This window comes from Hemitrygon akajei, chromosome 9 (assembly GCF_048418815.1).
Source record: "Hemitrygon akajei chromosome 9, sHemAka1.3, whole genome shotgun sequence".
Lineage (NCBI taxonomy): Eukaryota > Metazoa > Chordata > Chondrichthyes > Myliobatiformes > Dasyatidae > Hemitrygon > Hemitrygon akajei.
In genome coordinates, this window is record NC_133132.1 from 43,964,716 (window position 1) to 44,036,804 (window position 72,089).

Here is a 72,089-nt window from a genome sequence, read left to right on the forward strand (position 1 = left end):
CTTTGGGTTCATCAGATGCGTAGAGATGGTGAGCCGGCGACATGGGCAACAGCTTGCTCTCCGTATCGTACTGCCCTGGCTTGCCTACTAGCTTGCGTATGACATAGACGGCTAGGACGCAATATCCATGGTCGCCCACGATCAACAGAGGGCCTCAATTGACCTTTTAACGCAAATGGTCTAAAAGCTTCTGGAGACAGAGATCCCAGGTCCCCACGGTTAATGCTGTGAAGTTCGTTGACTCTTTGAGTACAAATGCCTTCCAACTATTAACAGATCAGCTACTTGATATGCTATGCTAGTGGTCGCCAACCCGTCGATCGCGATCGACCGGTCGATCTTTGAGACTTTCCCAGCAGATCCCGAAATAAAAATGAAAAATAAATACACAAATACTGTTGTAATGTGAGCATTACAAAAATAAGTAATACTAATTAGGATAGCGGTGATATAGCAATACTCCCGCTACGGAAAGCTGTTTGTAAAGAGAGGTTGTTTCCGGGGTTGCGGGGTTTTACTTCCGTTCCTTCTGCCCGGTGCGCATGTGTGTATAGCCCCTCCACCATGCACCACGGCTCAGTGAAAACCTCTGTATGTTAAATATTGATTTTGCCGTCCCAGATAAAGTTGTTCCTTTGGGCATAAAGTTGTCGAGCGGTCCTTTTTCAAAGTAGAAGTAACTACAAATACATTATGCCTGATAAACCTTTTGATGCAAAAGCAAATTTTACCCCTAGAGCGCATATGTGAGTCGTTTCTAACCCACACTTAGTTGCTTTCCCTGGTTATTGTGTTTCTCTTTTTCCGCTGCCCAGCGTCGTGCGCCACATGTGTGCTGAGGTCATGTGACTGTTGTATTTTTTTCAGCGTAGCTTGTGCTGCATCAAAGTGACCAATTAGATTAGGTAACAGTACAGACTGTCGCAAACATCAATATACGGCACTCGCTGGTGATATCCGGCAAGGTAGCCAGCTAGCATGGCGGAGGCTCCACGAAAGAAGGCGAAAACATACAAATTCCATCCAGAACAGGAAAAGGAATTTCTATTTCCCTTGGTGAAAGACAAGTGTGTGTGTATGTTGTGCCACCAAACACAAGCACTGACTAAAAGAGGGAACCTGGAGCGGCACCACAACACCAACCTTACAGACACCTGCCCCCTCCCCTCCCACCCCGAAGAGCACAACTGTGCCAGGAAAATTGAGGAGCTGAAATCAGGACTGAAGACCCAGCAATCGTTTTTCACAAAACATGCCGCTCAAAATAAGGCGGCTATTTAAGCATCATTTCGTGTAAGTCACCTTTTGGCTAAACACAAGAAGCCTTTTACAGATGGCGATTTATTCAAGGAAGCAATGTCCATTACCGCAGAGACTGTTTTTGATGACTTTAAAAACAAAAACGACATCAAAACCTCAATATGTAATATACCGCTTGGCCCTGCAACAGCGACAAGGAGGGTAGAGTCACTGCCAGAAGAAGTGTTAAAGGACTTGTCACTCTGTGAATATTTTTCACTGCAGTTCGATGAATCCCTGGATATAATGCAAACAGCTCAGCTTGCTGTATTTGTCAGAATGGCTTTCCAGGATTTTACAACAAAGGACTTCCTCACTCTTTTGCACTTAAAGGAGAGAATGAGAGGATATTTACAATGAGTTTAAAAAATACGTCTGTGAACATGACATCCCCATTCATAAAACTGGTGGCAATTACTGCATTTATTTCAAACCCATTTCTGCCGATTGATATAGAACAGTTAGCAGCCAAATTCCAGCAAGTATTTGGTGTGCCAAGTGATATTGAAATGGAAATAATTCATTTGCAAAATGACATCAAGCTTAAAGCAAGATCAAGGGATGGTGACTTCTGGGGACTTGTCAGCAGGGAGAAGTTTCCTCATCTCACCACACGTGCGCTAAAAGTCAGTGCCTACTTCAGGACAATGAGCATTTTCACAGATGAAAATTATTAACTCTAAGTACAGGAGCTGTCTTACTGACAGACACCTCACAGACTGTCTCAGACTGGCTGTCTGTAGTTATGAGCCAAATTTCAGGGAACTAGCAGAAAGTATTCAGCCCCAGTCATCACACTGAGTGCCACAGTCAATTTTTATTCATTTATTTTTCGTGTTGAAATAAAATTAAATAATGAAACTTAGAATTAAAGGTATGAAGTATTGTAAAATTCTTAAAGAAAGACAGCTATGGCCTGTTTGATATGCTAGTTACAGTGTTTTCTTGGTTGAGTTAATTTGAAAGTTTGACAAAAACATCTTATGTAATTCAAGTACAATTAGCCCAAATAAAAGGCCTCAAGTTGGAAGCGCAATCTTTACTGTTATTTCTCTAAACGATTTAGTAGGTCAATCTTGCCTCTCACTAAGGCCGAGGTAGGGGATCTTGGGCTTAAAAAGGTTGGTGACCACTATGCTATGTGATAGTATCAATCTGCGTCCTTGAACTAAACAACTTAGCTGGCAACGTCTAGTTTGAAACAAGCCAAATTAAAGATCCCATTGTCTCTTGAGCAAGAAGCCCAGCAAGTCTACTCTGTAGACAGTGCTTATTTGCAGAGTTGACCTTTTAACTACAAACTGATTACTGCTTGCCATTTACACTAAGAACTGAAGACTGATTCCCTTTTATGAGAAGCGGAAGTGTCATCTGCTGTGATTTGAAGGCTGAGATTGGGAAAATTTTTAATTTTTTTTAAAAAGGCCCTTTGTCTTGGGCAGTGAATAATTATCACACTGTGGCGACCCACTTTCTGCGCAGGCGAACTGGCTCACAAATAGCCAGCGCGCGGGGGGAGACTTTGGTAATGCACCTCTGACGTCATTTCCGCCCGGAGAGGGCGGGCACTAGGGATTAAATGCCAGCACCACGAAGTTTGAATAAACTAGTCTCGAAACGACTTACCGACTGCGTGTCGTCTCTAGCTCTGTATGTAGCACATCGCTACATTGGTGACCTCAACGGTCCAAACGGGATTTGGACCAAAGACTCTTCATCTGTTCATGCAGTTTCACTAAAACTGCTGACTTACTGGACCACGCGTGTGGTTTAGCCAAGCAGAAGCCCAGTTCCAGATTCGGCAGATATCCTCTGATTCCACGCGTTACTACCACGTGGTGAGCGCCCTTGACCAGGAGACGGCCGCCCCGGTTGCAGATTTCATACAGTCGCCCCCGGAAGAAGGCAAATATGAAGCATTCAAAGCGCTGCTCATTGGGACCTTTGGCCTCTCACGGCGTGAGCAGGGTGCCCGCTTGCTTCACCTGGACGGTTTGGGAGACAGACTGCCGTCAGCATTGATGAACGAGATGCTGGCCCTGGCTGACGGACACAAGCCCTGCCTCATGTTTGAGCAAGTTTTCCTGGAGCAACTGCCCGAGGACATACATCAACTGCTGGCCGACGCAGATTTCAGCGACCCCCGGAAGGTGGCGGCCCGGGCAGACGTGCTGTGGAAAGCCAAGAGGGAGAGCGTGGCATCCGTCGGTCAGATTACCAGGCCACGCGCCCAACAGCAGACCAGACCAGGCCCAGCAGGGGGGCGCACACAACACAGAGGCAGGAGTGAGGAGGCCAGTGAACAGTGGTGTTTCTACCACCAGCGGTGGGGCACAAAAGCCCGCTGTTGTCGCCCACCCTTCAAGTGCAAGGGCCAGGGCCAGCTGCCACTAATGACTATGGCTGCTGGCCACCAGACAGCCTCTTGTACGTCTGGGACAAACAGTCGGGACGCCGCTTCTTGGTCGACACCGGAGCGGAGATCAGCGTCTTGCCCCCGATGGGGTACGACACCCGCAACAAAAAGCCAGGACCCACCCTGAGGGCCGCAAATAGCAGCACGATACGGACCTATGGCACCCGCACAATGCAGCTGCAGTTCGGTGCCAGCCGGTTCACGTGGGACTTCACACTGGCCGCCGTGGCCCAACCACTCCTGGGGGCGGACTTCTTGCGAGCTCACAGCCTGCTGGTCGACTTGCAAGGGAAAAGACTGGTACATGCCGAGACTTTCCAGACGTTCTCCCTGGGTGAAGCCAAGTTGCCAGCCCCACACCTGGACTCCATCACGCTGTCGGACAACGAATTCACCAGAATCCTGGCGGACTTTCCATTGATTCTGGCACTGCAGTTCACAGCAGCCATGCCCAGACACGGGGTACAGCACCACATCCTGACCAAAGGACCACCCCTCCACGCCTGTGCACGAAGGCTCCCCCCGGAAAAGCTCCACCTGGCGAAGGAGGAGTTCAAGAGGATGGAGGAATTGGGGATCGTACGGAGGTCTGACAGCCCATGGGCCTCCCCCCTGCACATGGTGCCCAAAGCAGCCGGGGGTTGGAGACCATGCGGTGACTACCGCAGACTGAATGAGGCTACCACTCCAGACCGCTACCCCGTGCTGCACATACAGGACTTTGCAGCAAACCTGCACGGGGTAAGAATCTTTTCCAAAGTAGACCTCGTCCGGGGATACCATCAAATCTCGGTGCATCCTGAAGACATCCCCAAAACAGCACTCATCATCCCGTCCGGCCTGTTCAAGTTCCTCCGAATGCTGTTCGGCCTGAAGAATGCCGCACAGACGTTCCAGCGGCTAATGGATGCGGTGGGACGCGACCTGGACTTTGCGTTCATCTATTTGGACGACATCCTTATAGCCAGCAGTAGTCATCAGGAGCATCTGTCCCACCTCCGCCAGCTCTACTCCCACCTGAGTGATTTCAGCCTCACGATCAACCCGGCCAAATGCCAGTTCGGTCTCGATACCATTGACTTCCTGGGCCACAGGATTACCAAAGACGGGGCAACACCTCTGCCCGCCAAGGTAGACGCGATCCACCACTTTGCCCGGCCCAACACGGTCAAAGACCTGCAGGAGTTCGTTGGTATGGTGAACTTCTACCACCGTTTCCTCCCCTCAGCAGCCCGTATCATGCGCCCTTTGTACACCCTGATGTCGGGTAAAGACAAGGACATTACTTGGGACGAGGAGGCCGCGGCCGCTTTCAAGCCAAGGAAGCCTTGGCAGATGCCGCGATGCTGGTGCACCCCAGAACGGACGTTCCGACCGCCCTCATGGTGGACACATCCGACACAGTAGTCGGTGGGGTGCTGGAGCAACTCATCGAGGGGCACTGGCAACCCCTGGCATTCTTCAGCAAGCACCTACAACCACCCAAACTCAAGTACAGTGTTTTCGACTGGGAGCTGTTGGCACTGTATCTGGCAATCCGGCATTTCAGGTTCTTCTTAGAAGGCAGGCCGTTCACCGCGTTCACAGACCACAAACCATTGACCTTCGCGTTCACGAAGGTGTCCGATCCCTGGTCGGCTCGCCAGCAGCGATATCTGTCCTACATCTCCGAGTACACAACAGACATCCAGCATGTCTCGGGTAAGGACAACGTCGTGGTGGACGCACTCTCCAGACCAGCTGTCCAGGCCCTGTCCCTGGGGGTGGACTATGCAGCACTGGTGGAGGCACAGCAGGCAGACAATGGGATGTCCAGCTACAGGACCGCAGTCTCGGGTTTGCAGCTGCAGGACTTTCTCGTAGGTCCAGGTGATAGGACCCTCCTGTGCGACGTGGCTACCGGCCAACCTCGCCCCATCGTCCCGGCAGCCTGGAGGCAGCGAGTTTTCACCTCCATACACGGTCCATACATCTATCAGGACAACCGTCCGGCTGGTCTCCAGCAAGTTCGCGTGGCACGGACTTCGCAAGCAGGTCAGTGAATGGGCCAGAATGTGTGCACAGTGCCAAACAGCCAAGGTGCAGCGGCACACTAAAGCCCCGCCACAGCAGTTCGAACCCACCCACCGGAGGCTCGACCACATTCATGTGGATATCGTGGGCCCCCTACCAGTGTCCTGAGGAGCGCGGTACCTCCTAACTATGGTAGACTGGTTCACGAGGTGGCCAGAGGTGGTCCTGCTCACCGACACATCTGCCGATTCCTGCGCCCGAGCACTGATTGCAACCTGGGTAGCACGCTTTAGGGTACCGGCCCACATTACCTCCGACAGAGGCGCCCAGTTCACCTCCAGCCTGTGGTCGGCTGTGGCCAGCCTGTTGGGAACGCAAATGCACCACACAACTGCCTACCACCCACAGTCGAACGGACTAGTGGAACGCTTCCACCGTCACTTGAAGTCGGCTCTCATGGCCTGCCTGAGAGAACCTAACTGGGTGGACGAGCTTCCCTGGGTCCTGCTTGGAATTCGCACTGTGCCCAAAGACGATCTGCACACCTCGTCGGCCGAGTTGGTGTACGGCGCGCCCCTGGCCGTCCCAGGAGAGTTCATACCAGCCCCAAGGGGGCAAGAGGAAGAACCCGCAACAGTCCTGGACAGACTACGCGAAAGGCTCGGCAACCTGGCCCCCGCGCCGATTTCACAGCATGGGCAGAACCTGACCCATGTACCCAAAGACCTGCAGAACTGTAAGTTTGTGTTTGTACAAAGGGGCGGACACCAGGCACCGCTACAGCGGCCGTACGAGGGGCCGTTCAAGGTGATCAACAACAACGGGTCCACATACGTTCTGGACATTGGGGGGAGAGAGGAGGTTTTCACGGTGGACCGACTCAAACCAGCCCATATGGACTTGGCGCAGCCGGTCGAGGTTCAGGCACCGCGGCGCAGAGGCAGACCTCCCAAACAGAGGCTGATCCAGACTGTGGACATTGGGGGGTGTATCGCCGGTTCTGGGGAGGGGGGTTATGTGGCGACCCACTTTCTGCGCAGGCGAACCGGCTCACAAATAGCCAGTGCGCGGGGGGAGACTTTGGTAATGCACCTCTGACGTCATTTCTGCCCGGAGAGGGCGGGCGCTAGGGATTAAACGCCAGCGCCGCGAAGTTTGAATAAACTAGTCTCGAAACGACTTACCGACTGCGTGTCGTCTCTAGCTCTGTATGTAGCGCATCGCTACAACACCATGAGGGTAAACGTTCTCCAGGCACACAGATTATTAATATTTCCTTAGCCACCCCACACCTGTCTCCCCACCCCCATCTTACATTTTTAATAAAATCACATCTTATTACTCCTGACGTTTTCCATATCAGCCATTTAAACTGTGCAGAGATATTTGCTCCCTTGCCAAATTAATGAGTGTGTGAGGTGGGGTGGTGGGGGGAGTGGTGTAGAGAGAAATGGTTCAGTATTGTAGATATCCTCTGACTGGGTTAGAGTTATGTCTTTACTTCTAGTCTTTGTTCTTTGTTGAAGAACGGTAAACATTTAATCATGACAATGAAAAATTGAATGGATAACCTACGTCATTTTAAACCGGGGAGCTGATTGGTGTTTGCACACGCTGGCATCTAAATGTGTCAAAAATGCACTAAATAGAGTTAATCCTGCAGGTTGACTTTGACCTCTAACTTTTGCAAGGACAATGTGGCATTGTTTCCATTCACTTACAGGTGTGTATGAGCAACCAGCATTTCACACACCTGTAACAGAGGACAGCATTGAGCTGCTCACTTGAACCACTACAACTGCTGTCGTGGAGATTACGACGCACCTGTACCCTAGCAGAAAGAATCTAAACCAGGGGTCTCCGTGTTCTGGATTACAAAATGATGAAAGAATGTAGTATGCTTCTAAATAATGATGGTACGTCCAAATAATTTGCTTTTGTTTAGATTATCAGGCTTATGAATTTATGACAAAATTATTAAAATACAAAGGGAGTGCTCAGTACAGCCCACTTGCCTTTGGTTAATTTTCAGCTAGGTTTGATCAAAGACACAAATCTAAATGAGGCCCTGTTTGTTCAAGCTGAGATAATAACCCATTCTCTTCATTCCAGCGTTAATTGGAGATAAAGTCAGCCTAACATAGAAATAACTTGCGGTAAATTTCACTCATAGAGTGGAAGATGGTTGTGATAAAGCAATGCTTCTTCCCAGCATTTTATTTTAAAGAATTGAACTATTGATGCTTCTGCAATCAGATTAACTGCCCTCATTTAAATGCTAAATCTCAATCCTTAAACAGCAGCTTCTCACTAAATGGGTGGGATGGCTTTCTGTCATTAAAATAAGCAGAAAGTCTTCCCAAATAGAAAATTAGATATTTAAATCGTTTTGATCAGCAGGGAACATTTGTTTCACTTTGCATCTGCTTCTCAATGTGCAAGTAAGCTGTATGGTAAAAATATAATTTCAAATTTATATTAACTCGGCCTTTACTGGTAATTTTATAATGTATATTTATAATCGAGGCAGTAGCTCCTGGGCCCCGAGAGCGAGGATTGACCCTCTCTTTAGCTGAATTAAGTGCCAGGTCAGATTGAAAAGGTCGAGATGTTTGTAACGGAAGAAAGCAAAGAGCCAGTGTTCAGCTCACTGCTAGCGAAGCTTGCACGTCTCTGCACTGAACCGAGGCTGTGGCCCGCAACCAATGGGCTCCTGGATCGGTTGTGATTGGCTTTGTCGTCTGGACTCGCTTTTGTGAAATTCAGTTCTAAATGTTACTTGCTTACTTCCATTGTTTGCATGATCTGCTTTTTTTCTGCACATTAGGTATTTGATGGACTTTTTTTTAATGGGTTCTACTGGGTTTCTTTGTTTTGTATCTGCCTGTACGGCGACGAGTCTCAAGGTTCTATATAGTATACATACCGTGATAATAAGTGAACTTTGAACTTTGAACATGAAGTGCTTGAGACGTGTCACGTGATTGTGTCTGTACCACTGGAACCCGAAGATGTTCAACGTAAAACATCTTAATTTAAAATCAGAATCAGGTTTATTATCACCGCCATGTGTCGTGAAATTTGTTAACTTAGCAGCAGCAGCTCAATGCAATACTTAATTAGAAGAAGAAAAAAAATAATAACAATTAATTAGGTAAATCAATTACAGTATACATATATTGAATAGATTAAAAATTGTGCATATAAACAAAATAATATATATTTAAAAAAATTAAAATATATATAAAAATATAAAGGGTCTCAGCCCGAAACGTCAACAGAGCTTCTCCCTATAGATGCTGCCTGGCCTGCTGTGTTCCACCAGCATTTTGTGTCTGTTGCATCGGGAGTTGGTGTTGCTTTATCATGGTGGAGATGCTGCTGCTGTTGGTCTCCGGTGCGTTTCTGTTAGTGCTTCTGTCTTCCAGCTGATCCTGAAAACCTTCCGTAAGATCCTTTGGTGATATTGCTCCAGAGCTTTCAGGTGTCTATTATAGGTGGTCCGTGATTCAGTTCCATACAGTAACGTACTGCTCTATAAAACAAAGGTTTCATTTGGACCCGTAGGTTGAGATTTTCGAAGACTCTGTTCCTCACTCTCGCTCTACGGTCTCTGGGGCAGTTTCTGCTTTTGAGGACAGAAGGTAGGGAAGTGCAATTTTGTTGGCTTTTATGGAGGGCCGGATAAATAGCTGTTTGGGTGGTGGCTGATATCAGGCCCATGTCTTTTAATATTCAAAACTGGATCTAGGGCTCCATATGCCTTGGCATTCAGGATACATTGGTGGTCTGCTGCGATGGTGTAGTCATCTGCAAACTGAAACCCATGACAGTGGTGGTGCTGACCTTGTTCTTGGCCTTGAACTGGATGACGTCGAAAAGCCTGTACACGATCGGGGTTCCCTGAGGCAGGTCCAGGCCAATGACGTGAAGGTTGGCAAATAGGGTGGGCATAATGATGCAGACCTGCTTGACTCCGGTCTTGACAGCGAAGGGTTCTGATTCAGCACCGCTGTTCCTGGGAGCTGTGGCTGACATGTCATCGTGCTGTAGCCTCAGTACTCACTGGTACTTGTCAGGGCAGCCATGTCTTGGTAGTACACGCCAGAGAGCTTGGCGGTCTACCGTCTTTGCCAAATCTATGAAAACCAAGTACAAGGGTTTCCCCCTTTGTCAACTTTAACATTTTTAGTGTAGACAGTTCACTTTGCAGAATTACCTATCTACAACAGGAGCACATCCCAATGGCAGACCCCCTTTAAAAATTCAAATATTAGTGGCTGACCAAAGGGGTCCTGAGCACTAAGCACCCAAAATATACTATTTCATTATGGTGTTGAGGGGTGGCTTACTAGATGGGCAAACATAGAATATTATCTCATAAAACACACAGAATTAATGGCAGGAAGATTTCTTTAATGATATATCAATGCAGGAGATGAACCCTGAATTCCTTCCCTAATCTAATCATGGGGGTTTTAATGAGGGCTAAATAAGATAACCATTTATTTATGGTCTTCCCCACTAGGTTCTGGCCCAGCTCGATCTACAAGCGACACCACCACAGTGGGCCAAGTCTCAGATAATGATGAGTCATAGTACACTAACCTTTCCCTCAATGCCAGGAAGAGAGCTGTCGTTGACTTCCAGAAGTGGTGGAGGGGTGGGAGTGGGGCAATGCACTTGCCCCTGTTCACATCAGGGGTGCCAGGGTCGAGAGGGTTGAGAGCCTCAGGATTGTAGCAGTGAACGTGCCCTGGTCCAAGCACAGCCAAGAAAGCTCGCCAACGCCTCTATTTCTTCAGAAGGCTAAGAGAGTTTGGCCTGTCCTCTTTGACTCTCATTGAATTTTATCAATGCACTATTGAGATCATTCGATCTGGATGGAGCATGGCTTGTATTGCTACTACTCTGCCCAAGACTGCGAGGAATTGCAGTATTGCAGACCCAACCCAGAACGTCACAGAATCCAGCTTCCCCTCCCCAGACTTTGTCCATATTTCTTGTTGCCTTGGTAGAGCAGTTAGAACACTCAAAGATCCCACCCGCCCCAGGAGTTCGTGTTTCTCCCCTCTCCAATCAGGAAGATGATTGTAAAAGTATGAAAGCAGGTACGATCTGGCTCCAAGGAAACTTCTATCCTGCTGATTTGGGAATCTTGAACAGTAACTTTGTGCAATAAGATTGATTCCTCACCTCACAATCTACCATATTATGACCTTGCACTCTATTTGACTCTCTGTACTGCACTTTCTCTGTAACTGTAATACTTCATTCTGCACCCTGCTATTGCTCTTCCCTTGGATCATTGTTGTTATGTGCCGTGTCGTATGATGTAGGCGATCATGGTTGTACTTGGTTGTAGTTGGCAAAGTTTTCTGCAGAAGTGGTTTGCCATTGCCTTCTTCTGGGTGGTGTCTTTACAAGACGTTTATCAATACTCTTCAGAGATTGTCTACCTGGTGTAAGTGGTCAGATAACCAGGACTTGTGGTACACTGATATGCACCGGCTGCTCATATGACCATCCACCTCCTGCTTCCATGGCTGCATGTGACCATGATCGGGGTGGGGAGGGGTTAAGCAGGTGCTACACCCCGCCCAAGGGCGACCTGCAGGCTACCGGAGGGAAGGAGCACCTTCCACCGCCTTTGGTAGGGACGTATCTCCACCCTTGCACTGTTTTGATGTAATGTGGTGATGAAATGATCTGTACGGATGGTTTGCAAAGCAAAGATTTTCACTATACCTCTGTACGTGTTGCAATAATAAATCAATTCGCCGGTTTAATGATTCATCCTTAATGTCCCAGCCTTGAGTCCCATAGGTCCCAGCTCACCCCAGCCTGCCGACTAACAGCCCTTTGCAGGCAAACTCTCCACACTGAGCATGGGCACTTTGCTGTTGGATCTGCACCATCTCTTATCACAACACTGAGGGCAGCAATGTGCGTTAGATTAGGATTAGAGTTACATACTTTGAATTGAATTGAATTGACTTTATTACTTACATCCTTCACATACAAGAGGAGTAAAAATCTTTACGTTACGTCTCCATCTAAATGTGCGATTTATAGTAATTTATAATGAATAGTTTGTACAACAGGACAGTCAATATAATATAGAAATATAGTTCTGTTAGCATGAATTAACTGTTCTAATGGCCTGGTGATAGAAGCTGTCCCAGAGCCTGTCAGTCCGGGCTTTTACACTACTGTGCCATTTTCAGATGGTAGCAGCTGTACAGTTTGTGGTTGGGGTGACTCTGGTCCCCAGTGATCCTTAGGGCCCTTTTTACACACCTGTCTTTGTAAATGTCCTGAATAGTGGGAAATTCACATCTACAGATACGCTGGGCTGTCCGCACCACTCTCTGCAGAGTCCTGCGATTGAGGGAAGTACATTTCCCATACCAGGCAGTGATACAGCCAGTCAGGATGCTCTCAATTGTGCCCCTGTAGACTTACACCTGTGTTTTGGAAGCCCTTTGTGTTTCAGAAATGGTTTGTAATTTGGAAATCTTTTATAAGATAGAAATTCACTGCGAATTTTAACTGTATTATAGGAATGTTGTTTTAAATGTGTATCACTGAAAAGAAATGAACTGCATTTAAACTAATTTGTTAGCTGAAAGTATATTCTCCTTGGTAGAGGGGGAGAAATAGTGGGAATTGGCAGCTGAACTCACGGAGGATAAACAGGGAAGTTAGCTACTCTTTACGTTTGGGTAGATACCGTATAGCCTCCTTTTAGTGAGGGTAGCTGTAGCCATCTGTATCACATAGGGCTGAGCATCTTCGTTTGAGCTTCAACTTCGCAATCAACACATCCAATACCATCCCCATGGGAGTGAGAGTTTATAATCAGGAAAGGTTTCAGATCAAGGGGTCACTTATTAGAGATGATGATCAAGAGTAATTTATTTCCGGAGAGTATTGTGAGGCTGAACTAGATGGGCTCGGGCAAAAGGATTATGGACGTCAGCATCAGTCGTTATTATTTGTTAATTTATATGTGGTAATATTCCACGTGTGTGTTATACGTATCGTGTTATGTATCTTGGTCCAGAGGAACGTTGTTTCCTTTGGTGGTATACATGTACTGCAGGTGGATCAATGGCAATAAACTTAAAAGATGAAAGAGAGACCCAAGAAACTATCAGTTGCCAGCTCTTGCCCCACCCTTATCCCTCACTCCCTGAGGCACTGACTTCTCTTCTATATCTTTGATGAAAACTCGTGATGGAAATGATGGAGAGTTCACCACTCTCTATCGCCCATGTGTTCCCTTGCATTGAACATTAATATTAAACTGAAATACATCGAAACACAAATAACTTCCTCCCAACCAAGACAGGAATTCCAGGAAGCACCCTCTAAATGAATGGAAGCTTTGAGATGACGTTAAGTCTGCTGATGTAAGATTAGATGGCAGATTCTCCAAGTAGTTATTTCTTAGCATTTTGAAGTGACTTAATAACTATTTTTATTTTAATATTCTTTAACATGAATCACATGATTTTTGAATTATTTTCAAAATCGTTGATTTGTTATCAAGTACAGATGTTGGCTAGTAATATGTTTTACTATATGATAAGGACTTTTTTTCCTTTTTACTTTCTTTACCAAACAGCTTTTCTTGGTAGTGGGCTTAGATTTTTGGTATAATAAAATTATTACTTTTCAATATTATGATTCAATTTAATTTACTTGAATATGGGGTAATGAGACTGCAAGTGTGATTCAAAAATATGGTAATTGATATATGATATATATACTCCTGCACTCTGTATTCTCTTTTGTAAGAAATCATTTAAAAAAATTGAAAAAGAAAGAACATGAATCACCCACTATCAGCTTCCTGATGGAATTTAATTGGGCAGGCCATATAAGCAGGTTTACTTATATAAGCGACGCTATTACAGCTCGGGGCGTCTGAGTTCGAAGTTCAATTCCAGGGTCATCTGTTAGGAGTCTGTATGTCCTCTACCTTGAATGCATGGGTTTCCTCCGGGTGCTCCAGTTTCCTCCCACAGTCCAAAGACGTACCGGTTTCTAGGTTAATTGGTGGTTGTAAGTTGTCCTGTGATTAGGCTGGGGTTCAGTTGGGGGTTGCTGGACGATGAGTCTCAAAGGGCCAGAAGGGCCTATTCCATGCTATATCTCTAAATTAATAAAGAAACAGTCAGACTCAGTGTAATCAGTAGTAAGTGACTTACCTCTTGAATCCCTTAAAGCTTTAAGGCCATCTACAAGGTACAAATCACTAATGTGACAGTGAGCTCTTCACTTGTCGACTGAAAACAGCAGCAAACCACTCTGAAGAAGTTGGACGACATGACCTAGGCCGAAGCAGTTCATTTGATGAGCAAACTACAACCCCTTCATTCCCAGTACACCGTGGCATCTATGTGTTACAGGGCAACATCTTCTTATGACAACGTCTTGCAAGTGCGCAAGCTCCCCCACCAGCTGGGAAGTACCAAACCGTGGCCAAGTGGCTAAGGCGTTCATCTAGTGATCTGAAGGTTGCTAGTTCGAGCCTTGGCTGAGGCTGCGTGGTGTGTCCTTGAGCAAGGCACTTAACCACACATCACTCTGCAACGACACCGGTGCCAAGCTGTATGGGTCCTAATGCCCTTCCCTTGGGCAACATCGGTGGCGTGGAGAGGGGAGACTTGCAGCATGGGTAACTGCCAGACTTCCATACAACCCTGCCCAGGCTTGCACCCTGGAAACTTTCCAAGGCGCAGATCCATGGTCAATCGAGATTAACAGAGGCCTGGGGAAGATGCTGTTGTGATTTTGAAGGCAGAAAAGCTTGTGGATAAGGGGAAAATGGATGCACAAATGAGGATCTAATATGGGAAAGGTGCCATCCTCCCTGATCTCCAAACCAATAGCAGCCAGTGAATGTGAAGTGGTTGATCCCCTGATTAACACTCATGCTGGAGGAACTCAGCAGATCCGGCAGTATCTATGGAAGAGAATAAACAGTCGGCATTTCATGTCAGGACTGAAAAAGCAGGTGGAATAAGCCAGAACACGCAGGTGGGAGGGAGGGAAGGAGTACAAGCTAACAAGTGATAGGTGAAGCCAGGTGAGGGGACAGGTGTGGGGATGGGGGTTGAGAGGTGGAATAGATAAAGGGTTGAAGAAAAAGGAATCGGACAAGAGAGGACAGTGGACCATGGGGGGGACATGGCAATTCCACTGGGACATTTGGCTAGAGGTCCAGCAGGTTCCAGTGCTCAGGTCTTCAGTACATCAACCAAGCTTGAAGCAAGCACAGAAGATGAGCGAGCATTCAGCATCTTCTACCAACGTCTCTCTCTCTCTCTCTCTTCCTCGCTCTCTCCCTCTCTCTCTTTCTCACTCTCCCTCCCTCTCTCTCTCCCTTTCTCTCCCTTTCTCTCTCCCTCTCTCTCTCCCTTTCTCTCTCCCTCTCTCTCTCTAACTCTCTCACTCCCTCTCTCTCCCTCTCTCTCACTCTCTCTCTCCCTCTCTCTCCCTCTCTCACTCTCACTTTCTCCCTCTCTCCCTCTCTCTCCCCCTCTCCCTCTCTCTCCCCTCTCCCTCTCTTTCCCCCTCTCTCTCTACCCTCTCTCCTTCTCTCTCCCCCTCTCCCTCTTTCTCTCCCTCCCTCTCTCTCTCTCCGTCGGTGCTGTCAGAGAATAATACTGAAGTTCTGAGTCTCCGGTGTACGGATTGGACTGTAATTCAATTAGATTCTTTTGATGTTACATTTTTGTATACTGTATTTTTGCTCGCTCCTTGTTGTGGTTTGCATGATTTGTTTTTCTCGTGGGTGAGTGGGTGAGGGTTGATGTCTTTCTTTGAACAGCTTCTGCGGTGTTTCTCTGTTTCATGGCTGTATGAAAGAAGACAAATCTCAGGATTGTATATTGCATACATACTTTGATAATAAATGTACTTTCAACCTTGAACATCCCCCGGTTCCATAACTTTGCTGAATTATCACTGTCAGATGTTCCCTGACATCATCCGCAGTCTTTAGCTTGGGACTTCTAAAATTACTCAAGCAGAAATGGGGCATAGTGACACAACAGTCTACAGTACCAGCAACCCAGGTTCAATTCCCACGGCTGCCTGTAAGGAATTTGCACATTCTCCCCGTGACTGCGCAGGTTTCCTCCAGCAGCTCCAGATTCCTCCCAAAGTCCAAATTATTGTAAATTGTTCTGTGATTAGGCTAGGGTTAAATCGGGGGCTACTGGGCCTGTCCCATGCTGTATCGCAATAAGTAAATAAATAAACAAATTAAATGCCACGGCATCTCAAAAAGCACGCAAGATCTTGTATGAGCTGTGTGTACAAAGCTCATTCATGAATGGTTCTGCTCAAACTGATCCCCCTCACCTTTCACCAAGAATATAAGAAAGAGAACCCAAAGTCCTTTCACTAGTCATTAAGATCACAGCTTAGGACCAATTTCTTGCACTAACCCCATATCTTTTGATTTTCCTAATACCCAAAAACCCCACTGGCACTTTTAACTACTTTATAAGCAAACGAATTCTTAACCCAAAGCAAGTGCAGTTATCAATTTACTAAGTACTAATGAACCAAAGACTCATTTAACCTATAAAAGAACGAGTTTTTGCGTAGTGCAAATTAGACCCGTCTTTTCCTGACCCACCCCTCCCCCGTCTCCGTTAGTCCTCACTTTAATTTCTGAAACTGGGCTGGTCAAGATTTGCATCAGGTTACCAAGGTAACGGCTCAAATGTTGCTGAAGAGGAATAAAAATATCTTTAGTTACATTGCTGAATTATTAATAATAAGGCTTGGATCTGGTCACATGGGTAATTCCATGCACAAGACTGACACAAATAAGATACAGGGCCGTCATTCATGACCTGGAGGTGGTTTGAAATATAACTGTAGTAAAGCCATCTGAGAATTAAAATTGAACAGCTAAACTTCTCCCGAGAAAAACCTTGCCTCACTGTGAAGATCCATAATCAGGGAATACGTGGAGCATCGGCTTTCAAAGGTGTTGATTTGTCTGTCACCGTGAGCTGTTATTTCATCTCCAGTTGCCATGGTTATTCAATTCCAACAAAAGATGACATCAAAGTTGGTCTTGGAAGTCAGCGGAATCAAATGCCAAGCTTATTTTGTGAAATTATGACAGTGAGTTGAACTGGGCCAGAACTCAATTATCATGCGTCACTTGACAATCGATCCCTCAATCAGGCTTTTACAGCAAGCTATTTTCAATCTCGGTTTTAATATATAAATTTCGCCCTGAGCTGTACGTAAGCTTTCAGTCAAATTTCTTCTTCCCTCTCAGTGCTTTATTCTGTTGCTTAAATCGGGTCTGCTTTAAAATGCATCAGAAATGCCGAGTTTGTCTCCCCAGTTTATGTGTGCCTTGTTTTCAGCTGACAGCTTATACCTTTTATCGAGGACATCACAGAGATCTTTGGGAAAGGAGGACATCACCCTTCAGAAGATAATGAGCATTGGGGCTGACAGGAGTTTACCAGCCTGCCTGAAGCTTTCTTTAGATGATCTGTATAGACTACGCCAAACTCTGAGAGCATGCCACCCAGCACATGAAAAAAAACTTATCTGCTGTCATAGAGACAGGCAGGCTGGAACAGTATAGGAAAGGTATCTCGACAATGCATATTAAAACTCAATTATACCAGCCATTCAGGATTAATTGAAACTCCATTAAGACAAGAGCAGTTTCGAAGCTTCAGTGAAATTTGAATGACAGTAGGGCTTGCATTTATAATGTGCTTTTAGGAACCACAAACTGTCCCACATTGTTCACAAGCCAGTGAAATGCTGCTTGTGAAGTGCCATTAATATTGCACGGAAGGAAACACAGCAATCGGTTACTCAGCCATAATACTGGGTAATCGGTTTTTTTTTTGGTTCAGAATCAGAATCCGATGTTATATCATCAGCACATGTCAGGAAATTTGCTATTTTGAGGCAGCACTACATTGCAATGCAAAGAAGTTAAAACTATAAATGACAATAAGATATGAAAATAAATTAATAAGTAGTGTACAAAAAGAGGGGAAACTACTGAGGAACTGTTCACAGGTTCATTGCCTGTAGAGAAATCGAATGGCAGAGAGGAAGAAGCTGTTTCTGAAATGTTAAGTGTGTGTCTTCAGGCTCCTGTACGTCCTCCTTGATGTGACAATGAGAAGTGAGCACGTTCTGAGTGATGGGGGTCCTTAATGATGAATGCTGCCTTGGTTTCCTTGGAGATTTGATCCTGAGAGATCAGACAGAGCTTCTGCTTAATATTTCACTGGAAAGACTGTAAGACCGTAAGACCGTCAGATATGGGAGCAGAATTAGGGCACTTCGACCATTGGATTTGCTCTGCCATTTCATCATGGCTGATCCAATTTTCCTCCCAGCCCCCAGTCTCCTGCCTTCTCCCCACATCCCTCCATGCCCTGACCAATAGAGAATCTATCAACCTCCACCTTAAACATACATAAAGACTTGGCCTCCACAGCTGCCTGTGACAAAGCATTCCACAGATTCACCACTTCCAGTAGTGTGGCACAGAATTCATGCAAGTTCTCAGGAGAGCTAGCCCTCTCCAGCTCTGATCCCCTGATGAGAACTGGATCATGGATCTCTGTTGTGGACTACATATACCTGTCTGGACACACCCCCCCGCTGACTGCTCCTGTGGCTCCTCCCACGGACCCTGGTATAAAGGCGATTGGAGACACAGCCCCGGCCTCAGTCTCCAGGATGTAGTGTGGTGGTCAATTGCTGCTTGTTCTTTCTTCCAGCCAATAAAAGCCTATATCTCGCCTCACGTCTCGGAGAGTTATTGATGGTGCATCAACCTCCAGCTTGTTCTTCCTGTAGTCAATGGTTTTTTTGATTTTTTGAGTAACAGGTTTACTGTGGCACCATTCAACCAGATTTTCAATCTCCCCCACCCCCCATATGCCCATTCATCACCACCTTCCATTTAGCCAACAACAGTGGTATCATCGGCAAACTTTAATATGGCATTGGAGCTGTATTTAGCCACATAATCATTGGTATGCGGGCAAAGCAGGAGGCCGGTGGCGTACCTGTGCTGATGGTGATTTTGGAAGAGATGTTGTTGCCAGTCCAAACAAACCGGGGTGAGGAAACTGAGGATCCTGTTGCAAAGGGAGGTATTCAGGTCCAGATTTTGGAGCTTTGCGATGAGTTTTGAGGGGATGATAGTGTTGAATAGTCAATGAAGAGCATCCTGACGTATGAATGTTCATTATCCGGATGTTCCAGGGCTGAGTGAAGGGCCAATGAAATGGCATCTACTGTCGACCTGTTTTGATGAGAGGCAAGTTGGAGAGATGAAGGTGGCCACTCAGGCAGGAGTTGAGATGCTTCATGACTAACTTCACAAAGCACTTCCTCACAGTGTAAGTACTACTCTTTGTTGGTCATTAAGGCAATTTACCATGTTCTTCTTGGACACTGGTATGATGAAAGCCTGCCTGAAGCAGCTGGGCATCTCAGACTGCTGAAGTGAGAGGTCGAAGCTGTCCAGCCAGTTGATTCCTCAATGGTAGGGATGCCATTCGACAACATACGTACCATACTCAGCCAGATTATTTCCTTTAGGAAATGATAATTGCCCCGCACTATTGTGGCACGAATGTTACTTGCCACTTTCTATTATGTCTGTCCAGGTCTTGTTGTACAGAGAAAAGTCTGGTGAACAAAATTGATGCACTAAACCAATTGTGGCCTAGACAATGTCTGACTATATTTTATCATAGCAGACTTATTTTTGCATTTTGGCCCATGATCCTACGTTCTAACATGTTCGTGACAGTACATGTGCATATGCACACACACACATGTGCATGCAAACTCAAACACGGGCACAGACCACAGACCCAGTTCATCCATTAAGCTTCTGTTATACCACACACTCTCAATCTCCTCACCAATTTGGTTGCCATCACACTTCTTGCATTAAAACTGCATTCTCCACACATTGCATTCTTCGCACACCTCTCTCCCATTTGAAATCTTCTTGAACTTTTACCACAAGGTGTTCAGAACCTGGCAAGCGGGGGGTAAACATTTTCAGAAAAGGGCTGAAACGCGCACGGATACATTGCATGGGCCCTTCCTATTGGTGACGTAGAGGTGAGGCTGGTCATTTCAAAGTGTTTTTGGAGCTCTGCCCTCATCAGGGCGTAGTCAGTGAAGCAGTTCGAGCTATAATTAATCCTGCAGTCCCTCCCAGTTGGTTCTGTGATAGGCTGGTGAAAGGTTAAGCTTATGGCAGTGTTCTGACTGAGCACAGGTGATTGCATGTTACCTTTTTGCAGCTGTATTCAGTAAGTTAGACCATGAGACCATAAGACATAGGAGAAGAATTCGGCCACTTGGCCCATTGAGTCTCTCAACCCCATTCACCTGCCTTCTCCCAGTAGTTTGTACAGAATGCTGGAGGAAATTCGCAGGCCAGGCAGCCTGAATTAAACAGTGAACATTTTGGGCTGAAACCCTTCATCAGGACTGGAATAAAAGAGATGAGCAGTCAGAGTAAGAAGGTTGGTAGAGAGGTGAAAGAAGTACAGATGAAACTGGGAGAGGAGGAGCGGTGAAGCAAAGGGCTGGAGATTGGTGAAAGAGATAAAGAGACAGAGATGGGGGAATGGGACAGTAGGGGACAGAAGACCACGGAAGAAAGGGTAGGGGGAGGAGATGGGCAGGTAACAAGATAAGGTGAGACAGGGAAATGGGAATGGAGGAATGGTGAAGGGTGGGCAATTGTCGTAAGTTCAAGAAATCCTGATTGAGAAGCTGCAAAACCTGGGCTTCTGTACCTCCCTTTACAATTGTATCCTTGACTTCCTAACCGGAAGACCACAACCTGTGTGGATTGGAGATAACATATCCTCCTCGCTGACGATCAACACTGGTGCATCTCAGGGGTGTGTGCTTAGCCCACTGTTCTACTCTCTCTATACCCATGACTGTGTGGCTAGGCATAGCTCAAATACCATCTATAAATTTGCTGACAACACAACCATTGTTGGTAGAATCACAGATGGTGACGAGAGGGTATACAGGAGTGAGATATGCCAACTAGTGGAGTGGTGCCGCAGCAACAACCTGGCACTCAACGTCAGTAAGACGAAAGAGCTGATTGTGGACTTCAGGAAGGGTGAGATGAAGGAACACATACCAATCCTCATAGAGGGATCAGAAGTGGAGAGAGTCAGCAGTTTCAAGTTCCTGGGTATCAAGATCTCTGAGGATCTAACCTGGTCCCAACATATCGATGCAGTTATAAAGAAGGCAAGACAGCGGCTATACTTCATTAGGAGTTTGAAGAGATTTGGCATGTCAACAAATACACTCAAAAACTTCTATAGATGTACTGTGGAAATCATTCTGACAGGCTGCATCACTGTCTGGTAAGGGGTGGCTACTACAGAGCACCAAACGAAGCTGCAGAGAGTTGTAAGTCAAGGCAGTGTCCATTATTAAGGACCCCCAGCACCCAGGGCATGCCCTTTTCTCACTGTTACCATCAGGTAGGAGATACAGAAGCCTGAAGGCACACACTCAGCGATTCAGGAACAGCTTCTTCCCCTCTGCCATCCGATTCCTAAATGGACATTGAATCTTTGGACACTAACTCACTTTTTTTAAAATATACAGTATTTCTGTTTTTGCACTTTTTAAAATCTATTCAATATAAATAATTGATTTACTCATTTATTTATTATTATTATTTTATTATTATTTTTTCTCTTCTATATTGTGTATTGCATTGAACTGCTGCTGCTAAGTTAACAAATTTCACGTCACATGCCGGTGATAATAAACCTGATTCTGATTCTGATTCATGCCTTCAGGTTGGAGATTACCCAGAGGTTGCTCCTCCAACCTGAGAGTGACATCATGACAGTAGAGGAGACTGTGCACTGACATGTCAGAATGGGAACGGGAAGTCGAATTGAAACGGAGATCCCACTTTATCTGGCGTTTGTTACTTTGATTCCCAGCTCTGCAGATTTTCTCCTGTTTGTGATTCTCCCAGTAACCTTTGACGCCCTGACTAATCATGAACATATCAATCTCCACTTTAAATATACTCAATGACAATTAAGGAATCCTGCACAAGGACTCCCAACTCTCTTCACGCCTTTGATTTTTGACTTTTCTTCCTGTTTAGAAAATAGACTCTGCCTTTATCCCTTCTACCAAAGTGCATGACCATACTCTTCCCTAACCTATACTCCCCTTGTTTGCCCATTCTCTGTTCAAGTCCGTCTGCAGATTCCCTGCTCCCTCAGCACTACCTACCTTTCTACAAAGCCATCAATTCCATCATCCAAATCGTTGACATATAATGTGAAGAAAACAGTCCCAACCTCAAACCGTACTGTCAGGCAAGACTTCCCCTTGAGGAATTAATGCCGACTTTGGCCTATTTTATCCTGTGCCTCCAAGCACCCCAAAACTTCATCCTTAATAATGCATTCCAACATTTTCCCAACCAGTGAGGTCAGGCTAACTGGCCTTTAATTCCCTCTCCTCTGCTTCCCTCACCTCTTAAAGAGTGGAGTGACATTTGCAATTTTCCAGTGCTCCAGAACCATTCCAGAATCTATTAATCCTTGAAAGGTCACTACTAATACCTTGATAATCCCTTCAACTACCTCTCTCAGAACCATGCAGTGCAGTCCAGGTGACTTATTTACTTTCAGACCTTTCAGCTTCCCAAACACCTTCTCCTTAGTAATGGCAACTGCACTCGCTTCTCCTGCTGACACTCTCTAATTTCTGACATTGAGCTAGGGTCTTCCACAGTGAAGAGTAATATAAAATACTTATTAAATTCAGCCATTATTTCTTCGTCCCCCATTACTACCTCTCCAGGATCATTTTCCCGTGGTTCAATAGCCTCTCTTTTACTCTTAATATAGCTGAAAAAACTGTTGGTATTCTCTCTGATATTTTTGGTTAACTTGCCTTCATATTTATATTTTCTCTCCTCATGTTTTTTTTCAGTTGCCTTCTGTTAGTTGTTGAAAGCTTCCCAGTAATTTTTGCTATGTTATATGTCCTCTCTTTTGCTTTTTACTGTCTTTGATTTCCATTGTCAACCACAGTTGTCTCATCGTCAGGATATATCTATCCTGCATTTTCCAAACTGGCTTACCCATAGGTGCACAAAACAGAGAGCTGTTAATCACCCATCTGTAGCACTACTTACTTACTTACTTTATTGTCACCAAACAATTGATACTAGAGTGTACCATCATCACAGCGATATTTGATTCTGCGCTTCGCGCTCCCTGGATTACAAATCAAATTAAATATTAAAAAAATTTCAATTATAAATCATAATTAGAAAATAGAAAAGGGAAAGTACGGTAGTGCAAGTCAGGTCCAGATATTTGGAAGATACGGCCCAGATCCGGGTCAGGATCCATTCAGCAGTCTTATCACAGTTGGAAAGAAGCTGTTCCCAAATCTGGCCGTACGTATCTTCATGCTCCTGAACCTTCTCCCAGAGGGAAGAGGAACAAAAAGTGTGTAGGCTGGGGTGGGTCGTGTCCTTGTTTATCTTTTATCTTGATTACTTTCTGATTCTGGGAATAATTTCCATGCACACATCAGCCTTCATTGCCCACTCTTGGTCGTTGCAGTGAATTATTTTCAGATTACAATTACTGTCCGTCAGAAGCAGGTCACTGCATGGGTGAGACTTTGAAGTGGTTCTGACAGGTAAGTTCAGATGCACCAATAATGTGAGATTTTCTCTCTCTGATTCATTTCATGGCGATTATGCTGATAGAAAAGCAAAACAAGTTGTTTGTCATTCAGAGGTCTGAAATTGCAATATAAAGAATGAAGCATTCAGCAACTGGCCCACAGCTCAATTTAATGATATGTTTCATACGCACAGTTAGTGACTGAACTTGGATGAAACATTGAGGCCAAGTTATGCTTCATGTAGTTAGTAATGTGATAACAAACACTCTAACTTTCCTTCTGACGCTCATACGGTTCCGTGTACAAAGGGTGCTTTTGCACAGTACTGTATTTGCCAACGTGGAGCGGAGGGTGAGTTTGCCACTCTGGTGGGAGCAGAAGACGTTGGGGATGGTGAGGGTCGAGTGCCGCGGAGGTGGGGGGTGTGGACAGGTGGCCGGAAAGGAGTGACAGGGGTGGGTGCAGTTGATCCCTGGACCCCAGATTGGGAACCCGTGGTAGAGGGTATTTTCATATGGGAAGCAAGGGGAGGGGCGGCATAGGAGCACAGCGGTTAGCATAATGTTATTACAGCACCAGCGATCAATAACCGGAGTTCAAATCCCACCGTTGTCTGTAAGGAGTCCGTACATTCTCCCCTTGACTACGTGAGTTTCCTCTGGGTGCGCAGTTCCCTCCCACGTCCCAAAGGCGTACGGGTTACGGTCAGTAAATTGCGTGCATGCTGCGTTGGCGCCAGAAACAGAGCAAAATTTACGGGCAACACCCAGCACGTCCACGGACTGTGTTAGTCGTTGACACAAAATGATGCATTTCACTGCATGCTTCCATATTTTGACGTACATGTGGCTTATAAAGCTAATCTTTAAGATCTTTATCTAATTTCAAAGATCTATGCAATGTTCCGTGCTTTCCAAATAGTTGTGAACTTCTTGGTTTCATTCTAAGTACTGTATGCAGTACTGTGCAAAAGTCTTATATATAGAGCTTCCTGTCAGGCCATTCTCCTCTGACCTCTCCCATTAACAAAGTGTTTTAGCCCACAGAACTGCATTTTCGGAGATACCCAAAACACCCCATCTGGCACCAACAAACATTCCACAGTCAAAGTCACTTAGCTGACATATTTTCCCCCATTTGGATGTTTGGTTTGAACAACGACTGAACCTCTTGATCATGGTTTCGTGCATTGAGTTGCTGCCACATGATTGGCTGATGAGATATTTTCACTTACGAGCAGGTGTACAGATGTACCGTAGACACTGATCCAACCAGCACACACAAAATGCTGGAGGAACTCAGCAGGCCAAGCAGCATCTATGGAAAAGAGCAAACAACCGACATTTTGGGCTGAAAGAAAAGAGATGAGAAGTCACAGTAAGGAGGTGGGGGGAGGAGAGGAAGAAGTACAAGATGGTAGGTGATTGGTGAAACTGGGAGAAAGGGAGGGCTGAAGTAAAGAGCTGGGAAGGTGATTGGTGAAAGAGATAAAAGGCTGGAGAAGGGGCAGTCTGATTGGAGAAGACAGAAGGCCATGGGAGAAAGAAATAGGGGTAGGAGGACCGGAGGGAAGTGAGGGGCAGGCAAGGAGATAAGGTGAGAGAGGGAAAGAGGATGGGGACTAGACAAGGGGTGGGGGGTATAATTACCGAAAGTTCGAGAAATTGATGTTTATGCCATCAGGCCGGAGGCTACCCAGATGGAATATAAAGTGTTGAGTCTGGCTTCATCACGGCTGCAGAGGAGACCATGGACTGACATGTCGGAATGGAAATGGAAAGTAGAATTGAAATTCCAGCATCTGCAGATTTTCTCTTGTGAGAGAATATCAAATCCTTTGTTAAAAGCTACGCATTCAGTCAGCGCATTCTTGACCATAGCTGCAAATTGCATGAAATAACTCTAATTTCCTTTAGGTTACACGCTGCAAGTAAGTGTCATCTGATTATTTATTGTACGAGCAGAGGGAAAAACATTGTCAAAATGCTGCAGAATTCTGAACACCAGGAGACTAATTAGGCTGGCTTGAAGAATTCTCTGTCTAACACTATCATATCTCTGCCTCCATGCAGACAGAAACTAAGCAGGGCAGCGCTATGAAGTGGAGAAGTGGAGGAATGAATTCAAGATTGCTTTGAGTCAGTGGACTGGGGCATCAGCAGACCTACTCTAAGTGAATATAACACTGACTTCATCAGCACGTGCGTGGACCAGTATGCACCCAGTAAAACATTCCAGGTCTGCATGAACCAGGAGATACATGATTGCTGAAGGCTAGATCTCTGGTTTTTAGGGCTGGCGAACCAGAGACATACAAAAAGGTCCAAGTATGACCTCCAGGAGGCCATAGTGAGTGTAAAGAGGGAATTCTGTACTAAAAAGGAATCACAAATGGACACTTGAGAGCTGTGGTAGTTCTTGCACAATACAACTTGCTACATGATGAGACCAGGCAGCTTTAGTATCAGCAACCCATCACTCCCGGATGCAGGTTCGATTGGGAGAACTACGACGTGCCCGCATGAGCCTATAATTACAGTCTCCGAGGCCGATACCTTCCACGAAAGTCATCTGGTCCAAGCCATGTGCCCGGTCAAGTACCAAAGACCTGTGCACACCAAAAGGCTTAAGGACAGTTTCAACCACTTGCTTTTGTGGCCTGAGGCCTCAACGTGCTGCAGAAAGGCATCTATTATACCACTGCCCAAGCAGAGCATGATTGCCTAACTCAATGTCTACTTTCTAGTTGCACTTACATCAGCCAAAATGAAGTGCTTTGAGAGGTTGGTTATGGTGCAGGTCAACTCTTGCCTCAGAGACGACCCGGATCCACTCCAATTTGCCTACTGCCACAGCAGGCCAACAGCAGATGATCTTCACTGTGGACAACAGGAACTCATACATCAAGATGCTGTTCATTGACTACGTCTTGGCATTCAACGCAAACTCATTATCAAGCTTCAAGACCTGGGTCTCTGTCGACATCATTATTATGTGCCGCGTCAGATGACATGGGCAATCATGGTCTCAGTGGCAAATTCTTCTACAGAAGTGGTTTGCCATCGCCTTCTTCTGGGCAGGGTCTTTACAAGACGGGTGACCCCAGCCGCTAGCAATACTCTTCAGAGATTGTCTTCCTGGTGTCGGTGGTCGCATACCCAGGACTTGTGATATGCACCAGCTGCTCATACGACCACCCATCACCTGCTCCCATGATTTCATGTGACCTTCACTGGGGACTAAGCAGGTGCTACACCTTGCCCCAAGGGTGACCTGCAGACTAGCGGAGGGAAGGAGCACCTTACACCTCCTTTGATGGAGATATAACTCCACCCCACCACTCTGTACCTCCCTCTTTAACTGGATTCATAACTACCTCATCAGCACACCTCAATCACTGATGATTGGAAACAAAATCATCTCTTTGCTGACCATTAGTGCAGGTGCACCTCAAGGCTGCGTGCTTAGCCCTCTGCTCTACTTCCTATGCACCCGTGACTGTGTTGCTAAGCACATCTCAAACGTCCTCTTCAAATTTGCCAATGGCACTACTGTTGTTTGACGTATCACAAGTGGGGATGAACCAGCTTACAAGAACGAGACAGGTCAGCTGGTTGAGCGGTGGAACAAGAACAACCTCTCATTCAACATAAGCAGAACTAAAGAAAATTATTGGCTTCAGGATGGGGAAGGAGGGTTAACATATACCAATCTACCTTGGGGGGGGATTGGCGGTGCAGACAGTCAGCAGTAGTAGCAGGGCTATCAGAACTGAACATTATACTCTGGGTGCGACCTCACCAACATCTTGTACAATGACAACGTAAGATGAACACTACACCCTCCAGTGGTTGATTCCCATTCTGTAGGAGAAGATTGTGCATTCAACTTATCTAGAAGGACACGGCTATCATCAAATATCCTCACCATCCAGGCAATGCCATCTTTTCACGGCTAACAGCCAACAGGAGATACAGAAAACCGAAGTCCCAAACACGCCACCAAGTTCAAAAACAGCTACTTCCCTTCATCCATTGGGTTCTTTGAAACAATTTGCAAAACCCCAAACTTCAGTTTAGAAAAACTATACAATCACTGTGGTCACCTTGCACTAAAATGGACTTCGTGTTTTTTGCTGTAATTATGTTCTTTTTTGTAAAAATTGTACGTATGGCAGATTCCAGTTAATTTGGACACAGCAGGATCAGTACATTTTGGCCCAATTTTAAGCAGTGGCCCCAATTAGCCGAATTTTCATGGAAATAGTTTAACAGTATAAAAAGACAAAACAACTGTGGAACTGAGCAACAAATTATGTACTTGAATGAAGCACTCAACCAAGTAAGAACACTACACTTACTACTGGTAGTTGTACTGGTAGTGACAGGAAGAGAGTTTTCAAAGTGGAAAAGACATTGCACTGGGGCAATTCCACTCTCTCAACCTTGGAGGTCCAGGGCCAGTGGTACAAGTAGAGGTCACAACTGGGGTCACAGTGGGTGACCGTGACTTCTTCTGTGTGTCATCGTGCCCTTTGCTCTCCACGCCATGCTGCAGAGCCGCCTTCTCACGGCAAATCTCAGCCACCCAGACCACCCGCCATGCCCATCTGGATTGCTATTTTCTGCATTCGTCTTTGTTTGTTAAGAGTTGGCCCAAGTAAGCAGCTGCACTGATTAACCATTGGCCCAGATAACTAGAATCCACGGTAATCTATGTTTCCCTTGTGAATGCTGCTTAACTGATGTTCTGTGCTTGTGAGACTGCTGCAGGCTAAGTTTTCCATTCCACCTGTGCTTGAGAAAATGACATTACACTCAATTATAACTCCTGTATTAAATCTCCCTTTAGAAAACTTTGCTCAAAGAGCAGTTGCGGCTTCTTTAAATGTCCATGTAACTGAGGTCCCTCGCCCCAGTACAGTTCTGATAAATCTCTTCGGCACCCGTCACCGAGCCTGTGCTGAACTTGCTGAAGTTTCATAACCAGAGACAGACACAATGCCCTACTGTACTCAAACCTCTTTTGTTAGCTCGCAAGCGATGTTTATACAGTAAAAATTCAGCCTTACTTCCTCGTTTCCTTGCTTCAGTCAAGCGTTCTGTCTGCTGTTGTAGCAGCGTTTCTACTCAGTTGGTGCTGCACCCTTCAATGAAATGCGTATGAAATCCTCAATGCTTTTAATTCTGTTAGAACTACAGTTTATGACCATTTAGGCCTTTGGATAATCACAACATGGCTTCAGCGAAAGACGTGCTCGCCTCACCAATTTGACTGAAGTTTTTGAAGAGTTTAAAGGAAGCCTCGTTACTAACTATACCTTACTAATAATGATGGTGAAGAACAGCCCAAACTCCAATACCTGTTGTACCTCATTAGTGGCTGCCTCCTGCAATTAGTAACCACACTTTGCCAGCACAGATTCAGCTCTTTAAATTAATAGCCATCAGTGACCGTGCCTTGCACTGTTAGATCTGGATTAAACGATGGTGTTATGTTGGCATTAGGTTTTTGCTGAACTGCAAATCATGGTCTTTCATGGGGGCTTTGTTTTGCTCGCTTGGTGGGCGGAGGGTGCTGGTGCTTCTTTTGCCGATGGAAGTGGGGAGGGGGGGAGGTTTGTTGCTTTGCTGCTGCTTGTGCGTGGGAGGGGGCCATAAGGGAAGGGGCTTTGGGGTTCTAATGTTTTTACTATCACTCATTCTTTGGGGCTCTCTTCGGCTTTCATGGATGTCTGCAAAGAACAGAAATTTCAGAATGTATTCGCATACATTTCTCTGACATCAAATGGAACTAATGACCTGTTGAACTTGACCTCCCTTCCTTACCATTTCCATATTGTTATGAAGCCCCTGCCAGTTTGCAGACTCAAATGGCATTCAAAAAGGAGTTGGATGTCTTCAAACTTCAAGTTCCTACCTCCTTCTTGCACGTTTTGTTCATAATTTTAAATCGGCAACCCTGGTCCTTATACTATCTTTCTTGTCTTCCCAGTTTAAACCAGCCCTGCTCTTGTTTATTCCAATCAAATATCTCATCTTCATTTCAACTAAAACAGAAACAACTTTTCTAGTTTGGTTTTGTTGCTGAAATATCTCATCTGGAACATTCACGCTCTTCCAAATGCAATGTCCAGCTGCGGCCTAGCTAGCATTTAGTCAAAGTTCAGAATAATTTCCCTCTTTTAGACACTGTGCCTCCACTCAGTAGAGTCACTGCAAAGTATTTTGTGGACAGGACACAGAGCAGCAACTTTCTGTTGATGGTATAGGAAGTTTATGGAGTTATCTCCATGATATTAATGTCATTGAAAGTCAATAGATAATAGACGATAGACAATAGGTACAGGAGTAGGCCATTTGGCCCTTCGAGCCAGCACCGCCATTCAATGTGATCATGGCTGATCATCTACAATCAGTACCCCTTTCCTGCCTTCTCCCCATATCCCTTGACTCTGCTATCTTTAAGAGCTCTATCTTGAAAGCATCCAGAGAATTAGCCTCCACTGCCTTCTGAGGCAGAGCATTCCATAGATTCACAACTCTCTGGGTGAAAAAGTTTTCCCTGAACTCCGTTCTAAATGGTCTACCCCTTATTCTTAAACTGTGGCCTCTGGTTCTGGACTCCCCCAACATCGGGAACATGTTTCCTGCCTCTAGCGTGTCCAATCCCTTAATAATCTTATATGTTTCAATCAGATCCCCTCTCATCCTTCTAAATTGCAGTGTAGTCAACACCAGGTTTTGAAAAACATGAGAAAGTCTGTACATGCTGGAAATCCAAAGCAACACACTCAAAATGCTGGAGGAACTCAGCAAGCCAAGCCGCATTTTTGCAAGTGAATAGACAGTCAACGTTTTGGGCCGAGGCCCTTCTTTAAGACTAAGAAGGTAGGGGGAAGATGAGAGTCTTTCTTAACGCATATGGATGTTGTCGAACATTTCTGGGAAGTGAATAGAACCTGCTACTTCTCAGCGCATAATTGAACGTTGTGTAACTTTGGTTGGCTGCAGGTGTAAAGTTCCGCAAAGCAGTGGGTGATCATCGAAAACCTTTTCCCGCAGCTGACTCATGTGATGGATGAAACTGCTGGAGGTAGTTGGGCTGACCTCACACGGAAAATATTTTCCCAATTATATGAACAATAGAAATGCATTCCTATACTCTAGGAGCTCAAGAACTCGACTTGAACGTGGAAACAATTAGAGGCAAAAAGCAAAGAACCCCACACCATAACAGTCCTTAAATCTGTTCAGAAAATGTAAGCCTAGGGACAAACAGAAGAAGTGTGAATATGCTATGCACAAGGGAAAAAAAAGCATAATTAAACCAGCATCTGAGCTACTAACTGACGATATACCTAATCAGCTTTCCACAACTTGTCAAAGATTGCATGTGGGTCTCAATATGCTGTAGTCACACTTTTGGCGAAGAACCCCAGATTCAGGGCATAAACTGAGTAGATTTAAGAATCTGTGGATGTACTAATTATCTTAGGTTTCCTAGGGCAGGCAACATTCCAGAGAACTAAACAATTCCGCCCTAAATGAATAGCATTGTTAAACTCAGAGTCTTCTACTACTTCAATAATATAAATTGTAAACAGTTACGCCCTAATAAAACCCCCTGTGGCATGCCACCTGTTACATCTAGCCAACCAGTAAATCAGGTTTATTATTACCTGCATAGGTCATGATTTTTTTGGGAATGGTACAGTGAAGGTATTCCAAATTACAGTAATAAATATTTCAAAATAGTGACACACACAAAATGCTGGTGGAACACGGCAGGCCAGGCAGCCCTGACAAGAAGCACTGTCGACGTTTTGGGCCGAGACCCTGTGTCCTGACACAGGGTCTCCGCCGGAAACGTTGACTATACTTCTCCCTATAGTTGCTGCCTGGCCTGCTGTGTTCCACCAGCATTTTGTGTGTGTTGCTTGGATTTCCAGCATCTGCAGGTTTCCTTGTCTTTGCAAAATAGTGAGGTACTGTTCACGGGTTCATGGACAGTTCAGAAATCTGATGGTAGAGGGGAAGAAGCTGTTCCTAAAACATTGAGTGTGAGTCTTCAGGCTCCTGTACTTCCTCCCTGATGATAGTAATGAGAAGAGGACACGTCCCAGATGATGAGGGTCCTTCATGATGAATGCTTTTACCACATCTTCTGTTGGGGAGCCAATCTGATCATGGCAATATCTTACTTCCGACACCATGAACTATTATTTTCTAAAATGACTGTTTTTGTGACACCTTATCACAAGCCTCTTGGAAATTTAAGTTCTTTATATCACATCCCCAGATCCAGGTAATATTGGAAAATAGAACCCTCAACCTCTTCTTTACTGATCCCATTATGTCTATCAGAAACCTCAATCCACAGCTCCAACAGAATTAAAAGCTGAAGCAAAATACATCTGCCAACTCCTTATTTTCCATTTTTAATTCCTCAGACCCACTTTATATAGTATCAGTACAAATAATTTTTTTTTAACTCCTACCATCAATTTTCAAATTTCTGGCTGGAAATTTCTCACTCTGATTTTTCCTTCCTTTTCTTTTTGCAGACTTCTGACCTTTCACTTGTCATTACACAATGATCTACCTTGAAAGTTTTGCAAGAAAAAAACCCTGTAATAATCAGGCAACCATCAGTAGTCCAATGTCTTGCTTGTAGGATCTGTAGCATAACTTGAATTAACTAACTGTATGCGTTGAATTAAAGGTGCTTTGCCCAGATATTGAATTACACCATGCCACACTTTTGGGCAGTAATAGATTTAACTTCATTGAGAAAGGAGTCAGACAGTAATAGATTCAAAGTTTTCTTGAAAGTGTGCAAGATGTACTCCTGAGAAATTTGACCTATGTGTTCAAAGTGAAGAAGGACCATACAGGATGTTATTGATAATGTCGAGGACAGGAAGCGGGAGGACATCAAGGCCCTGAGTACAGTGAGGGTCAGAAAAGGTGGACTATACCTCAAACAGTTAATCCATTCCTCTTTCCACAGATGCTGCCTGACCTGCTGAGGTTTTCCAAAACTTTACGTTTTTATTACAAATGTATCCAGCTCTTTGTTTCTATTTCAGACTTATACCAGCTCTGCTCGAGGCGTCATAGTTACCATCAAACATTCTCAATCTCTTTTTCCTCCTTGAATAGTTCCACTGAAGCCAACAAGTTAGGCACGCAGCAGAGGTAGCCACAATCTGCAAGCTGAATGCTCCCTGATGCCCACCATGCCTGCCTGGACAGTAGGCAGGGCCCGTGAACCTGAAACCAACAAGTTGTCAAGGAGGTGAGAGTTTATCACGGTCCCTGACCCTGACCTATGTTGAAATACGAGGGGTGATTGATAAGTTCATGGCCTAAGGTAGAAGGAGTCAATTTTAGAAAACCTAGCACATTTATTTTTCAACATAATCCCCTCCTACATTTACACACTTAGTCCTGCGGTCGTGAAGCATACGGATCTTGGACCTCCAGAAAGTGTTCATAGCCGGGGTGATTGATAAGTTCGTGGCCTAAGGTGGAAGGAGATGAGTTATACAGCTCTCATTACATGCACATGCAGGTCAACTCTTCGAGTGATTATGCAGAAAGTTTGAAGTTAATAACACATGTTAATAACTCAGTGGGGGGATTGATAAGTTCATGGACTAAGGTAGAAGGAGATGAGTTATTAACTTCAAACTTTCTGCATAATCACTCAAAGAGTTGAACTGCACCTGCATGTAACGAGAGCTGTATAACTCATGTTCTTCTACCTTAGACCACCAATGTCATCAATTTCAGGAAACTCTGTACTTGTACTTAACCATACAGAGAGGTTAGACAAACGTGGATTGCCCTCTCTGGAGCAGAGGCTGAGGAGCAACTTGAGAGAAGGATATAAAATCATAAAAGTCATAAACAGTGTAGGCAGCTAGGGTCTTTTTCCCAGGGTGGAGATGTTAAATACGGGAGAGAACAGCTTTAATATGAACGAGGGAAAGTTTCAAAGGGGAAAGTAGTTGAAAGGAGTAAGTTTTGTTATACAGAGAGTGGCAGGTGTCTGGAGTTCACTGGGAGGGGGCAGTGGTGGAATCAGATGTGTTAGCAACATTTGGACAGATACACGAGGAGGCAGGGAATAGACAGATACCAACCATGTGTAAGTAGATGGAATCTGGTTTGATTGATATTATGGTTCACGCAGACAAGGTGATAGGAGTTCAGTCAAGTGCAGCGGGAAAGATACAGAGCAGAATGAAGAGTTCACTGAGTTTTAATAAGAAATGTATACAACAAAAAGGAAATAGTAAACGCTAGGCCAAATGGGCCACTAACTAAAACTCTCAAACTAAAATCTAATGCCACCACTGCAGCTCAGAAGCAGTAACTTAATACTAAATTAATACCACTCCTTTACAGTGTCGATGTAATTGAATTGTAATCTTCTTTCTCAGAACATGGACTACGGTAAGCAGGGAGCATTGCCATTGCTTCAGTAAAGATTTGACAAGACTGAAATGAAATGAAGGGAGTTAAATACAATTACCAAGGAAATTTATTAACACCCAAACAACAAAGACACGTTTTTCTTTTGTTTAAACAACTTTGCTTTTAACATCTCAGTTCAATACCGAGGGTCGCCACCTTTACATCCCACAATTCCCCCTCTGCACCCCAACACACACACACACACACTCACTCACTCACTCTCATACACACACACACACACACTCACTCTCACACACACAGACACACACACTCACTCACACACACACACACACTCACTCACTCTCATACACACACACACACTCTCATACACACACACACACACACACACTCTCATACACACACACACACTCACACACACACACACACACACACACACACTCACTCACACACACACACACACACACACACACACACACACACACACACACACACACACACACACACACACACACACACACACACACACACACACACACACACTAAACACTTACATAATCCAAATGAGCCGAACTTGACAATCTCCCATCCCTTTCCTGTATATATTAAAAAAAAGTAAATTTGAAAAAATGTTAAAGACAACTCAAATGTCCGTTAGGATATGGGAATTAATTCTAACCCTTGAAATTAGTACAATTTTGAAGGTACCAAATGCCTTCACTAAGTCCCTTTAACAGCACAAGAAGTGGTGCTTCCTTCTTTGTGGGACAGTTACATAGTCATTCCGTTTTTACTTGGCCATAGAATATGATGAATTTTCTGTGCTTGGACAAGTTCGTTGATGCTGCATATCTCTAGATGAAGCCTCTTCTCTGCTACTGACTTGGCGAATTTGATGGCATCAACCAAAGAGCAGGACTGTGACACAAGTTATCTGTAGACTGTTCTTCTTGGGTCACCATAGAAAAGCTCAGAATAGAGTTTAGACAGAAAAACAGCTTTGTCAACACCTTCAGACGTTACAAGGATTTCTCCTGCCAGTGTACTCCGTACAACTCTTCAGATCCTTTTTGATTGCCAATAGAGAGGTGGAAATCTTCCCTCTTCTCCCATTAGTACAATAAAATGTCCCCCCTTGAGTTCCTCCATCAGGAAGATTTCCAAGTGAGGCATCACTGAGGGCAACAAGCCTCAGTGAGCAACCTTTCCCAAGCTGTGAAACTTCGAGACTACTTTTTTCAGATTGAATTCTGCGCACTGTCTTGTTTGCCTCATGTAAAGTTTGTACTGCGGCAATTTTTTGTGCTGGATGCCAAGTTGCAGGCATGATTTCTGTTCTTCTACACGACCATGTGCCAGGTAAGTGCTTTTCAATCTTTTGTGTCGTTCTCCATGGAGTTCTGATGGTCTTCAGTTTGTGCTTTACGTAGTCTGGAATGATGCACTCTCGAATACGTACCTCCATGTCTCACAAACACCACAACTCCATCCTGACCAATGACAACTCCAGGACCTCTCCATTCTGCACAGCCTGCTCTTTTGTAATACACTTTGGCCACTATTTCACCTGTAGGACTGTGCTCTTAGAGTTCTCCAAATTCTCTCTGAACACTCTGCTTCAGCGAAGGCCTTCCTTGATTCATGCAGTGCTGAAATCCGTTTCCCAACCCATTCACTCCGTGTAGTGCCTCTAGAGCAGGTGGTCTGTCAACCAGTACAAAGGGAAGGTTTGGATTCTGGCCGAACACAAGGTGATACGGGCTATGATCATGTACGTTGTACACGGTATTCTTCACCATAAGGGCCCAGTCCAGGCCTGAGTTCCAATCACAGCCATTACCTTTCTTTACCTTCAGCATTATTTCAGTAAGCGTTTGATCGCGTCACTCCAGAAGACCATTACTCTGAGGACTGTATGCTGCTGTTGTCTTTGTTTCACTGTTAAAGTTCTCTGCCATATCTCTGAAATCGTCGTTATTAAATTCACCACCGTTATCACTGAATACTTTACAAAGTGGGCCATGCACACTTATCCGGGAATTGATGAGGTCTTTTATTACCTCTGAGGGTCTCTGTGTGTTTACTTTGCTGCCAGCACTGAAACGTATGAACCCATCAATGATGTGGAGATACCACACTCCTTGCTCCAGTTCATGTAGGTCTACGACTCCTGTTTCATTGTGTTCAGATGCTAGAGGCAGACCAACCACAGGCTTGTGGCACGTCTTGCAGCTATCAATTACCTACTTTAGAATGGAAAGATAATCTGCTTCTTTGTTTCCTCAGCTCCTGAGCAAATTCGGAAGTCGATCAATTGAAGCATGTTCAAACTGTTGGTGAAGTTTGAGCAACACCTTGCGTTTCTCATCTATGATCATGTTTTGTGTGACAGTACTTCATTCTCACGTTGTTTCTCAGTGATGTCTTTATTTAGAATGTTCTCACAGTAATGTCCAGAGCTGGTCAGCTCGAGAGACACTGGCTGTTGAAACACTGTTGCTTGGTCAATCTCCATATCCAGTACTGTTCCTGCTTTCTTTAGGGAAGATTTGCTCAAGAGTAACGGAATGTTCACCGGTACCACCGCCGCTTCAATGTAACATTTTGTCTGCCCTGTTTTTGTGGGAATTTTCACTCTTTTGGTGGGGTCCATCTCCAAATTTGAATGTTTTGTTACTCGGCGTACCTGCGTTCACCAGTTTCCGCACTTCATTCTGGTTTGGTTCACTTACGAAGCTTCCAAGCCATTTCTTTCCACACACTGTGTTTGTGCATTCTGCATCAGTAACAGCAGATCCTAGAGATTCTATCATCAAAATCTCTGCAGGAGTGGGTGATCCCTTCGCCAGCAATGTGATACGGCACTCTTCTACATCTTCAGATTTGTTATTTTCTTCAGTTAGCCTAAATTGTTCAGTTCGGTGTGGACAGTTTCTTGCCCGGTGGTAAATACTTTGACATACAGCATATTTCGATCTCCTACCGAACTTGTTAATTGGATTTTTGCCGGGTAATGGTACCCTTGTCTGGTCTCTCTGGAATCTACGCTTGCTAAACTCTTGTTTTTGCTCAGTGAAGTACGCTGTTTCCTGACTCAAACTAATTCCGCCTGTTGTCTCAGTGGCCTTTACTCCAAAGATTCTCCTCAGTGTTGATTTCATAGATACAAATGTAAGTTCTGTGCATGCAGTTAACACTAGCTGTCTGTCCTTTATGTCTTAGATACGCAGTATCCAACAATTTAAAAGCTGATACAGCGTCAGGAAATTCCATTTTGTATTTACGTATGCGAGTGTACTTTTGTTCAAAATCAATAACGTAATCAGCTATATTTTTCGAATTGTCTCTATAAATTTTGTCAAAGTCTGAATAGGCCTCATCATATCCTTTTCCTCCTTCAAAAAAAAAACAGTCAAGAGTATTTATTAGCGTATTCGTACCCTCATCTTTGTTCAAGTCTTCCTCTGAAATTCCCATCAGGGTTTCTCTCACTCTGCCTGAAAGCAACCATGCAATTGCCAAGGCTTGCTTCATCTTCTCCAGTTCCGTAACACGAGTTCATAATCCAGTTTCACTTCTCCACCCTCCGTAAGGCTTGCTCTCATCAAATGCCGGCGGGATCCTACAATTGGAAACCGCCCTCTGCTACCACGTTTTTGTTTTGTTTCAGCAACCTAACTTTCAACGTCCCAGTTCGATACCTGAGGCCCACCACCTTTACATCTCACAATATCCACCCCCCCCCCCCCCCGCCACCCACATAACAGGGAGCGTGTGCATGAACACCGAATACTTACATAGTCCGGATGAAGAGAACGCGACACATTCTCAGACAGGTGACTGCCGACTTCTTCTGGCTGCCTGCCTGTGAGAGTGCCCAGATTCCACGGCAGCAACAGCGGCTGGGACACAGCTGGGCCAAAATGCCAGTTCCAGTCCTATGCCATTCCATGCACTTGAGTCTGTGTGCTGTCAATGCAAGGAATCTGAAGTAAAACTACACATTTTGCACTGTTGTAACTATGTGGTTTTGTGCAGGTCTTGTAGCTTTAGTTTTTGGTCTTGTTTTGTCTGGTGGGTTTGGAGCTCCTTTCCAGGGAATGCGCTAGACGGTAGCGCGATATTAACACGCAGCAGCCTCTCCGGACTCTGGATTGGGGATTGCTAAATGTTGCGTGGATCTTCTGGTGTAGTCTGTTTTGTTGTGTGCTTTTGTGATATCATTCTGGAGGAACGTTGTCTCATTTTTTAACTGCATTGCATTTGTGGTTTCTAAATGACAATAAACTGAATCTGAATCTGAATCTGACATGTCAGATCACCAGCAAGTGGTAAGAGTGGGCTCCCTCAACCCTGCCCTCTAACGCTCAACACAGGTGCCCCTCAAGGCTGTGTCCTAAGCCCCCTCCTTTACTCTCTGTATACCCATGGCTGTGTTGCCACCCACAGTTCCAATCTGCTAAATAAACTTGCTGACAACACTACACTGATTAGCCTAATCTTAAATAATAACGAGGCAGCCTACAGAGAAGAAGTCATCACTCTGACACAGTGGTGTCAAGAAAACAACCTCTCCCTCAACATCGCAGAAACAAAGGAGCTGGTTGTGGATTACAGGAGGAATGGAGACAGGCTAGCCCCTATTGACATCAATGGATTTGGGATTGACAGGGTAAACAGATTAAAGTTCCTCAGCATAAACATCACCGAGGATCTCACGTGGTCTGTACGTAGCGGCTGTGTGGTGAAAAAGGCACAACAGTGCCTCTTTCACCTCAGATGGTTGAACAAGTTTGATATGGCCCCCCATATTCTTAGAACTTTCTACAGGGGAACAATTGAGAGCATCCTGACTGGCTGCATCACTACCTGGTATGGGAACTGTACTTCCCTCAATCGCAGGACTCTGCAGAGAGTGGTGCAGCCCAGCACAAATGTAGATGTGAACTTCCCACTATTCAGGACTTTTACAAATAAAGGGCCTGAAGGATCATTGGAGAGCTGTATCACCCCAACCACAATCTATTCCAGCTGCTACCATCCGGGAAGTGGTACCACAGCGTAAAAGCCAGGACCGACAGGCTCCGGGACAGCTTCTTCCACCAGGCCATCAGATTGCTTAATTCATGCTGACACAACTGTATTTCTATGTTATATTAACTATCTTGTTGTATATAATATTTATTATAAATTACTATAATTGCACATTGCCCATTTGAATGGAGACGTAAAGGAGTGTTTTACTCCTCATGTATATGAACGATGTAAGTAATAAAGTCAATTTAATTCAAATGGGTGAAGGGACTCAATATGTCAGACAACATCTGTGGAAGGAGAAACAGAGGTGGACTTTCAATTCAATAACCTTTCAGAGTTAGAAAATTATCATCATATAAAATGCAGCTGTTGAAGAAGGCAGCTTACCATGACTTTCTCCAGATTAGTTAAGAATAGGCTATCATTGCTGGCCTTGCACACATCGACCACAGCCCATAAGTGAATTTAAAAAGACAAGGTCAATGTTGGAGAATGTGTGATAATAAGTTGGCTGATCATTTTCATATTTTCTGGGAGTGTCCAAAGGTTTTGTCTTATTGGTTAGATGTGGTAACAGGGATAAGGTCAATAATCAGCCCAGAGATTAATTTTGACTTTAACGTTATTTATTTGGGTAATGTAGCAAATGGGCTCAAAAAGCATGAAAGATATTTGTTACAAATACTACTAGCAGCCAGTAAGAAAGTGATTACCAGGAAATGGCTAAGCAAGAGTCTCCTACAGTCCTGGAATGGACAGAAATAGTTGAAGAAATTTATGTTTTGAAACGATTGACTGTCTCTCTGAGACATGCCACTAAAAACTTTGAAAGATACTGGGAAAATTGGACATTTTATTTGAACCTGAAATGACTTCTTCACTGTACATTTATTTGGTTTGGAGAGCTTTGTTTTATTTCTTCCTGTGAGGGACCCTGCAGAATGGACATTAAAGGTATGGATCTTAAGGTCCCCTGAGACTTTGAAGGACGATTATGGACATAAGAGTTTGGTTAACCTTGATCCAGCAACGTAACCCATTTCTCTATTTATTTTTTCTATTATAAGATACGGATTTATAAGATACTTCACCTATGATGACCCTGTATGTCTGTTTGTTTTTATCCTGTTTGTTCTGTTATTGGCAAAACAATAAAAATAAAGTTAAAAGAAAAGACAGTGGAACATGTATCCCTGACCTTTGGACTGGAGCCTACCCTACCGAGTATTTAATGAGTTCTGGCAATTAATAGTGCAATTTCTCTTCACTGTTCTCGTTTACTGGAATATATCACAGTTTTATATATTTAAAACAACGTCACTGAATTTGACTTTTGGAAAATGACTAGCTAGGTGGGACCTAGGTTGCAGTATTTAACGCACGTAGCGGTCTGTGGACAAGGTATTGAAAGCTGAAGCAATGAACTATCTGCTGGGGAATCTCAGTGGGTCAGGCAGCATATATGAGAGGAAAGGGATTGTTGCTGCTTGAGTCAAAACCGCATCAGAAGTCCTTACGGATTTCCCAACATCTTGGGCTGTTCCCTTCCAGCCACAGAGGCAGCTTGACATTCCGAGTTCCTCCAGTGGGTCGTTTGATATACCACTGTGTGATCCTCTGAACTGCCCTTCACAGACCGAGCCACCTCGCGGACACACGCAAGTTCATTTCTGTATTACAATGGAGGAGAAGGGCCCTGCGCAGCTTTGGAAACAAACAACTTAGTGGCTCACTGAAGCTTCTTTCTTTGACATTTTATCGTATTTAATTTGCAAAAGCAGACAGCAGACGTTAATATCTTGTGAAGACATTGTCGTACTGCATATTTTGAGCTTAATAAGTGGCAACATTTCCGTAATAGGCACACGCATTCCATCATGTGCCATGAAGAAGACAAACTTCACACATTAATGTCCAAAAGAAGGAATAATTAGGTTGGATCTGTCTATTCCTGGTACCTTTTCAAAAAGCAAAAGCTTTTTGATGTTGTTCCTTTGATCACATCTCTCTGTGTTCTTTTGTTACTGGTTGGGTTTGATATCATCATCATGTCCTTTGTTGCCTGAGCCTCCTCTAGCCCTTCACCAGCTCATCAGATGAACTTCACAGTCCTTAGGGAATGTCAGGAGATGTCACAGGTATCCACTCTCTTAACGGCATCCTTTAGCAATTATGTTGAAAGTCAAAAACGACAAAAACGTGGCGTTGTATCTGGAGTAGGTATATCAGTAGTGATAATTTACAATAGCTTCCTGTTATGCTTTGAAATGTTAAGTAGGGGGATAGAACTCCAAAGGGGAAAGAGAAAAACTTAATAATCAGATCCATAGCAGAACCCTGACAGCTCCAAACCATGTGCTGCAGGTCTCAAGATTCAAGTTTCAGGATTGTTTAATGTCATTCCCGGGACACAGGTGTAAAGGAAAATGAATTAATTGATACTCCGGGTCCAATGCAGCACAAAAAGAAACACAAGAAGACAAAGGGCACAATAATGGAGAAAAAACACAATAAGTGTAAATACATAAGTTAGTTTCTATAGATGTGTGTGCATAAATTGCCACTAGGCACAGGAGTCTTTGTACAGGAGGTGACTCTGACAGGAAATGATAAAGTAGTGGTGTTTGGGGGGGGAGGGTTAGTGGGTCGAGGTAGTTACTGCTTGGGGGAAGTAACTATTTTTCAGTCTGAGGGTGCTAGCGTGGATGCTACACAGCCTCCTCCCCGATGGGAGTGGGACAAACAGTCCATGTAGGGTGAGATCCTTCATGACGTTACTGGCCTTCATCGGCAGCTTTCTGTATAAATGTCTTTGACGGCAGGTAGGCTGATTTGAGGCCTGTGGCGATTGCATCCTGGATGAGTGTAGTGTTGAAGGTGCCCGTGAAGACATCGGTGAGCTGGTGTGCACACTCCCTGAGTCCTTGCCCTGGGTTGTTGCCTGGCCCAGCAGCCCAACGGGGCTGATGCTCTGCAAAGTCCTTCTCAGGTCCGCCCCTGCGACAGACAGCGGCTGCTCACCTGGAAACGGGGCAGGGAGGGAGGTGTCACTGGTACAGTCGATGCTGTTTTTCCTTGCTTAGTCACTAATGCCCTTGATGCCCAGCCACGTATGCCAGGGATGGTTAAAGGACCGATATTCCGGAATGTTTTGTGCGTAGGTGGTCTCCGCCTTCTTGATGTCAATGATGAGGTTTCTCTGAGCTGATCTGTCTCCATATTTGAAGACAGTGTTCCAGGCTTTCAGGCTGGAACGCACATCTGTGCACAGCCAGGGCTTCCAGTTGGGCCGTGAGATGATTGTGCTTGAGGTAGCGATGTTGTCTACGCACTTACAGAGCCAGTAACAGATGAGGCATATTCCTCAAGGTCTGTGCCTTCTCCGATGGTGTTGGCCTCCTTGAACAGCTGACAGTTCGTCTGTTCATGACAGTCCTGAAGTACAGAGATTACCTCATTAGGCCATACAGTGATGGTCCGCTTGTCAGGTTTCTCCATTTTCAGCAGGGGTTGGTAGGCTGAGATTAAAATTATGGAGATATGGTCAGTGAGGCCAAGATGAGGGCATTGGGTGGCTTTGTAAGTACCATGTCTGTTTTCATGGTCCAGTCTGTTTTCCCCTCTAGTGGCCATGGTGACGTGTTGGTGAGGTTTGGGTAAAATGTCCTGCAGGTTAGCATGGTTGAAGTCTCCTGCAATCATGAGGAGACCAGCCAGTGCCGGCTTTGTAAAAAGTTGCTGACGCTATAAAACCCTCCCAGTTGGATGTAGGCAATGGTGATGAACACAACAGTAAACTCCCTGGGCAGGAAGTGCAGCCGACATATAATTGTAAGATGGCTAGCTCCCACAGAAGAGTGCCTGCTAACCGCAGATGGGTTTGTGCGCCCTCCATTGCTAGCGTACTCACAGAGTCCAGCTCCTTTGGATTTCCCTGACAGCAGCCCCTATCCGCACAGATTAGGGTCATCCCGTAGAGTTGAAACACCGAGTCAGGCATGTTGCTGTTTAGCCACGTTTTGGTGAAGTCCAGAATGCAGCAGTTTCTCATCTCTCCCTGAGCACTCATTCTCAGTCTCGGTGAGTTCATTTTATTATCTAACAAGCGACATCAGCCAGGAAGAGTGATGATGCCAGTGGAATGACCAGGCTAGATCTTTGCCTAGCTAGTGCCCTGGCTGCCTTTCTTTCTTTATCAATCTTTTTATTGATTTAAGAAGAGCATATATATAAGCAAGAAGAGAATTATCTCAAATATATATATCAATAACAATACATACAGAAGGTGAAATAAACATTATCAAAATCATGCATAGTATTAATCTGATATAGAATGTATAATAGGGAAAAAGTTAATTAATTCTCCTCATCAATTCATAAAAAGAAAAAAAGACTTTTTGAGTTTTTTTATATGAAAAAACCCCACTATTCTCTGCAAACAAAAACAAGAAGGGAAAAAAAAAGGACTGGGCAGTCCTTCCGTCCTGAGAGTAAAACCAAGAAAAGAAAGACTTTCTGACCAAATCCAAAACTTTGGAAAAATAACTGAAAAAGAGTCAGTACAAAAATCAATAAATCAAATCATATGAAAATATTGAATAAAAGGTCGCCATACTTCTTCAAATTTAAAGGTTAGTTTCGGGGGCGCATGATCCGACAGCGCGATGACGTCATATCAGCTCTCTTGCCACATGACTGCTTCGTCGTGCACTGTCTATATCTGCCACTCCCTTGACTGAGTGGCCTAGGCCAGGTAGCTGCCACTAGGCCTGGTGTTAGGGCAATCTCTAGTCTGTTGAGCACCACTATTAACTCTGCTGCCGCTGGATTTAAAGTAATATTGTCCAAGAATTTAGTAGTGCTGTAATCACAGAGCTTTGGTTGATTGAAATCCCTGACGAGAAACTTTGAAACACTCACTAGCACTGTTACTGGGACCTGAAGAATCGGACTGGAGTAAAGGGAATTACAGGGGCTTGAGAGAGGAGCTGGCTAAAGTTGATTAGAAGGGAACACTAGCAGGGATGATGGCAGAACAGTAATGGCTGTGGTTTCAGGGAGCAGTGTGGAAAATGCAAGATAGATACACCCCAAAGAAGAGGTATTCCAAAGAAAGGATGAGGCAGCCATGACTGACAATGGAAGTCATAGACAGCATTGAAGCAAAAAACAAGAGGACATATAAAATAGCAAAAACTAGTAGGAAGTTAGAGGATTGAGAAGCTTTTAAAAACTAACAGAAGGCAACAAAAAAAACATAAGGAGAGAAAAGATTAAATATGAAGGTAAGCTAGCTAATAATATCAAAGAGGATACCAAATGATTTTTCAGGAATACAAAATGTAAAACAGAGGTGAGAGTAGATAATGGGCCATTGGAAAATGACGCTTAGAGATAGTAATGGGAGACAAAGAAATGGCGGGTGAACTCATTAAGTATTTTGTATCAGTCTTCACTGTGGAAGGCATTAGCAGTATGACAAGAATTCAAGTGTCGGGGGAAGAAATGAGTGTAGTTGTTATTACTAAGGAGAATGTGCTTCAAAGGTGAAAGGTCTAAAAGCAGATAAGTCACCAGGACCAAAAGGACTACACCCCAGGGTTCTGAAAGTGGAGGCATTATTGATGGTCTTTCAAGAATTACTAGATTCTGGAATGGTTCTGGAGGACTGGAAATTTTAAAATGTCACACAACTCTTGAAGAAGGAAAGGAAGTAGAAGAAAGGAAATTATCGGCACGGCAGCCTGACTTCGGTGGTTGTGAAGATCTCAAGGACAAGGTTTCTGGGTACTTGGAAGCTCATGACAAAGTAGACCAAAGTCAGCATGGTTTCCTTAAGGGGAATTCTTGCTTGACAAAGTTGTTGGAATTCTTTGAGGAAATAACAGGCAGGATAGACAGAGGAGAATCAGTGAATGTTGTTTACTTGGATTTTCAGAAGGCCTTTGACAAGGTGTCGTACTTGGGGCTGCTTACAAGATAAGAACTCATGGTATTACAGGATAGATACCAGCATGGATGAAAGATTGGCTGACTGGCAGGAGGTGAAAAGTGGGAATAAAAGGGGCCTATTTTGTTGGCTGCCAATGAGGAGTGATGTTCCACAGGGGTTGGTTTTGGGGACACCTCTATTCACATTACATGTCAATGATTTGGATGACAGAACTGATGGCTTTGTGGCCTGTTTTGCTACAATGCAATGATAGGTATATGTAGAGGGAATAAAAGCATAGACTATTGTCAAAAATTCAAAAATGAGAGGAGCAAAGGGACTAAGAAACCTAACCCGTGTGCGAGTCAAGGGTCTTGGGAGTCCTTGCTAACTTGTCCTAAAGGTTAACTTGCAGAATGCGTCAGTGGTGAGGAAGGCAAATGCAATGTTAGCTTTCTTTTCAAGAGGACTAGAAAATAAGAGCAGGGATGTGATGCTGAGGCTTTATAAGGCACTGGTTAGTCAAGATGTCAAAGGTTACAGGGAAAAGGCAGGAGAATGGGGTTGAGAGGGATGATAAATCCACCATGACAGAGCAGACTCAATGGGCCAACTGGCCTATTTCTTCTCCTATGTCTCATGGTGTTATGTTGGCGAAATGTTGTATCTAGGAAATACACCAGTAAACCTTTAACTTTGTGTAACATGCTGTACCTCAACTTATTTAATAAACCCGGTGACATTCTCACTGCAATTTTATACAAATTTAGATAGATTCAGCCTCATTTGGATTTAATTAATATGATTTGCATAGTAACTAGTTGCAAGGCAATTCTTTGGAGACTCAAGGGGCCACGTGGTCTATTCTATTCCCAGTTTATTTTCTCTCAGAGTCAAAGAATAAAACAAAACTAGCAGTGAAGTTCTGTGACTTTAGCTGTTTTCCAAAGGAGCTGTTGAAAGAGTTGAAAAAAAATGTCATTGTTCTTTGCAAAATTTTAATATATTAACGTAAGATGGAATACATGGGTAGTGATGCAGGTTCAATTCCCGCCTCTTCCTGTAGGAGTTTGTACGTTCTCCCCACAACTGCGTAGGTTTTGTCCAGGGGCTTCCAGTTTCCTCCCACAGTCCAAAGCTAAACCAGTTGGTATGTTAATTGATCATCGTAAATTGTCCCATGATTAGGTTAGGGTTAAATCCGGTGATTGCTATGCAGTGTGGCTCAAAGGGTTGAAAGGGCTTACTCTGCACTGTCTCTCATTAACTAAAATAAAAAATAACGTCTAGCAAGTAAAAATGCTGAAATAGAAAAGGTAGAGTCAGGAATTCACAAAAGAGATTGGTGGCTGTCTGTCCGCACAAAATTTTCCATTCCTAAATAGATCCACCAAGGAAACTTGACACAAATACACTTTTGTTTTAAATCGGTTCCTTTTGAGACTTGCACGTTGCTGGCAAGGCTAGGATTTATTACCCATTAAATGCCCTGCACAAGAGGGTGGGAAGCCAAGCTGCAATACATCTTCTGAAGGCAATTCTCTAGAGCTATTGGGTAGAGCGTTCCAGGATTATGATCTAATAGTGCGATTATAAAGGATCAGGGATGGATTTATATATTTCCAAGTTCACAATGCCATTGGTTTCAAAGTAAATATGCAACACGATAGGTCTGGTCCACGGGTCGAGAGTCTAAACTGGTATCAAAACTGATCTGGCAAATGTGGGTTGGGACAGGCTGTTTTCTGGCAAAGGTGTACATGGAAAGTGGGGTTTGGTGGGGGGGAAGGAAAGTGGGAGGCCTTCAAAAATGAAATTCTGAGAGTACAAAGCTTGGATGTGCCTGTCAGAATAAAAGGTGAAGATAACAAGTGTAGGGAACCTTGGTTTTCAAGAGATATTAAGGAATTGGTTAAGAGAAAAGGGGAGGTACTGTCATGGTCCCTCCTGGCAATCCCCCACCTTGCTACTTACCTCAGGAATTGGGCCTCAATCCCCTCGTTTAGTTTCCAATCATTCCCAGGTTCCACTAACTACGCACACCTGCTTTCCATCGGGAAGTGCAGGATAAAAACCCTGTGATCACAACAAGGAGCTGCCAGTTCATTGGTCGACTCTGGTGTGAGTAACATTGTTTCATGGTTCTTAGGACTGCCAATCCAATGTCTAGCATCGCTCCTGGATACCGATTCTGCGCTTGCTATGTTGATAATGCCTCCTGACTCTGTCTCCGTGCCCATGCTCTGCACTTGGATTTATCCACCACCACGCTTGTGTAACAGATGCACAGCAGGTACAGGCAAGTAGGAACAAATGAGGTGCTTATGGAGTACAAGAAATGCAAGAGAACACTGAAGAAAAAAAACCAGGAAAGCTAAAAGAAGGCATGAAACTGCCCAGCAGGCAAGGTGAAGGAGAGTCCTAAGGGATTCTACAGGTATGCCAAGAGCAAAAGGATTGCTAGGGACAAAATTGGCCCTTGGGAAGATCAGAATGGTAATCCATGTGTGGAGCAAAAACAGATGAGGGAAATCTTAAATGAATTTTTTGCATCAGTATTTACTTAGGAGACAGATACAGAGTGTATAGAAGTGAGGAAAAGTGGCACCCACTTCATTAACCCCGTATGGATTACAAAGGAGGAGGTGTTTACTACCCTGAGGGAGATCAGGGTAGGTTAATCCCCAGGGCCTGACGAAGTGTTCCCTTGCACCCTGTAGGAGGCAAGTGCAGAAATTGCCGGGGCCCTAGTAGAGATATTTAAATCATCCTTAGCAACAGGAAAGGTACCAGAGGATTGGAGGATAGTCAATGTTGTTCTGCTGTTTAAAAAATTCTCTAAACACAAACCAGGAAATTATAGGCTGGTGAGTCTGACACCAGTTGTGGGAAAGTTATTGGAAGGTATTCTAAGGGACTGGATATATAAGTATTTGGATAGACGGGGACTGATTAGGGAGAGTCAGCATGGCTTCTTGCATGGTAGGTCATGTCTAACCAATCCTATAGCAATTTTCAAGAAGTTACCAGGAGAGTGGATGAAAGCAAGGCAGTGGATGTTGTCTCTATGGACTTTGGTAAGACATTTGACAAGGTCCCACAGGGGAGGCTGGTCAAGAAAGTTCAGTCAATTGGCTTTCAGGATGAGGTAGTAAATTTGATTAGACTGACTTTGTGGGAGAAGCCAGAGAGTGGTAGTAGATGGTTGCCTCTCTGACTAGAGGCCTGTGACTAATGGTGTACTGCAGGGGTCAGTTCTGATTCCATTGTTGTTTGTCATCTATAGCAACGATCTGGATGATAACATGGGTAATTGTATCAGAAAATTTGCAGATGACGCTAAGATTGGGGGTGTACTGGACAGTGAGGGAGGCTATCACGACTTGCAGAGGGATCTGCACCAGCTGGAAAAATGGACTGCAAATGGCAGATGGAATTTAATGCAGATAAGTGTGAAGTTTTGCACTCTGGTAGGACTGATCGGGGTAGGTCTTACACAGTGAACGGTAGGGCACAGAGGAGTGTGGCAGAACAAAGGGATCTGGGAATACAGGTCCATTTGTTGAAAGTGATGTCACAAGTTGATAGGGTCGTAAAAAAAGCTTTTGGCACATTGGCTTTCATAAATCAATGTATTGAGTACAGGAGATGGGATGTTATGTTGAAGTTGTATAAGACATTGGTGAGGTCTAATTTGGAGTATTGTTTGCAGTTTTGATCACCTTCCTAAAGGAAAGATGAAAAGAAGGTTGAAAGAGTACAGAGAAAATTTTCAAGGATGTTTCCAAGTCTGGAGGACCCAAGTTATAGGGAAAGATTGAATAGGTGCGGACTGTATTCTTCAGAACGTAGAAGATTGAGAGGAGATTTGATAGAGGTATACAAAATTATGAGAGGTACAGATACGGTAAGTGCAAGCAGGCTTTTTCCACTGAGGTTGGGTGGGACTGCAACCAGAGGTCATGGGTTAAGGGTGAAAGGTGAGAAGTTTAAGAGGAATGTGAGGGGAAACTACTTCACTCAGAGTGTGAAGTGATCTGCTAGCACAGATGGCGCACGAGAGCTCGATTTCAACGTTTATGTGAAGTTTGGATAGGTACACGGATAGTGGGGATATGGAGGCCGACGGGAGTGGGCAGTTTAAATGGTTTCAGGATGGACTAAATGGGCCAAAGGGCCTGCTTCAGAGCTGTACTTCTCTATAACATAGTGCATATCCTTCTTATGAGCCTCTGACTTGTTTATAAGGACAGTAGAAGCAAAGAGGAATATGGATAGACATTGAGTGGGAGATCATTTGCAAGACTATTAGGATAGTTTTAAGGAATGTGCTGAATAGCTTTCTCAGCAGAGGGCTAACATGGAGTTGCTGGGCTGAATGGTCACCTATGTTGTAACGACGTGATCGCTCAATGACCTGTATGAACACATTGAGGCTGATGTAGCTCCAACAATCAGCAGTCACGGACGCGCACTGAGTCCTTATCCTTCAGCTCTGTAGCGAGCGGCGATACAGAAACATTTTCGGGGTCAATAAACGGAAAACACACCAAGATGCTCAGGTAGCTGTGGTGAACTACATATACCTGTCTGGACTGCTCCTGTGGCTCCTCCCACAGACCCCTGCTGACTGCTTCTGTGGCTCCTCCCACAGACCCCTGTATAAAGGCGATTGAGGCCTGAGCCCGGCCTCATTCTCCAGGATGTAGTGTTGTTCATTCTTCCAGTCAATAAAAGCCGATATCTTGCTTCTTACGTCTCAGAGTGAGTTATTGATGGTGCATCAGTAGCCAAGTTAATTGGCTTCCCACTTGTACTGGTGCAAGCAACTAAACTATTAGCTGGAGCCTAAGCCAGTTATATGCAAGCCGCGCCCAGGGAAAACACTGTGGCTCATCCTGAAATCCTGAAGTTAATTATTAATGTGCATTTTAATTAATTCTTGAGGCAGTGAGTCCCTTGCAGGTGTCTTGCCAAGATTCTAGAAATTGATTCAGAAGCCTGTGATCAAACCTTCAGGGTCCCTGAGAAGCGGAGAACCGCTCTTTTGAAGTGACGCAAGACGGATAAAACAAGCTATCTGTCATGATTCGGAAATTTAAAAAAAAGATAATTTAATAAAGCTATGGTTCCTAACAGAGTGGGGGTAATTAATGCACGCGTACATGTGATTAGCGAACGCCGTGAAATTGAACGGATGGCCGGCAAGGGGTGGGTGACTGCCTGATAAGCAGAAGTGCCAGTAGGCTCTGCAGTCGTTGCTTCATTCCCATGTGACAACAGAGTTCAAAAGCCGTCTTCCAGCAGCGTTGAAATGGAGCCGAAGTCACCGAGCTGCCTCCACTGCTTTGATCTGACCAGGGGATCAGATGAGCCCCTCGATACTGTGGTATAGCACATCAAATACCAAATTGATGCAAGTGGCAGAATTCCAAAAACCGGCTCAGAACTGGGAAGCTCTTGATCCATCTGGGGAAGGAGAATCACTTACATTTTGTTCTTCTTTTTACAGTCAGGTTTAATCAGGTTTGCCTCCACCCCCACCCCGTTCAGATTATCTTTCAGGTTTTACAATCTGTTTAGGAAGTCATTTTTTTTCACGCTGAGATCCAGACATTGGTAAAATGACATGGTTTTATTTGTTTTTATTAATTCAGCCATAAAATTCTATCTTGTTTCCTGTCTCCTGGTCCTGGTAGCCAGCACCGACTCCTGCACTCACCTCCAGTACAATTGTTTGAAAAGGTGTGAAGCTCAACGTCTTCACACCGCCTTTCCCCTTGCTGGAGTTTCCCTCGAGTCCCAAGGTCCAGAGGCTACGTCTTGTCATGAGAGACAAAGCCAGGCATTGGGGAAGTAAACTAGCCAATTTAGATGTGATATCAGTAGGTGGAGCAGGCAATGTCATTTTACGATTACTAGCGTACTCTGAAAACATCTCTGCACTCTACTCACATCCGTAGGATAGGAAAGCAAGTTAGCAAGTTAGGCGGAGTGGGCACCTGTGGAATCATCCTACAGGAGAGTGCTTTTGCAAATGCAGGATGGGACAATTTAAAACACCTTGACAGATTTTAATCTTGACGTGCTTTAATGTTCCAGCAGTGTTCAGTACCCTGCCTGCAGATGTGGGGGAAGTGAGTGAGTTAATGAGATCCCGTTCGTGCTTGTCTTCAAAAGGAGTTCTCTGTCATCAGTGCCTTGTTCGTTTCCATTGTCAATGTTTCTCTGCAATTTATTTCATGGAGAAGTAGGCGTGTGATCAGTTCTCACTGCTGTAAATTCATTAGCGTCGGTGATTTCCCCCTTTTTGTGTGGCCTTTAACAAGCAATTTCCTCCTAGAGGACTGCGACCTTATCACAGGGTCTGGAGGTCTGCATGCCTCAATGATCCGTACAGATATGTTGGCTGGAGCCAGGGTCATGTGCATTGGCTCTTGGTAGGGTCACCCGTGCCAAACAGGTCAAAGGGCAGAGGCCAGACTAAGCGTGGCCCACCGGTTCTCCAGGTTCAGGGGGTTCAGCTCAGGACTAACAACCCTGACTGGTAAAACAAAATTCTTACGGAAACAGCAATGAAGAATCCTCCCATATCTGTGTGTGACAGACAGATGAGGGACCTTCATTACTGTCCTGAATGCCAGACCTGTAATGCACAGTGACTGATCAAACAATTTTGAGTGTGTGCATTATTGCCTTGAAACGGCTTTCTGAGACATCAATCACACACATTGTTATTGGAGTTCGGGACGTACTCTGGCACCTCAGGCGCTCACTAGTCTGGCAAGATCTCCCACGGGCCAACAGACATTGTGTTTCTCCCCCCCACCCCACCCCCAATTTGGGCAGATATTCAAGATAGCCTGCGACTCTGAATAACTACCACAGCCAGGCCCAGGAGCGGACCTAGAAGGTGGTTTCCTAATTGAACTGCCCACCTCTGCACCAGGTCACCAAGGGGCTGAAGGTGAAGCCAGTACTCGAGGAGCAACCTCTTTAAATACTCCGATACAGGCTGTTAACTCATGCGTTCCACATATAACCATACAACCATATAACAATTACAGCACGGAAACAGGCCTTCTCGGCCCTTCTAGTCCGCACTCAGCCCATAACCCTCCGTTCCTTTCCTGTCCATATACCTATCCAATTTTACCTTAAATGACAATACCGAACCTGCCTCTACCTGCCTCTGCCTATAACCTGCATGGAACCTGTCCAGGGTGCAGAAGTGACAGAGAATCTAAGAGTTTACAAACTTGGTTTAAGCTCTGTGTGGTCTTCTCTACCCCTGGTCCCTATGTTAAGGAGTATAACTCCACTAGGGGAACCATCTGACCTGTAGGTGCTGGAGTGGGCTACCTTGACTGGACTGGACTGCCGACAAAGGTGAGAAGTGGACAGAGTGTGCACAAGTAGCCGGGTCAGGAAGTCTCTTCGTCCCACAGTGTGGTAGGGCATAGAGGGCATTTCCGAGAGCTGGCTCTGGTTGAGGGGGGTATGAGGCTTGGGAGCAGTGAGGAATTCTGGCTAAGAAATGGGGATCACATGATACTGGACAAAGTTATACACAACGAAGAAAATTTGCAATGTTGTGGTAAGTTGCCAGTTTTGTGAACTGCTCCCCACAATAGTTTGCTGAGTTTCTTCTTAATATATTTATTAAAGCCAAGCTCATGTTTGCTGCCTATCCATGTCTGTCTTTGAGAAGGTCGCTGTCAGCTGCTCCGTGAACTGCTGCAGCCCTCCTGTCCTGTGTGAGAAGCTCCACGGTTTAGACCAAGCAACGATGAAGGAAGGGCGATACACTTCCAGGCCAAGATGGTGTGTGACCCAGTCGAGACTGCAGGGAATAGTGCCCTTGCCCTTCGTGGCATCCAAGCTTCCAGAGCAAGTAATCTGGTCAAATGATCGGCCGAAGGATAGTTTCTGGAGAGAGGCCGCAAGGCAGGGGGGGCATTGAATACAGAAACTGCAAAAGCAGAGGGTGAACGTCAGAGAACGGCCACTACTGGTGAAATCTACAATGGAAGCAATACAGTAAAATCTGGTCATCTTCTACTAATATACCAACACTCTTTCAATTCACTTCATTGTGTGGGTGTTACACATGGATCTTCCAGTGAATCTGGTCACTTTAAAGACTGCGGGGAAAATAAAAGGCCCCTAAGTATTTAAGTGGAGAATGAAAGTAGGCCTGGAGGGTTTAAATGGAGAGTGCAAAGTAAGGTCCCGTTATGTTTGAAGGGCGTGAAAGAGACAGGGCTTAAAGGGACCATGGGAACCAGGTAATGATGTGTTTAAGCGGAGTATGGAATGGGGCCCCACCACGTTCAACAGTGTGTGGAACAGGGCCCTGGTGTATTTAATGGGAGTGCAGGAAACAGGGCTTCTGTTTGCTGAAGGGGAATGCAGGGAACAGGATCTAAAGGGAGTACAGGGAAGTAGAAGGGATTGTAGAGAACACGGCCTACGTGTGTTTAAAGCAACCATTAGTTTACTTAAAGGGACCATGGGAAACATGGTCTCAATAGGTTTGGCGAGACCATCAGAAGCAGAGCCCCTGTGAGTAAGATACCGTATCAGGAACTCCAAACAATGGGTTACTGTGATACTGGGTTACCAGGGTTTTACTTCAGACACTTCCAAATGATATCGATGTCAAAGTCAAAATTCACAGCACATTTATCGTCAGATTATGTACTTATATGCTACCTTCAGATTCATTTTCTTGCCGGCATTTTCAGAAAAATAAATACAATAGAAATTACGAAAAACTATACGTAAACAAAGACCTACAAAAAAAAATCAATGTGCAAATGTAAAACTTGTGCAAATAAATAAATAGATCGTACTGAGAGCATGAGTTGTCGAGCCCTTGAAAGTGAGTCTGTAGATTGTGTCCAATCATAAACACGAGGAAATCTGCAGGTGCTGGAAATCCGAGCAACACACACAAAGTGCTGGAGGAACTCAGCAGGCCGGGCAGCATCTGTGGAAAAGAGTAAACAGTCGACGTTTTTGGGCCGAGACCCTTCATCAGGGCTGGGAATCAGTTCAGCTTTGAGGTGAGTGAAGTTATCCACACTGGTTCAGGAGCCTGATGGTTACAGGGTAATAGCTGTCCCTGAACCTGGTGGTGCGGGATCTAAGGTTCCTGGACCTCCTTCCTGACACTAGTAGCCGGAAGAGAGCATGACCTGGATGGTGGGGGTCCTTGATGATGGATGCTGCTTTCTTGTGACGGTGCTCCTTGTAGATGTGCTCAGTGGTGGGGAGGGCTTTGCCTGTGATGGACTGGGCTCTGTCTACCACCCACTGTAAACTTTTCCATTCCTGGACATCAATGTTTCCAGACCAGGGGCACGATGCAACTCATCAGGACACTCTCCACTGGGCATCTATAGACAGTTGTCAAAGTTTTAGAAGAGATCTGACTCTTCTGGGAAAGTAGAGCACTCTCATGCCTTCTTTGCAATGGCACTCATCCACGGGTCCCAGGACATACCCTCTGACGTGATGATGCCAAGGAGTTTAAAGTGCTGGCCCTCTCCACCTTCAATCTCCCAATAAGGACTGGCTTATGGACTTCCGGTGTCCTCCTCCTGCAGTCGATAGTCAACTCCTTTTTCTTGCTGAGATTGAGAGAGTGCTTGTGGCACCACTCCTTCCATCTCCCTCTTGTATGCCAATTTGACACCACCTTTTATTCGCTGTCATCAGCAAACTTAAATCTGACATCGGGCCTTTACTTAGTCATACAGCAAGAAGAGCAGGAGCTTACGTGCGGCCTTGTAAGGCACCAGTGCTAATGGTGATTGTAGGGGAGATGTTGAGAGAGCAGATTCGGAATTGCGGCTCTAGCTCCAGAGAAGAAATGACAAGGAGGGTGGTCTCTGGAGTGGGTGGAAATGGCTAAATGAGAAGCATAACTTTATGGTGTTTGGAGATAAATATAGTAAGGATTTCACAAGTACTGTTTTTCCCCACACATAGAGGGTTGTGTGTGTGTGTGGAACACACTGCCAGGGGTGGTGGTAGAGGCAGAAAGATTAGAGACATCTAAGAAACATCGTGATTGGCACGTTCTCTCTTCCCACTGCTGCCATCAGGAAGAAGCTACAGGAACATCAAAATCACACTATCAGCTTCAGGAATAATTATTACCCCCTCAATCAAAGGGAATAACCACTCAACTTCACTTGCCCCATCATTGAAATGTTCCCACAACCAATGGACTCACTTTCAAGGACTCTTCATCTCATGTTCTCGATATTTATTTATTATTTATTTATCTATTTATTATTTCTCCCTTCTTGTGCTTGGACAGATTTTTACCTTTTGCACACTGGTAGAACACACAAGTCACTGTGGTCCTTCACTGATTCTGTTGTGGTTATTCTATAGGTTTATTGCATTTTCATGATTTATTGTTTCACAACATTGAATCACAGTGGATTTAATTTCTTTTTTTTTTGACACTGATCAACAGATAAGACTCTTTCATGTCAAAAGTGAAAACACATTGGTCTAAATGAATTACAAATATAAAACATAAAATAATTGATTGCATGATTGCCCCCCCCTTCAAGTCAGTATTCACCGTTAGCAGCAATTACAGCCTTGAGTCTGTGTGGTTCGGTCTCTATCAGCTTTGCACATCTGGACACTGCAATTTTCCCCCCATTCTTCTTTACAAAACTGTTCAAGCTCTGTCAGATTGCATGGGGATTGTGAGTAAACAGGCCTTTTCAAGTCCAGCCACAAATACTCAATTGGTTGGAGGACTGGACTCTGACTTGGCCACTCCAGGACATTAACTTTGTTGTTTTTAAGCCATTCCTGTGTAACTTTGGCTTTATGCTTGGGGTCATTGTCTTGCTGGAAAACAAACCTTCTCCAGGTCGCAGTTCTCTTGCAGACTGCATCAGGTTTTCCTCCAGGATTTCCCTGTATTTTGCCGCATTCATTTTACCCTCTACCTTCACAAGCCTTCTAGGGCCTGCTGCAGTGAAGCATCCCCACAGCACATTCAATGACTTGGAAATTTTCTTGTATCCATCTCCTGACTTGTGCTCTTCAATATCCTTTTTATGGAGTTGCTTGGAGTGTTCTTTTGTCTTCGTGGTGTAGTTTTTGCCAGGATATTGGCTGTCCAGCAGTTGGACTTTCCAGATACAGGTGCACTTTTACAACAATCAATTGAAACACTTTGACTGCACATAGGTTTGCAAATACAGATCTCCATTTAACTGATTATGTGACTTCTGAAGCCAATTGGCTGCACCAGTGATGATTTGGTGGGCCATATTGGGGGGAGGGTGAATAAAGAAAGGTGACAAAGAAGAGTCTTTTTCTATTAATCAGTGTCCGTAAGACCATAAGACACAGGAACAGAATTAGGCCATTCAGTCCATCGAGTCAAAAAAGCCCAAGTAAATCCACTATGATTAATTATTGTAAAACAATAAAGCATTAAAATTTATGGGGGGGGGGGTGAACACTACTTATAGGCACTGTATATATATATATATATAAAATTGAATGTGTTGGCACGTGGCCAAGTGGTTAAGGCGTTGGTCTAGTGATCTGAAGGTCGTTAGTTCGAGCCTCAGCTAAGGCAGCATGTTGTGTCCTTGAGCAAGGCACTTAACCACACATTGTCGGCCCTTGCCCTTCCCTTGGACAACATCGGTGGCGTGGAGAGGGGAAGGCTTGCAGCGTGGGCAACTGCCGGTCTCCCATACAACCCTGCCCAGGCCTGCGCCCTGGAAACTTTCCAGATCCATGGTGTCTCGAGACTAACGGATGCCTAAATTGAATGTGTGCCTTCAGGCTCCTGTATCTCCTCCCTGATGGTAGCCATGAGAAGAAGTATAGTGTGTGGGTAGTTAGAGCTACTGTTCCAGAGAAAATGAGTTTAATCCTGGCATCCAGATCCAGTGGAGATGAGAGGGACAAGTTCTTTACAGAGAGTGGGGGGTGCCTGTGGAGGTACTGGTGGCAAATACATTCAGGACTTACAAGAGATGCTTAGGTAGGCACATGAATGTGGGGGAGTTTGAAGGATATGGATATTGAGTAGGTGGGAAGAATTAGTTTTGTTAACCAAGAATGCTTCTTGTGTCATCACACACACACTTCGGAAAGTCCTGGCTGTAGTTCTAATTCCAGCATACAGGAGGAGACTAGACACCATGACACCAGGGATGAAGACCAAAAAGGTGTGGTCAAGGGAGGCGGAGGAGCGCTTACAGGACTGCTTTGGGTCAATATTCAGGGATTCATCTCGACTCTGAATGAATACGCCGCAGCTGTCACCAGCTTCATCAAGACCTGTGTGGATGAGTGTGTGTCTTGGAGAACGTACTGGACATTCCCAAACCAAAAGCTGTGGATGAACCAGGAGATCCGTAGTTTGCTGAGGACTGGTAGGCCACAGGCCACCAACAGCAGCTGGCCAGAGTCCTCCATCCTGGGCCAGTCTTTCAAGTTGCCCAGGGGTAGCCCATTTTCTTATATCTTCTGGGTGAAGATCCTTCCTCTCCCAGGGATGAGGTCTTTGAAGCTGCAGCTGGTGTTTCTGTAGCACTGGGTTTTTACGGGGTGGGGTTGCTAGCCCCATGCCAAACCCTCCTCCTGTCATAGCCGGGCTTGGGACTGTCCACGGCAGAGTCGTACTCTGTATGCTTTCACGAAGTAGCTAAACTTGTAATGCTTCAGATCTGTGGAATTCAAGATCCAGAACTAAACACGAAGTCCAGGTATGGCCAATGGAAGGCTACTTTAAAAACAAAACAGCAATGCTGATTGAAGTCACAGACGGAGTTGGATGCACTCCAGCTCTGACAGGCCATTACCTCCCACAAGGCAAAACCTAACATCGTGAAAGGCGGTGATGCCTTCGCAAAATTCAACGCCTTTTTATGCACGCTTTGAAAGGGCGAATAGCGCGACATCCATGTGAATCTCTGCTGCATCCGGTGACCCTGGGATCTCTGTCTCAAGAGGCCGACGTCAGAATATTTTTCAGGAGGGTGAACCTTTGTGACGGTAGGGCACTGAAAACCTGTGCCAATCAGCTGGCAGGAGTGCTCAAGATCATCTTCAATCTCTCATCGCGGCAGATCTCAGCACCTCCTTCACAAGGGCAATGATCATCCCTGTGACCAAGGAGAGCAGAGTGAGCTGCCTCAGTGACTATCCCCCCAGGTGCATCACATCTGCTGTGATGAAGCGCTTGGAGAGGTTGGTCATGGCCAGAATCAACTCCCGTCTAAGCAAGGAGCTGGACCCACTGCAATCGCCACAATAGATCAACAGTGACTGCAATCCCACAGGCTCTCCACCCGGCCTTGGATCACCTGGACAACAGCAATGCCCACGTCAGGCTGCTCTTTATTGATTACAGCTCAGCGTCCAACTCAATCATACTTTCTGTTCTGATCGACAAGCACCAAAACCTGGGCCTCTGTACTTCCCTTTGCAACTGCATCCTTGACTTCCTCACCGGGAAATCACGGTCAGTGCGGACTGGGAATACCAGCTCCTCTCCGTGGACCATCAACACTGGGGCACCTCAATGACGTGCTTAGCCCACTGCTCTACTGTCCTTGCACACAACTGCGCGGCAAGCTCAGATCATACATCATCTATAAACTTGCCGATGACTGTTGTCAGCGGAATTTCAGATGGTGTCAACAAGGCGCACAGGAGTGAGATAGATCAGCTGGTTGAGTGGCGTGGTGACAACAACCGTGCACTCAGTGTCAGTAAGGCCAAGGAATTGATTGTGGACTGCAGGAAGGGGAAGTTGAAGGAACTCATCGAGTGATCAGCAGTGGAGATGGTGAGCAGCTTCAAGTTCTTGGGTGTCAACATACCAAAGATCTACAGTGTCCTGTGCCCAGCATATTGATGCAATTACAAAGAAGGCACAACAGTAGATTAGGGAGACTTTGTATGTCACCAAAGACACTTACAGATTTCTACAGATGTACCTTGGAGAGCATTATAACAAGTTGCATCACTGTCTGGTACGGACATGACACGGGACCAGAAAAAGTGCAGGAGGTTGTAAACTCAGCCAGCTCCGTCATGGGCACTAACCGCTCCAGCGTTGAGGACACCTTCAAAAGGTGATGCCTCAAAAATGTGCCATCCATCATTAAGGTCCCCTATCACTCAGACATATCCTCTCCTCATTGCTGCCATCAGGAAGGAGGTAGAGAAGTCTGAAGACACACATTCAATGTTTCAAGAACAGCTTCTTCCCCTCTGCCATCTGATTTCTGAATGGACATTGAACCATGCACCCAACCTCCCTATATTTTTTGTTCTCTTTTTTGTACTGGTTATTTAATTGATTTATGAATGAATGAATGAATGAATTGAATGATCTTTATTGTCATTATACATCGATACTATGAAACTCTGTTTTGCTTCCTCTCAGGTAATCAAACAAAGTGGTAGATAAAAACAAGACAATAATAGAAAAACAGTATTAAATAGATAAATAGCAGAAAATAAGTTGCAGCAGCACCAGAATGTCACAGTAATGCACAAAGTGCCATTAGTGCGAGTATTTGAGTCCTTGTGTGTGCTCAGAGTTTCACTCATTGTTCTGTGGGAGTGGTGTGATGGAGGCCACAGCTCTGGGGTAGAAGCTGTTCCTCAGTCTATTTGTTCTGGTTTTTAGTGTCCTGAACCTTTTGCTGGACGGCAGTGGGTCAGACAGGGAGTGGCCGGGGTATGTGGTGTCTCTGGTTATGCTGATTGCTTTCCTCCTGAGTCTGCTGGAATAGATGGTGTCCAGTCCTGGGAGCTCCATCCTGACAATTCGCTGGGCCGCCTTCACCACGCGATGCAGGTCTTGTCGCTCAGCGGCTGTGCAGCTGGCATACCACACTGTGGCGCTGTTGGTCAGGATGGTTTCAACTGTGCTTCTGTAGAAGTTAAGCAACAGCTTTTGTGGGAGTTTGGCCTGTTTCAGCTTTCTGAGGAAGAAGAGTCTTTGTTGTGCCTTTTTTTTACAAGCAGCGAGATGTTGGTGGTCCATGTCAGCTACTTTGACAACATAACTGCAAGGAACTTTAGGTATTCCACACATTCCACTGCCTCTCCATGTATATGGAGGGGGTGTGTACTCTGTCCTTTGATCTCCTGAAGTCAATGATCATCTCTTTTGTTTTAGAAGTGTTAAGGACCAGGTCGTTGTCCTTACACCACTCCGTCAGATGATCTACCTCGAGCCTGTAGGCTGTTTCATCCTCGTCCGAGATCAGGCCAACCACTGTGGTATCGTCCACAAATTTAATTATGGAGTTGGAGGTGTAGATGGGGGTGCAGTCATGTGTGAAGAGTGTGTAGAGCATAGGGCTCAGCACACAGCCCTGCAGGGTGTCTATTTTTAAGATGAGGGTGGTGGAGGTGTGCTTACCAATTCTGACTTGCTGTGGTCGGTCTGTGAGAAAGTCAATGACCCATGAGCACAGGGAGGAACCAAGGCCAAGAGTGTTCAGTTTGCTGACCAGTTTATGGGGGATGACTGTGTTAAACGCAGAACTGAAGTCCACAAATAACATCCTCACATAAGTGTTCGGTTCCTCTAAGTGAGTCAGAGCAACATGGAGGGCTGTTGTGATTTCATCCTCAGTGGAGCGGTTTGCCCGGCAGACAAACTGGTGTTTGTCCAGATCAGGTGGGATTATAGCCTTAACGTGTGAGATCACAAGTCTCTCAAAGCACACACACGCTGAGTTTCTTATTTTAATTTATAGTTTTTTTTATTATGATGTATTGCAATGAATTGCTGCTGCAAAACAACAAATTTCACGGCGTATGTCAGTGATATTACAACCGATTCTGACTCACTTGTTTACTAATTTAGTTGGTTCAGTACAACACTGTGGCCCAAAGGACCTTCTCCCTGTTCTATGTTCCAGGCACATTGTTCATAAGAAACCAGAACACGGAATAACCACTGAAAAGCAAATGGAAACGGGGCCTGCTTCACTCCATCATTCCAAGATTTTAAATCGATGTCGGTCTTTTTGACCTAATGTCCTTCTTTTCCATTTGTTTTACCCCAGTGGGACCCTGAACGTTTTTGGCGCAAGTGCCCAGTGGAAGAGCGAGGGTATTCAAAGCACGTCTGCACTTGTTGGGTATGGAGACTGACCATTAAAATGTCCCAAAATAAGAAAAGGTTATGAGCCCGTGAGGAGTTTTTGGATCCGAGAGATTGTTTTTGTGCTGCAGAATGCAACTAATTCCCCTTCTGTACCTCGGCATCCTGCAGCAAAGCACTTCCATTCTCTGGCCTCTTCCTATGTTATCTTCACAGGTTAAATTTACACCTCAATATTTTTAAGTCACCCAATACACAACCCTGACAGTTACTCCCCGTTGTCCACTCCATCTGCCTAATGGAGAATCTGGAACCCCGTGCTCCCCCACTAGGCAGGGCATTTCAGGACCAAAACAGCTTGCTCTAAGTGCCTAGGCTCAGCGGTTGCTCGTACTTCTGATCACTGCTGCCCCATGCGTGCATGACAGCTCGCTGATCTGTGCCTGGGAACAGGAAAAGAGATCGACCACTAAACAGTTAAATTGCGGCCAAATACCAGGCTGTCAGAAGAGCAATTAGTGTGAGGGATTATAATTTAGCAGGATAACCAGATAAAGCCCACAAAGATTGTGAGCTTTATCCTCAAGGACAACAGTCTTATGAAAATAGATGATGCATTTTAATTAAGGCACCAGTAAGTTCAGAAGTCTGTACAGTGGTATTTGAAATAGCTCTTTTGAAAAACCCATTTAGCAATCATTCGAGCTCTTGATGTCTATCTCAACAACTGAAACCACTCTGTGAAGGAATGTGTTACCCCAGCCTCCATATGGGAGGAAGTTTCTCAACATCAAATTTGGTTCACTGAAGTAACTTGTGATCATTGGGGGCTGGGCTGGAGGTGAGACAGCATTCAACAAGATGAGGTAGCTGGGGACTCACTTGAAAAACTCCGGCAGGTGATAGTAATCCAACAATTGTGAATTACTGGTCGGCCCAGAGGGGATGCACTATACCGAGCTGGGTTCTTTCACCATTTAAGTGCCAAACTAAAGTCTAATGGCTGAACGTGCAGAGGAAATTCACAAGTAGCACGTGTTTGAGAACTGCATAGCGATAGCACACACATGAACTTCCATAAGCAAACAGCTGCCCAGTGACTCTGGGCCTTGGGATCATTGTGGAGACGACTTGCTTTTTGAGCTGAACACGAAGCCAGTCCAAGTGTGAACACGTAATTGGCAATTGTTTATTGTTATCAGATGTACTAAAGGAGAGTTACAGAAAGCCTGGTGTGGGTGGACCAATAAAATGCAACAGTCATGGTGAAATAGATTGAGAGTTAACTAGACCGTACAAGAGGTCCAATCGAGAGTCTTATTACAGTGCGATAGACTCTGCCCCTGAACCTGATGGTGCATGTTCTCAGGCTGTTCCCCTCCTTGCCCTGGCGTCTTCCCCCTTCCTTTCCAGTCTTGAAGAAGTGTCTCGGCCCGAAACATCAACTGTTTGTTCATTTCCGTGGATGCTGCCTGACCTACTGAGTTACTCCAGCATTTTGCGTGTGCGGTTTGTACCTTCTACCCGATGGAAGAGGAGAAAATAGATTGACTGGTGTGGGAGGGGTTATTTATTGTGTTGGCTGCATTCCCAAGGCAGCAGGAAGTGTAAGTGGCTGGTTTTCATAATAGACTGGGCCACGTGCACAATTCCTGCAGTCTATTCTTGCGGATATGATAGGGTCTTTTAAGAGGCTTTTAGATAGGTACATGGAGCTTAGTAAAATAGAGGGCTATAGGTAAGCCTAGTAATTTCTGAGGTAGGGACATGTTCCGCACATTTGCGGGCCAAAGGGCCTGTATTGTGCTGTAAGTTTTCTATGTTTCTAAGACAGAGCAGTTACTATACCACAATGTGACACAACTGGATATGATGCTACCTATGGTGCATCTGTAAAACTTGTGAGGGTCAGCAGGGACACGCTTAGCCTTCTGAGAAAGTAAGGGACAGGTGTGCTTTCTTGGACATAGTGTCTACATGGTTGGACTAAAGTCAAAGTAATATTTATTGTCAAAGTGTGTATATTTGACCATGTACTACCTTGAAATCCGTTTTTCTTACAGGCATTTACAGAAAATACACCAGAATGTATGAAAAACTAAACATTAACAAAGACTGACAAAGAGCCAACGTGCAAATGCAGACAAATTGGGCAAATAAAAATTTAATATTGAGAACACGAGTTGTAAAGAATCCTTGAAAGTGAGTCTGCAGGTTGTAGAACCAGTTCAAAGTTGAGTTAAGTTATCCAAGTAGTTCAGGAGCCCGTTGGTCGTAGGGCAATAACTTCCCAAACCTGGTGGCGAAGGCCGTAAAGCTTCTGTACCTCTTGCCCGATGGTAGTAGTGGAAAGAGAACGTGGCTGGATGGTAGGGTCTTCGATAAAGGATGCTCCTTTCTTGTGATAGTGCTCCGTGTAAATATGCTCAGTGGTGGGGAGGACTTTGTCTGTGGTGGACTTGGCTGAACCTACCACTTCCTGTAGACTTCCCCATTCCCTGGTATTGGTGTTTCCTACCGGGCTGTGGTAAAACTAGACAGGCTGCTCGCCACTGTTCATTTATAGAAGTCTGTCAAAGTGTTAGATTACATGCTGAATTTGTGCAAACTTCTAAGAAGGTAGAAATGCTATTTTGCCTTCTTTGTGGTGGGACATTTGTGCCAGACCCTGGACAGATCCTCTGAAATAATAGGACGAAGGAATTTAAAGCTACTGACCCTCTCCAACTCCTTTCCCTGAAAGGAGGGAAAGGAGAATGGGCCTTCAGCTCCTTCCTGCTGTAGTCTATAATCAGCTGTTTGGAGCAGGAGAAATTATTGGGATGTTTTGTGTTGGGATTTCTAGAAATGACCATGCTTGGCCTGATGTTTCTTTATGGGAGTTCATGTGTGCGGTCAAGAGGAGCAGTTCATAAACATATTACTTTTGAATTACCAATGCATATTACTGGAAAGAGGCAGAGAGCTTTGTGCTGTCAAGGCAATAACTCTCCCTTCAACGTCACCAAAACTAAAGAGCTGGTCATTAAACAGGGCGAGCACATGCAACATAACATACCAACACGTGTAATTAGTATCCGGAATGAATAGGGCCAGCATTCTAAACACATTCTTTCACCACCCTTCCTGTTACACTGCCTCGAGCAAGTGATGCACATACTTCCAGACCTTTGCCAGAGTCACAGGAGGAAGCCGAGATGGGTCATCTAATTGGCCCTTCAAGCTGAAGGTGGTTGCGAATCATCCTGACTCAACCTTGGCACGTACGCTCATCTTGTGACCTCAAGTATCAGAAGATGATCCTTAAGTGGCAGTCATTTGAAAGTGTGACAAAGGTGAATTGGATAATGTCTGTGAAGGGTCATGGAATGCGGATGCCAGTGGATCAACGCGGCTAGAAGCGGTAACTGGGAATTGGTTTATCTTTTAGTCACATACAAGATAAGAGGTTAGCTTTGCTTGTCACATGGACACCAAAGCATCAAAGCATACAGTGAAGTGTGTCATTTGCATCAAATCAGGTCAGCGAGGATTGTGCTGAGGGCAGCTCACAGGAGTCCCCACACTTCCCGCATGACCGTAGGACACAGACATCGTACTCGCCCTAAGCCGAGTTGTGGGAGGAAACCGAGGCACCCAGAGGAAACCCATGCCGTCACAGAGAGAACGTAGAAACCCCCTGTAGACAGTGGCAGGAATCGAACCCCAATTACTGACACTGTACAGTAATCGTGCTAACCGCCACGCTAGCGCGCTGCCCTTTCAATGCACCACCTGTACCACACCATTTCACCGTATCGGTAGGGGGAAAATACTGTAACGGAATCCAGGACTACGCTCACAAAATGCTGGAGAAACTCAGCAGGGGTGGAGGATGGAACCTGACAGGAGAGGAGAGCGGACCATAGGAGAAAGGGAAGGAGGAGCCGACCCAGGGGGAGGTGATAGGCAGGTGAGAACATGGTGTCACAGTTGCAGAGAAAGCTCAGTGCAGGCAGACATTAGGCCGTAACACACATACTTCTGTACTTTATCCTTTAGGCGCTGACTGTTTATATGTTTATTTAAACCTTGACCAACCTCCAGGTCTGTGATTTAAGTTTCAGAAGGATTGATTGCAGCCACAGCAATGTTCTTAGTGAAACAGTTTCCAGCCATGTGTTTATTATTGCGATGTTATGTTGAAGTAGGTTAAGACGTTGGTGAGGCCTAATTTGGAGTATCATGTGCAGCTTTGGTCAACTACTGACAGGAAAGATCTAAATAAGGTTGAAAGAGTGCAGAGGAAGTTTACAAGGACGTTGCCAGGACCGGAGGACCTGAGTTATAAGGAAAGATTGAATAGGTTAGAACTTTATTCCCTAGATCGTAGAAGATTGAGATGAAATTTGATAGAAGTATACAAAACTATGAGGCATATAGATGGGGTGAAGGCAAGCAGGCTTTTCCCACTGAGGTCATGGGTTAAGGGTGAAAGGTGAAGCATTTAAGGGGCAACTTCTTCACTCAGAAGGTGGTGAGAGGGTGGAACGAGCTGCCAGCACAAGTGGTGGATGTGGGTCTGAATTTTAACATATCAGAGAAGTTGGATAGGCACACGGATGGGAGGGGTAGCAGGCTTCTTTCAAGAGTGTGTTACCAAATTCATTCTACCAGTGGCCCAAACACCCTTGACCGTTACTATACAGCCGTTAAAGATGCCTGCCAAGCCACCCCCTGTCCACACCACCTTTTCGCTGCATGCAAACAGAATCTGTAACAGGAGAATCCAGGGCAGGAAGTTGTGCGGCGCTGGGCCGAGGAAACAGATGAGATTCCACACAGCTGCTTTGATATGGTAGGCTGGACCGTGTTCAAAGCCTGGATGGGTATGCCAGCAACACCATCAACCAAATCAGCCAGAGAATGGGTAGTGAGGACCATCTGCCAGAAGTGACAAGCTGGGTGTTCTCAAGATAGCAACCAAGGAAGAATTAGGAGTTCCTCTCTCTTCTGAAGTCTGGGACTAGAGCGTTTAAATCAGGTCAGGTCGACCTTCACAAGAAATCAAGATATGGCCGCCAAAAAGCTATCAGAGATGCTGAGAGGCAGTATGAGTCCCAGTCCAGCTGTCAGTTGTGGCAGGGCCTTCATAGTGTAATGGATTCCAAAATGAAATGGGGCAACATCACCAACATCCCTTCCCGCTGAGCTTCACACGTTCTCTGCTCATTTTGAACAGAAGGGAATGGGTATATCACCATCCACCCCAGGCGCCTCCAGTGCCCCAAACCTACTGTTACCTTCACGGAGATAAGATCAGTCTTTTGGTGAGTGAACTTGTGGAGACCATCTGGACCATATGGTGTCCCTGGCCACATCATGGAGTTTTAGAGTCATTAAGGACTACAGCAGAGAAACAGGCCATTCAGTACATCTAGTCTGAAATTCTGCCTAGTCCCATTGACACACACATGGACCATGGACCTCCATACCTCTCCCATCCATGTACCTATCCAAATTTCTCTTAAGTGTTCAGAATCAAACCCGCCTCCACCACTTGTGCTGGCAGCTCATTCCAAACTTATACCACCCTCTGAGTGAAGAAGTTTGCCTTCAGGGTTCCCTTTAAATATTTCATCTTTCACCCTAAACCTACGACCTCTAGTTCTAGTCTTACCCTACTTGCATTTACCCTATCTATACCCCCCATAATTTTGTATACCTCCACCAAATCTCTCATCATTCTCCTATACTCCAAGAAATAAAGTCCTAATGTATTCAACCTTTCCCTGTCACTCAGGTACTCAAACCCAGCAGCAGCCTTATAATTTTTCTCTGTACTCCCAATCTTCCAAGGGGAGAACATTACCAATAACCTGTCATGGCCAACAAGCTCACCACCACCCTTAGTTCCTCAGAAGGCTAAAAATATTTGGTACGTCTGTGTCAACTCATACCAATTTTTATCAACGCACCGTAGGAAGCATTCTCTCTGGATGCATAACCATTTGGTATCGCCAACTGCTCCTAACGAGAGTTGTGGCAACAGTTCAGCACATCGCAGAAGCCAGCCTCCCCTTTTCTTTCCAATATTTTTATTAGTTTCTATATAGTTTCTACATAGAAGAACACAGGGTACAAGAAAGTGTATATGAAAGGTCAAAAAAGATTTTAAAAACTACATTATATCTGTTCATAATCTGTTAAAGTAAAATTGGATAGGTCTATGGACAGGAAAGGAATGGAGGGTTATGGGCTGAGTGCAGGTCGGTGGGACTAGGTGAGTGTAAGCGTTCGGCGCGGACTAGAAGGGCCGAAATGGCCTGTTTCCGTGCTGTAATTGTTATATGGTTATAACAACAATCTCATTACTCCATATTCATATAAGTTAATCAATAGTAATTTTGAACGATACTAATTTATTATTAAAAAAAAAGAATCTAACCCCAACCAAGACCGAAGCTGTTCATTAGGGAGAAAAGAAGATAACTTCTCATATAATAAAAATTAATAATAGCCTCCCCTCTATGGATTCTGTCTGCCTTCTATAGACCTCTAACTGCCTCAGCAAAGCAGACTGCACCCCCAGACACGCTCTCTTTGGCCCCCTCTCCCACTGGGCAGAAGATGGAAAAGCCTAAAGGCACACACTAAGCTCGAGGACAGCTTATACCTGTTGTTGTCAGACTCTTGAACGGACGTCTCACCAGTATGATAATTCAGCACTTTATTGTTTATTGTTTACTCTCTCTTCAGCTTTTACACTTTGCTCTGCATTGTTATTCTTTTATCTTGTTCTACCTCAATGCACTGTGTAATGATTTTGATGTGCATGAACAACGTGCACGGTAAGTTTTCCACTGGTAGTGTACCGTACATGTGACAACAATAATTCATTACCAGTACCATTCTGCCTCAAGACGGTGGTGTCCATCATCAAGGATCTCCACCACCCACCCGGACCTTGCCCACTTCTCTCCGCGGCCATCAGGCAGAAGATACAAAAGCCTGAAGTCACTCACCGCCAAGTTCAGGAACAGCTCCCTTCCTGCAAGCACTGTTCTTGAACCAATCCCACCTCAGCAACAGAAGACTACGGACCACCTCTTGCGCAACTTCCAACTCCGCCTTCTCACGGATCCAAGCAAAGTTGTCTTCACTGTCTTGAATAATTTATGTCTAATTTAAATTCTGTGTGTTGTCTGTGCCTACGTGCCTGTAGTGCTTCTGAAAGCAAGATCTTCATTGCACCTGCCTCTCGTGGTGCTTGCACACATGACTTGACTTGAAATTGACAATGCTGTCCCTTCAGACTCCAGCGCTGCTGAGGCACCGGATGCGTGACGGGGCGGCTCTGTGCTGTAAAAAGAGAGCTGATGGACTCTTCATCAGTAGTTGCCTTCTGAGTGTATGTCCATGGTATTCTGCTGTCGGAGCCTATCGACTTCAAGGTTCAATGTGTTGTATATTCAGAGATGCTCTTACTGCACACCACTGTTGTAGTTAATTGAGCCACTGTTGCCTTACTGTCAGCTTGAACCAGTCTCCCTGACCTCTTTTATGAACAAGGTGCTTTTGCCCACAGAACTGCAGCTCACTGGATGATTTTTATGCTTTGCACCTGTAACTTCTCGGTAAACTCTACAGACTGTTGTATGTAAAACATCCCAGAGATCAGCAGTTTCTGAGATAATCAGGCCACCCCGCCAGGCACCAACAATCATTCCGCGATCAAAGTCACTATGATCATATTTCTTCCCCATTCTGACGTTTGGTCTGAATACCATCTGAACCTCTTGACCATGTCTGCATGCTTTTGTGCATTGAGTTGCTGCCACATGATTGGCTGATTAGACATTTGCATTTACAATGGGGTGTAGCTAAAAAAGTGGCCCCACGTGCCAGAATATCTTTATGTTACCAGAAAGGTTTACCCACGGGAGTTATAACTGAAGCAATGGGAATAATATGCCAGATGGGCCCTGTGGCCAATCCCACCAATTTATGGTCTGCTCTGGCGAGTCTTAAGCTGAATGTCTTTCCCTGTGACATAGATTTTTGTCATGGTGTAAGCATTAATGAAAAATAAAGCCACTTTCATAATGGAATACAAGAGAGAGGCATTCTCTGCTGAGAGCACTTAATTTGACTTTGCATTCAGACATGAGGGAGCTTCTAATCTCCCAGTGAACAAATAAGGTGTAATCGAACCAACATCCCGTCTTTTTTTTCTGCTTTGCTAACAAGCTCCTAATAATTTTTTTAAAAATCTTCATGAGTAACCCAATAAGTCCTTACTATGATTAAAAGGCAGCATTGCTATCAAATGTGCGATGTGTGTGACTGCAATCCAGCAAACAACAGTTAGGTATTAACTGCATTTCACTGTGACTGAGCCAGTATTTAGTCCAAAACAGATGGAATGTAATGCAGTCAAGTGTGAGGTAATGCATTTCAGGTGCTCAAATTACACTTTGAGTAAATAGCAGGGACTTTACCAAAGAGACCTTTGGGTGCTCCCTGAAAGTGTAACACAGGAAGAAAGGGTAGTGAAAAATGCACTTAATACTTTTGCCTTCATAGGCTGAGACAGGGAGTATCAGGCCGGGGACATCTTGAGTATAGTATACATGTTTGGATATCACACCACAAGGGAGAGTGTGGTAGCAACAGCGAAAGTTCACAAGTAATTCACCAGTCTGTCACCTGCAACGCCACGGTAATACGGAGAGATTTGACAGCATGGGCTTATTGTCAATGGGAGAGGGGTGAACTTGTAGTGGTTTATAAAGTTGTGAGAGGCATAAAATAGAAATTTAGTCAGGATTTGTATCCCAGGGCAAAAGAGTGTAGAATGAGAGGGCACAGGTTTAAAGTCAAAGTCAGGTTTATTGTCATACGCACAGGTGCAATGAAAACCTTACGCAGCAGCAGTATCACAGATGCATAGTATCAGATAAGTAGTGTTCACAAGAGCAATGGAAGAGAGAGAGAGAGAGAGAGAATGAATATATTTATCCTGCTGAAAACGGGGAGAGGCTGTTGTTATATTTCGTTGGAGAGCTAATGCGCTGAGTGAGAGGTTTATCTTAGCACCATTCTGCCCTAAGAAGCCAGTCTGCCAATTTCTCCGGCTCTTCCAGCAATGGAGGCAGCTGAGTATTTCACACTTGGCCAATGGAATCCTGTTCGACCATCGCCAATGTCGAGGTGAGCGCTCACTTACTCCTCACGTTGGCTGCCCCGATGGCAAAAACACCTTTTAGACCAGGTACGTCAGAAACATTCGGCTGTGCAGACTTCGGTGTTTTTACTCTGGAGGTGGAGGTGACACAGGAAAGGCTGCTTTTGTCAGCCAACGCAAATAATTATACTTGTTGTAAATATGGGTACAGATACAGTACTATGCAAAAATCTTAGGGATATATTGATTTTTTTCTCACATTTTTCCCTCAATCTTGGGTGCTCTACCTGAGCCCTAAGAGCCTGAGGATTTAATGCAGTATCCTTGCCATCCCTAGTAGTCCAGTCAAGTCACTTTTATTGTCATTTCGACCATAACTGCTGGTACAGTACACAGTAAAAATGAGACGACGTTTTTCAGGACCATGGTGTTACATGACACAGTACAAAAAACTAGACTGAACTACATAAAAAAACACAGAAAAAAACTGCACTAGACTACAGACCTACCCAGGACTGAATTAAGTGCACAAAACAGTGCAGGCATTACAATAAATAATAAACAGGACAATAGGGCAGTAAGTTGGTGTCAGTCCAGGCTCTGGGTATTGAGGAGTCTGATGGCTTGGGGGAAGAAACTGTTACATAGTCTGGTCCTGAGAGCCCGAATGCTCCGGTGCCTTTTCCCAGACGGCAGGAGGGAGAAGAGTTTGTATGAGGGGTGCGTGGGGTCCTTCATAATGCTGTTTGCTTTGTGGATGCAACGTGTAATGTAAATGTCCGTAATGGCAGGAAGAGAGACCCCGATGATCTTCTCAGCTGACCTCACTATCCGCTGCAGGGTCTTGCAATCCAAGATGGTGCAATTTCCGAACCAGGCAGTGATGCAGCTGCTCAGGATGCTCTCAATACAACCCCTGTAGAATGTGATGAGGATGGGGGGTGGGAGATGGACTTTCCTCAGCCTTCACAGAAAGTAGAGATGCTGCTGGGCTTTCTTTGCTATGGAGCTGGTGTTGAGGGAACAGGTGAGATTCTCCGCCAGGTGAACACCAAGAAATTTGATGCTCTTTACGATCTCTACCGAGGAGCCATCGATGTTCAGCGGGGAGTGGTTGCTCCGTGCCCTCCTGAAGTCAACAACCATCTCTTTTGTTTTGTTCACATTCAGAGACAGGTTGTTGGCTCTGCACCAGTCCGTTAGCCGCTGCACCTCCTCTCTGACTTGTCGTTCTAGCTGATGAGACCCACCATGGTCGTGTCATCGGTGAACTTGATGATGTGGTTTGAGCTGTGCATTGCAGCACAGTCGTGGGTCAGCAAAGTGAACAGCAGTGGACTGAGCACACAGCCCTGGGGAGCCCCCGTGCTCAGTGTGATGGTGTTGGAGATGCTGCTCCCGATCCGGACTGACTGAGGTTTCCCAGTCAGGAAGTCTAGTATCCAGTTGCAGAGGGAGGTGTTAAGGCCCAATAGGCTCAGCTTTCCAATCAGTTTCTGAGGGATGATTGTGTTGAATGCTGAACTGAAATCTATGAACAGCATTCAAACATATGTGTCTTTTTTGTCCAGGTGGGTTAGGGCCAGGTGGAGGGTGATGACAATGGCGTTGTCTGTTGAGCGGTTGGGACGGTACGCAAACTGCAGGGGGTCCAGTGAGGGGGGCAGCAGGGTCTTGATATGCCTCATGACGAGCCTCTCGAAACACTTCATGATGATGGATCTGAGTGCAACGGGGCAGTAGTCATTGAGGCAGGACACTGAAGACTTCTTCGGCACAGGGACGATGGTGGCGGCCTTGAAGCACGTTGGAATGGTGGCGCTGCTCAGGGAGATGTTGAAGATGTCAGTGAGAACATCTGCTAGCTGGTCTGCACATCCTCTAAGCACTCTACCAGGGATGTGCTC

At 45.0% G+C, this 72,089-nt stretch overlaps 2 long non-coding RNA genes across 4 annotated transcripts; both read right to left on the minus strand.

Moving 5' to 3' along the window:
- Positions 1-8,835: 8,835 nt before the first annotated feature.
- LOC140733051 (uncharacterized) lies at positions 8,836-33,027 on the minus strand. Of its 3 annotated transcripts, XR_012100212.1 has the most exons (4): positions 32,603-33,027; positions 15,470-15,596; positions 13,716-13,890; positions 8,836-9,867 (listed from the first exon to the last, which is right to left on the minus strand). It is a non-coding gene; the product is annotated as an uncharacterized lncRNA (long non-coding RNA). The 3 variants fall into 3 exon arrangements; XR_012100211.1 differs by lacking the exon at positions 32,603-33,027 and having other exon boundaries at positions 15,482-17,794; XR_012100210.1 differs by lacking the exon at positions 32,603-33,027 and having other exon boundaries at positions 15,470-17,794.
- Positions 33,028-33,268: 241 nt separating this feature from the next.
- Positions 33,269-38,943, minus strand: LOC140733052 (uncharacterized). Its single transcript, XR_012100213.1, has 3 exons — positions 37,716-38,943; positions 34,473-34,514; positions 33,269-33,984 (listed from the first exon to the last, which is right to left on the minus strand). It is a non-coding gene; the product is annotated as an uncharacterized lncRNA (long non-coding RNA).
- Positions 38,944-72,089: the final 33,146 nt, after the last annotated feature.